The sequence below is a fragment of the Henckelia pumila genome, chromosome 3 (assembly GCF_033568475.1).
Source record: "Henckelia pumila isolate YLH828 chromosome 3, ASM3356847v2, whole genome shotgun sequence".
Taxonomy (NCBI): Eukaryota; Viridiplantae; Streptophyta; class Magnoliopsida; order Lamiales; family Gesneriaceae; genus Henckelia; species Henckelia pumila.
In genome coordinates, this window is record NC_133122.1 from 78,047,676 (window position 1) to 78,119,764 (window position 72,089).

Genomic DNA, 72,089 nt, shown 5'->3' on the forward strand with positions numbered 1-72,089 from the left:
ACTATCCAGACGTTAGAGGATATGCTTCGAGCAGTAGTGCTAGACTTTTGCACTAGTTGGAAGGATTCCTTGCCTCTTGTCGAGTTTTCTTACAACTAAAGTTATCAAGCGAGTATCGGTATGGCACCTTTTGAGGTTTTGTATGATAAGAAGTGCCGATCTCCTTTGTTTTGGGACGATGTATCCGATTCACCTATTTTGGGACCGGATATGCTTCGAGATATGACAGAGCAAGTAAAGATCATTCAGTCGAGAATGAAGTCAGCTCGGGATAGGCATGAAAATTATTCAAATATCAGACGTAGACCTCTTATTTTCGATCAGGGAGACCGAGTATTCTTGAAGATTTCTTCTTTCAGAGGCACTGATATATTTGTAAAGAGAGGGAAGTTATCTCCGAGATTCATCGGATCGTATAAGATTCTCGAGAAGTTAGGAGATCTTGCATACAGACTTGCACTTCTTGCATCTTTATCTGGTATTCACGACGTTTTTCACGTCTTTATGTTTTAGAAATACCATCCAGATCCTTCTCATATTCTTCAGCCGGACGAGGCCGAGCTTGACAAGACTCTGAGATACTTTTAGAGACCGATTCAGATCCTTGACCGAAAGGAGAAGCAGCTCAGAACCAAGTCGATTCCTTTGGTGAAAGTTTAGTGGAGCCATCACGGAGTCGAGAAAGCGACTTGGGAAATAGAATCTGATATGAGACAGCATTTTTCGGAGTTATTTGGATGACGTGAGCTCTTCTTAATGTCTTATGTCCTTTATTTTATCTTATGTGATTGATTCTTATTGATTTCGAGGACAAAATCCCTTCTTAGAGGGGGAGAATTGTAACGCCCCAAATCTATATTAATTGAGTTTATTTGAGATAATTGGAGATTACAAAATTCAAGAGCCGATTTGATTTTGATCAGGGTCTATTTTGCAATTTTTGGATTTTTCAGGGACTAAAATGTAAATATGAGTTTTTATATAATATCTTAACTCCATTGACTTGGTATCCTAACTCTTCTCCTTCTCCATATCGCCTCTCCTCCATTGAAGACGCCCAAAGCTTTCTCAAGCTTTCAAAATTCTCGGTTTTGCTTGATCCATCTGGTAGAATTTATTTTCGAAGGCAGATTCGCGATCCCGACCGCGAGAGATTCGTTTTATCGTAAGTATTTCTCCGATCAATTATACTTATATTTTTGGATGTTGTTAGAATCGATTGAGTTTCGGTTATGTTGTTCTTGAGATAGTTCTTATCGATTATTCTTAGTAGGTTTTGAAATACAGCGTCATTCGGATTTGTTATGATTTTTGGAAGCATCATTCGAAAATGGGGATTTTTAGATGTGTTGGATTTGAATTGTTATTGATTTTTAGCATTGATTTGATTGTTGAGATGTTGTACTACTGTCTGTGTTTCCTGTTTGATCATTTTATAGTCGTTATGCCGTCGGTTTGAGTTTTGGGATTTTGAACCGTTTGAATTGTTGAACTTTTGGCTATTGGGTTTGTTCCTCGTTGTGATCTTATTTTGCCTCGTACAGATTTGTTTGAAGTTGTTGAGCCCAGAGTTAGCAAAAGTCGATCGTCGAAGAGTTAGACTAAGAGCGGTAAAGAGTTTACCTTGAGCGTTTGTTGTTTTTGGGTTGTATAGATTATGATATAACATCTTTTGTAGCTTATCTAGAGTTGGAGCTATTCAAGTCGAAAGGTACACACAGTCATCTTTTAAGCGGGATAGAACACTCAAGACAGATGGTTCTTGAGTTTCCCTTAAATCACATACTTGTACAATACTTGTTCTAGAATGGGGAACTTGTTTTTTTTTGTTTGAACTTGTGTTATATGGCTTAATGCTTTACATTTTTCTTATGCATTCATCTTGAGCCTAAATCTTTGATTTTAGCGGGCAGAACGGCCCTTTTGGTTTAGACGTTTTGGGGGCTATATTGCGAGTGTCCTGGGTTGTAGAAGTTCACCTAGTGTCAGCATACTCCTTATAGTCGCACCACAGTCTAGGGGACCGAGATATGTGGCACCATCTCGATTGGGAGAGTCGGTGAGTTGTTACGTGATCTCATCCTCGGGATCCCAAAAGCATAGCAGCAATTCCTTGATTATCAGAGTTGATATCGCGGTTTTAAAGACATAAATTTCATTCGTATTAACATTTAATATGTTATTTGTATATCATTTTATTCATATATTACTTGTTATTGCATGTTATGTTGCTTTTAATGGAAAGATTATTCTCACCGGAGTTATCCGGCTGTTGCTTTGTTTTGTATGTGTACTTGGCAACCTGTGGGTCAGGATTGAGTCAGAGAAGATTTGGTTGGCATCGAGATCAAGGGATAGAAGTGAGACTCGGTTTAGAAGTTGAATCAGCATGTCAACCTAGTTTATGTTTTGAAGCATGTTTAGAACTCAAACTTGTTGATGTTTGTAGTATCTAATATTTTAATATTGAAGATTGAATGTTGTCGTTGCATGTATTATATTCATCGTCATGTATTCAATGAATATTAGAGTTGTGTTTGGTGAATTCATTTTTGGGAAATTGTTCAGAGCTGCTATCGCTCGATTGGTAGAGTTTGACCGATCGAGCGAGGGAGTTGTAGCCTATTTTTTGTTTTTGTAAAAGCTTGCCCGCTCGATCGGTTGAGTTTTATTGATCGAGCGGAGCAGGTCATGAGGCGGTCAACAGAGTGTGAAACATTGCTCGCTCGATTGGTAGAGTTTTACTGATCGAGCGAGGTATTGTTCACTTTTAATTTTTTTTTATTTTATTACTTTTAATCCTGGATCTTGTATGCTTAGTTATTGTTTAATCGAAGATTAGATTATTAGAACCGAGGTCTCACAACTATGTTCACCTGTACTATTTCAGAGAGGGAACTTCTCCCATTTGTTACATGGATACGATACCATGGAATCCTAGAAGCGAATATCAGTAAGCCACAGAACATAGCCATCGTGCTCGTGAAGAAACCCCAATCCCACCCTTTATTATCTTGGATCCAAACAAAAACAGTGAGACTAATAGCACCTCCTAAGCATCTCGCCAATAGCAACCAGCTAAAGAAACTCGACCTCTGTCCCTTCTCCTTCGGATCTTTATATTTGAACTGGTCAGCACCATGTGATGGCAATCCAGCTTTTATTCCTCCAAATCCAATGACTGCGGAGTAAAGGCCAACAAACAGGAGCACAACTTTGGTTCCACTGACTTGAACACAATGAGAGTTTTTATCATATATGTTGTAGAGAGGTGGCATCAGTTTTGGATAATGAGCTTGTAGAGCTAGCAGCCCAAGTCCCTAAATGAAGGAAAAGTTTAGCGACTATAATGTTTTTGAGAAATGAAGCATCTGAATTCATGAAAAACTAACCAGAAACACAACAGAAGCTGCTAAGAGAACTGTTTTGTATCTACCAACATATGTGTCTGCTAGGAATGCTTGATTTGATCAGACGTGATAAATAACTAGACTCAGCTCCATATGAGGTCTACCCCAAATAATTTCCAAAGAGATTGTGCAATTTGATCTGACACACTTGAAAAATAATAATATTGAGGTTCGGCAGAAACAAATAATCTCCTTCCTCCCAAAATAAAAAAGAAAAGAAACATAATGGAGACACAGTAAAATCAACTAAAATATCAGTGTTCAGATCCATATAAATATAACATATTAAACTTTTTTCAGTTATAAACAGTAGTAGTGCTTCAATTTTCAGAAATTTAATCTCGTGTTGAAAACGAAAAATTCTTATTTCCTCATAACATGCTATTTCGTGGCCAGTGGTCAAAACTCCCCAAAACTAATCTAGAAACCAAATCAATAGCCAAATTTGAAAGAAAAAAAATAAAGAACCACCACCAGAAAACAGAGGAACTAAAAAACAGCTCATTCTTTGCTTAATGAACTCACAAATCTACAATTTCCCAAACAAAGATAACTACGATACCAAACAGTGGGATCAACCTATGCAATCAATAGATTTCAGATCATATCTGCCACAAACAAGTACAACTTCAAAAAACCAAAATGTGCGAGGAGAAACTCACCTCTCCGTTGATCGAATCCTTGAAGTTACTCCATAAAAACAACTATGCAAAGGAACAATCTTACCCAGCGTCAATCCAACTTAGAAATCGGCAGTTTTCTGGTGGCTAATTTCAGATAGAGCAAAAGTGAGTAGGGGAGACGATCGATTGAGAGAACCTGGAAAACCAAGAGACAACCAAAAATATCACAAAGTCGCAAAGAACAAGAACCTGTGTAGCTCCAATCGCGAATAGGACGTGATGGTTTGAGCTTTGGCCCAAGATTCCTCAACATTTTGGTATTAAATTGAAGCCATGTACGAGCTCTTACCTTTTCTAGCTTCAACCGGTAGCTTCCTGGCGGCTATGGCGGCAAATCAACGGCATGGAGAGGCTGTTAGGGTTAGGGGAGAAAGGGGATTGCGAGAATGGATTTGGGAAGGAGAGAGAAAGAGATTAATTATATGTGTATTTATTTATTCAATTCAATGTATATATTTGTGTGTCCATTTATATACATATTTCTGAAAAACACACTCATCCAAGACGTTTATAATAAGCATTGTTGTAGACATTTTAAACAACACAATTAACAACGTTTTTATTAAAAGCGTTGTCGTTGAGACGAAAATAACGCTCATAGACAACGCTTTTAATTAAAAGCGTTGTTAAAGGTCAACAAACAACATTTAACAACACTTGCATGATCAGAGCATTGTTATATCTATGTTGTTGTTTCCATATTTTCTTGTAGTTCTTGTTGTTTCTTGATAATGCTATTGTTACCCTTTTTCTTGAAGTAATATGATATTTCTATTTTGATGAAGTGTTACTGGATCAGTTGACCTCATATCTTCTATCAATAATTCAATGAATTTTTTGCTTCCTGCAGTAACTTTCTTCTTTCATGGGATTAGCTTTTGTTGTAACCTAATTGGGGGGGGGGGGGAGATTAGGTTCTATTGACAACTTTAACAATTTAAAATGATTTTGCAAAAACAAAAGTGGAAGACTTAGGGAATTCAAATATAAATGTTGTAAGTAAATAACGTAAATGACGAAAAATAAATAAAACGGTAAAGAGGATATGTTTATGGAAGTTCGACGATAAATAGTTTATGTCTCCCCTTCTTGGTTAAGATCGATAAACCAAGGTATCATTAGCACTTCGTCTTGGCCTTGATGGCTCCAAGTTAGCCGATAAAACAACAACACGATCACCGCGTCTCTTAGCCTTGAGGGCTCCAGGGATAGCCTCATAACAACTCAAAACATTTGCCCTTAAGGGCTCCAAGGATAGCCACAACAACTCGATAAACTCGGCTTCACACTTGAGTATACACAACTACGATTTTCAAGTACTTATACAACTCGATACACAAATATATATTGAGGGACTTTGAAATAGGCTTAGAATTTTTGAAGGATCGCTCAAATGGTGCTTGAATGAATGAGATAGTCAAATGGTGCTCTATTTATAGTTCTGAATTGGGTGAGATCGGACCGTCTTATCTGGGCTTCGGAGCCTCCAAAGTGTACTAATTCAAATTCAAATTTATGAGGCTATGGCACTGTTCGGATCGTCCGAACTGAAGATCAGATCGTTCGATCGGTTGCATTAAATCCATTGTCGCTCAAAAGTATCCGGACAAGATCTGCCATCGCCGTAAAGATATCGGAGCATCCGATCGGGTCTTCGGATCCTCCAAGAACTGGCTTCGTGCACTTCAAACTTGACTCCAAAGATTAAAATATTTATTATATGGTTCGGATCGTTCGATCTCCAATCGGAGCGTTCGAAACCATGCTTCGTGTCCTCCGAACTAGCATCCGAACAATTAAAATTGATGGAATTACTTCGGACCGCCAGATCAGGCATCGGATCGTCCGATCTTAGTAGTTCGAAAATTTCAACTTCTGAACTTTTTTCTTCGATTTTAAGCCACCAACTTTGTTCTTCTATTTTCAATATTTTCTAACACGAAAAATTAATATCTGCAAATTTATCACTTTAAAAATATTAGTAACAATTAACTTAGTTTTGTAATCATGAAAACATAATATTTGAGACTTGTTAATGCATTAAAAACATTAATCTCAAAACACGAGATTTGTATACGTTTAAGGCGTAACACATGTTGTCTTTATTTCTCTTACATGTACCTTGCATTTTTATTAAAGAATAAGCGCGATGTGAGTACTAATGAATGTTCTCATAGTTATTTATAGTAAGTACTTCTAATTTTCTTGGACAAACACAAATAGAGGTCCTGAAACGTATTTTTTAAGATGAAGTCACAACAAAAGCTCAGCTTCTGAGAGCTAGAATAAATCGTCTGTGGGTAGTTTTAGCTACTTACCCTAGGGAAAGAAATTACCAACTAGAAAATTATATGAGGCAGCTTGGTACATCTAGAGCTAAGAATGTTTTCAGTCCTGATGGTATACACCTTCTATGTCTCAAAAAGGAGTTGATGGATTTGCTAAAGATTACTACTTATTAGCGATATCAAAGATTTTCAGATGGTGATCTAGGAATCTTTATTAATCTATGGATATATGTGGTTCAGAGAGCAATAAGCATTGTTGAAGAGGGGTGATTATTTGACTTTTTAAAAACCTTTTTTTAATAAAAAAAATTAACTGACTTTCCCCCTAATTATGTGATATCTGATGACTTAAGCACAGGTTATCTAATCATGAAGAAAATCTAATGAATATTAATGAGAATATTTATTGAGATGCATGTAGACTCTTCGCATTCCCTAATAGTATTAAGACACGCCTCTTTGTTTTCAGTTAGACTGACTATAAAGAGAACGATCATATTCGCATTTTTCTACTTTTTCTCAGAAAACAAAGATGGATACTGAAGCATGGATGAAGTTTTATGAAGATGGTGTTGAAGATAAGATTAATTCTTTAGAGGCAAAGATCAAAGATCTACAAGAACATCCTTTTCCCCTTACTCATTATGAAGACAGAAGACTGGAGAAGTAAAAGAGAAGACTTGGTAATGCCAAGTATGACAATGTCTTCATTGAAGAATACGTTCTACTGTTGAAGTTTTTGAAGAGGCTTCAAATAATAAAAAGGATTACTGCTTCCTCTGCGTATCACGAGATCGCAACTGAGGAGTTGTATTTGTTGGAAAACTAGCGGTCAGATCAATCACGATTGATACCCGGTGCAGCGGAAGTTTAAAAATTTGTTATGGAACAATTCCATAGTGTGGGTATCAACCGTTCAACGATTAAATTATTGTGTGTGTAAAATTTAAATAACAGTTAATTAAATTTTACCTCCAATCTCGCAACGAGATTAATGGACACCAACAGATTTGATCTGCTCTTGTTGTCTCTCCCTGGAACCGATGAACTCCTTCAATCAGGTCCACGAACAGAGGTTTAATCCCTCTGATAGATTGCACTAGAAAATCTATCAGAAGTTTTCTGCGAAGAGAATAAACGAATCTGATTCGCTATTCTAGACTGCAATTCAAAATCACAGACCGGAAAATCTCGGGCAGAGGGGGAGGGGTCGGCCGAACAGAGAGAGAGAGAGCTAGGGTTCGAAAATTTTCTCTGTCTCAAAAATTATGACCTGTTGTGTGTAATTTCTGTACTGAAATAACTTATTTATAATGCAGGCCACTAACACCTTAGGGCCCATTAATCATAAGCTGGGGCCTGACAAGCAAAGCCCGCTCGTTCAGAAATTAATATAAAATTCATCGTGACTCCGATTGATGAAACGATTTCACCAATGTGCACAGAAACCATTTCTGCACGTTTTAAAGTCAAAATAAATTTTCCTGAATCCGAATTCAGTGGTTTCCAAAAATCTCCATCCCTATGTCATTTTAGGAAATCCTACTCCCTTACTCTTATTTAAGAAGTCCAACTCCTTAGTTCATTAAATTTAACTCTTTAAATTTAACTATCTCAACGGGGATTAAAACTCCATTACACTGTGTGACCCTCAATGGTTCAGGGATACAACTAGCCGTGGGCTCACAACTCCTTGTGACTCGGAACAACACTTTCCGACTTTCCCAACGAATCATGGTAAAGCGCCTAGCAACATCGCCCCATGATTCCCTAGGTATCACTGATAGTGCCTACAAGAACCAGTAGATTTTGGTTAGCGTACAGTACGGTCCCTTCATCCATATATCCCGATCGAATCAACAACCATTGGTATATCGAGAGTCGCTCAAGATTCGATAACTATGCAATACATCTTGAAGATCAAATTAGTGACATCGCATGTGCTACTAAGAAACCATTTCTTAAATCACAACAATTACTCTGGCCAGAGATTTATCACACTAATATCTCCTCAGATCGCATAGGATATCCACACTCGCAAGTATGTGGTGAATCCTTGACAACAATGCATTGACTCCTATATGTGTCGTAACTGTACCCAATCTCGACACCTGATGACCCCCATAGAGTCGGTAAACGAGTCAAAGCACAGCACTAGCATATAGAGTCTCCATGATGTTTCAAGTCGTAAGGACTAATGGTGTACAACCAAAACCGCGGACTTTATCCACTCGATAAGTGATAACCACTTGGAAAGTCCGGATAGGGTAGTTCGATTATTCATCCTATGAATATCCATTTGCATGCTTCGAACATCTCCATGTTCCCTACCAATGAAACGTGGTACTCCGCATCGCAAATGCTAGTCTCAAACTCGAGCGATCCTTATCCTTATTATCGGACGGCTCAATCGACTAGGAACGGTTTTAGAACATACAGTGACTATAAGATGTATTTCATGATAGACATCTCCATGTTCTACCACATCTTACATACACTATAGTATATTCAAGGTCTTTATCAAAACAACAATAGTATATCACAATATAACAATATGAAGTAATATAAAGTCATTGCCATAAGAGTGTAAATAATATTAAACAAAAGATTGTTTATACAAAGAGTCATCAAAGCCCATAGCCACACAGTTGGCTCACTGGGCACCCACTCTTACAATCTCCCACTTGCCCTATAGCCAACTAGTCATACTACGTAGACCCATTGCTTCGCGATGTTTGTCAAACAATGGTCCTGGCAAGGGCTTAGTAAGCGGATCAGCGATATTGTCTGCAGAGGCCACTCGTTCGACAATGATGTCTCCTCTTTCCACAATCTCCCGGATTATGTGGTATTTCCTCAGTACGTGTTTGGATCTTTGATGAGACCTTGGTTCCTTTGCTTGAGCAACGGCACCCGTGTTGTCACAGTACACCGGGACTGGACCAACAAATTCAGGAATGACGCCCAACTCTTGGACGAACTTCCTCATCCAAACGGCCTCTTTAGCAGCAGCTGATGCTGCAATGTATTCAGCCTCAGTGGTGGAATCCGCTGTGGTGTCCTGCTTGGAACTCTTCCAAGAGACAGCACCGCCATTGAGCATGAACACAAATCCAGAGGTTGACTTCGAGTCATCCACATCACTTTGGAAGCTAGAGTCGGTATAGCCTTCCAATTTGAGTTCTCGTCCTCCATAAACCATGAACATATTCTTAGTCCTTCGCAAGTACTTAAGAATGTCCTTCACGGCTTTCCAATGCATTTGACCAGGATTAGACTGATATCTGCTCGTGACACTCAGAGCAAATGCTACATCCGGTCTGGTAGATATCATCCCATACATGATACTACCTATAGCTGACGCATATGGTACATGTGTCATATTCTCTATCTCTGCATCAGTCTTGGGACACATAGACTTGGATAGAGAAACTCCATGACACATGGGTAGATGTCCTCTCTTGGACCCATCCATTGAAAACCGTTTCAATATGGTATCGATGTAGGTTGATTGAGTGAGTCCTATCATTCTCTTAGATCTATCTCTATAGATCTGAATCCCTAGAATGTAGGATGCCTCACCCAAATCCTTCATCATAAATCTACCTGATAACCATATCTTTGTTGACTGCAACATCCCTACATCATTCCCAATGAGTAGGATGTCATCAACATAAAGTACTAAGAATGTCACCGCATCCTTAACTACTTTCTTGTACACGCAAGGTTCCTCCGGGTTCTTGATGAAACCAAAATCTTTAATTGTTTCATCAAATTTCTGGTTCCAACTTCATGATGCTTGTTTTAGACCATAAATTGATCTCTGAAGCTTGCATACCTTATGCTCGCTTCCCATGGATGTGAACCCCTCAGGCTGCTTCATATAGATTTCTTCCTTAATGTCTCCATTAAGAAAAGCAGTCTTCACATCCATTTTCCATATCTCATAGTCATACCATGCAGCTATGGCAATAAGGATTCTTATGGACTTGAACATAGCAACTGGTGAAAAAGTTTCATCATAGTCAACTCCTTGCCTTTGAGTATAACCTTTCGCCACCAATCGCGCCTTGTAGGTCAATACCTTACCATCAGGCCCAAGCTTTCTTTTGTAGATCCATTTACACCCTATTGGAACAATTCCATCGGGAGGATCTACCAAAGACCAAACTTGGTTTGTATGCATCGAATCCAATTCTGACTGCATAGCTTCAAGCCATAAATTCGAATCCACATCAGAAATTGCTTCCTTGAAGTTTCTTGGATCACATCCAATGTCGGGTTCATCTTGATCCCCTTCAAGAAGAAGACCATATCGAACTGGAGGTCTAGAAGTCCTTTCGGATCTTCTAGGTGCAGGCGTGTCCAGCAATGGTTCCTGAGGTGTAGGATCGTTATTTTGTATTTTGGGTTCTTCTCGAACTTCTTCGAGTTCCATCATCTCGCCTTTCTTATCCAATAAGAATTCCTTCTCCAAGAAGGTGGCATTCCTAGAAACAAACACCTTTGTTTCAGCAGGATAATAGAAATAATATCCGATTGAATTCTTCGGATACCCTACAAAATAACATAAGCTGGATCGACTATCCAACTTATCTCCCACTGTCCGCTTCACGTAAGCAGGACATCCCCAAATCCTCAAGTACGAATACTTAGGAGCTTTGCCATTCCATAACTCGTATGGTGTTTTGTCCACTGCTTTAGTGTGGACGTTGTTCAACAACAATACCGCCGTTTCAAGCGCATAGCCCCAAAACGAAGGTGGAAGCTCAGTGAAGCTCATCATAGATCGAACCATGTCCAACAAAGTTCGATTACGACGCTCCGATACACCATTAAGCTGTGGTGTCATAGGAGGAGTCCACTGAGAGAGAATCCCATTCTCTTTCAGATAGTCCAAAAACTCGGTACTCAAGTATTCTCCACCTCGATCCGATCGAAGTGCTTTAATACTTTTACCTAGCTTGTTTTCTACTTCAGCCCTGAATTCTTTGAACTTTTCAAATGCTTCAGACTTATATTTCATTAAATATAAATACCCATACCTTGAATAATCGTCAGTAAAGGTAATGAAGTAGGTGTGGCCATATTGAGTTCCAACTCTAAATGGTCCACAAACATCTGTATGGATCAAATCCAACAGATTCTGACTACGCTCAGGTTTTCCCTTAAAAGGAGATTTAGTCATTTTTCCTTTTAGGCAGGATTCACAAGTAGGTAGAGAGTTAATATCAGACATATCAAACATGCCCTCTCCCACTAGCTTGTTCATCCTCCTTGAGGAAATATGACCTAGCCTAGCGTGCCAAAGGTTTGCCGGGTTTTGACTATCGATTTTCCTTTTGTTTGTTGTAGCCGGTTTATCAAAATAATTAATTGGAACGTCTTTTAGTTTTAAGTTGTATAGATCGTTTTCAAGTTGTCCATTTCCAATCAAACATTCATTCTTGTAAATATTGCAAATCCCATTCACAAAATTTCAAGAATAACTATCTCTATCAAGCATAGAAACAGAAATAATGTTTTTAATCAAATCTGGAACAAATAAAACATCTCTCAAAAACTTAAAATTGTTCTGCAAAAATGTCTCCTATAGCTTTGGATTTATCTCTGGAACAATTCCCGAGCCTTGACTGGGTCTCACCCATCCTTAGCCTATTACTTCTTGTCATCATTTGCAACTCATTGCAAATATGAGATCTAATCTGGTATCCAATACCCAAGAAGTAGTATTAAGAAAAACATTTTAATGTAAAACATACCCTTTGCAGTTCGCAACTGCTTGAGGTATTCCTTGCAGTTACGTTTCCAATGACGGGTTTCTTGCAGTGATGGCAAACTTGTTTAGACTTGTCCAATTTTTCATGTAACATTTGGCCTTGAGATCATGGTCCAACCATTTCTCTAATTCGGCCAACCTTTCGGCAGTTACATTAGCCGGGGCTGTTTTCGGAGAAGCCTTTTCTAACACTTAGAAAATCTTTTTCCGAACTTAGGACAATCTTAACTTATGGAATCATTCTGTATTGTTTGCGTCAATAAGTTTGTTTTGTTGGAGAACAGAAGCATGTGGATTACTGAGATAAAACAGACAATTATCGATGATTGTTTAAATAATTTACTAAGACATAAAATTGGCGAATTTTATTTTATGAATCTCACTCCCACTATTTTAACGATTTCACCCCTCTAGTGAAAACGGGAAACTTTTCCTTAGTGAGAACATGGAGTCCAATTGACAAACTTATGGTCCCGAATAATATCAGCCAACCATAATTCTCAAAAGGTAGAGCCCAATTGCTTCCAAAGCAACCCCCATGTGTTTACCTCATGTCCAATAAGGGCCCAATAATATGACGCCGTTTAAAGTGACATGTCAAGATGACCCATCAATATTAAGTTGTGATGGACGGTCGCCATGTGGATCCCCCAATAATATGAGCCGATCCCATGGGAGTTCCACCCAACTTACAACATTTGTCGATCCAATGTACAGCTTTCCGACGGACGGGCCCCCCCAATAATATGAGCCGGACCATATCCGCGGGTAGCATCACATACATTGACCGTTGATGGAAGGTGGGAACATTTAAACAAATTTAAATTTCCTTTATTTATCTTGATATTAATTTTAAATCATATTTAAAATGAGGGATTTTATTTATAAAAATATTTGTCTCATCATATTTAATTTATTGCATGCATTGCCGGATTCACGCAATTTATGTCTAAACATGCATACAATCATAATATCACATATTATATAGGATGATCGATTCCATTTCTAATTGACCAGTGGTTGCCAATCACGGGTCTTAGTCCAATCCTAGGTAATATGCAGTATGCAAATGCAATCCTATTACATATGCTTCCAATTTACATTTCTTCAGTCTTCATTGTCTGCTGGGCCCACCATCTTCAAATCTTGATCTCCCACTAAATCTAATGTATTTACAATAAATAACAATGACAAGTAGGGGATACATTTTTAGGGGGTGGGAACGGGCTATAAACCAAGCCCACTTTATTACATATGACATTCATATCGGGCCATAAACCAGGCCCATTAATAAAACCAACAACAATAAAAACAAAATGTAAATTCCTAACATACACCTACAAAATTGGTCATGGCAATCGATCATCCTTATCCAATAACATTTAATTCAAAATTAATTTATTGGATAACATGCTGTGGCAATTCAAATTTAAACAAGATAAAATCATATTTTATATATAAAATCTCATTTCACATATAAAATCATATTTTATCTCTATATCAAATAAAATCATATTTTATCTATAAAATCCAATTTTACAAATAAAATCATATTTTACTTAATATATCATAAGATCATATCTTATCATCAATTGTACCAAAATAATTGATTTCAAAATTCAATTTACGGATAAAATATTAAAATTTTCCAAAAATTCAAATTTATCCAAAATCAATTTTAAAATTTACGGACTCGAACAATTCGATCCGAAATCTCGTGAACCAATCAAAAACAATTTTTGACCGGACCAAAAATAAAATTTCAAATATTAAAATTAATTTTTAAATAAAAATATAATTTTTCCCGCGGGCCGCCCGGGACACTCCCGAGCCGGCCCGCACCCGGGGCGCGGGCCGGGGGCAGCCCGGCTGCCCCTTAGGGCAGCGCCGTGCGCTGCCCTGCGCAGCGCCCAGCGCTGCGCTGGGCAGCGCACAGCGCTGCCCTGGGCGGTGACGGTCGCCGCCTTGGGCGGCGCCGTGCGCCCCCTTTGGGCGGCGCCGTGCGCCGCCCGGGGCAGCAACAATTGCTGCCCCACCGGGCAGCGATCCAATCGCTGCCCGGGTTTTGCCCCGAAAAAAAAAATTTTTTATTTAAAAATATTTATTTTGTTTCAAAAACCGAGACTCAAAAATTTTGTACAATTGATTAATTTAATCGTTTGATCTGAGCAACCTGGCTCTGATACCACTGTTGGAAAACTGGCGGTCAGATCAATCACGATTGATACCCGGTGCAGCGGAAGTTTAAAAATTTGTTATGGAACAATTCCATAGTGTGGGTATCAACCGTTCAACGATTAAATTATTGTGTGTGTAAAATTTAAATAACAGTTAATTAAATTTTACCTCCAATCTCGCAACGAGATTAATGGACACCAACAGATTTGATCTGCTCTTGTTGTCTCTCCCTGGAACCGATGAACTCCTTCAATCAGGTCCACGAACAGAGGTTTAATCCCTCTGATAGATTGCACTAGAAAATCTATCAGAAGTTTTCTGCGAAGAGAATAAACGAATCTGATTCGCTATTCCAGACTGCAATTCAAAATCACAGACCGGAAAATCTCGGGCAGAGGGGGAGGGGTCGGCCGAACAGAGAGAGAGAGAGCTAGGGTTCGAAAATTTTCTCTGTCTAAAAAATTATGACCTGTTGTGTGTAATTTCTGTACTGAAATAACTTATTTATAATGCAGGCCACTAACACCTTAGGGCCCATTAATCATAAGCTGGGGCCTGACAAGCAAAGCCCGCTCGTTCAGAAATTAATATAAAATTCATCGTGACTCCGATTGATGAAAAGATTTCACCAATGTGCACAGAAACCATTTCTGCACGTTTTAAAGTCAAAATAAATTTTCCTGAATCCGAATTCAGTGGTTTCCAAAAATGTCCATCCCTATGTCATTTTAGGAAATCCTACTCCCTTACTCTTATTTAAGAAGTCCAACTCCTTAGTTCATTAAATTTAACTCTTTAAATTTAACTATCTCAACGGGGATTAAAACTCCATTACACTGTGTGACCCTCAATGGTTCAGGGATACAGCTAGCCGTGGGCTCACAACTCCTTGTGACTCGGAACAACACTTTCCGACTTTCCCAACGAATCATGGTAAAGCGCCTAGCAACATCGCCCCATGATTCCCTAGGTATCACTGATAGTGCCTACAAGAACCAGTAGATTTTGGTTAGCGTACAGTACGGTCCCTTCATCCATATATCCCGATCGAATCAACAACCATTGGTATATCGAGAGTCGCTCAAGATTCGATAACTATGCAATACATCTTGAAGATCAAATTAGTGACATCGCATGTGCTACTAAGAAACCATTTCTTAAATCACATCAATTACTCTGGCCAGAGATTTATCACACTAATATCTCCTCAGATCGCATAGGATATCCACACTCGCAAGTATGTGGTGAATCCTTGACAACAATGCATTGACTCCTATATGTGTCGTAACTGTACCCAATCTCGACACCTGATGACCCCCATAGAGTCGGTAAACGAGTCAAAGCACAGCACTAGCATATAGAGTCTCCATGATGTTTCAAGTCGTAAGGACTAATGGTGTACAACCAAAACCGCGGACTTTATCCACTCGATAAGTGATAACCACTTGGAAAGTCCGGATAGGGTAGTTCGATTATTCATCCTATGAATATCCATTTGCATGCTTCGAACATCTCCATGTTCCCTACCAATGAAACGTGGTACTCCGCATCGCAAATGCTAGTCTCAAACTCGAGCGATCCTTATCCTTATTATCGGACGGCTCAATCGACTCGGAACGGTTTTAGAACATACAGTGACTATAAGATGTATTTCATGATAGACATCTCCATGTTCTACCACATCTTACATACACTATAGTATATTCAAGGTCTTTATCAAAACAACAATAGTATATCACAATATAACAATATGAAGTAATATAAAGTCATTGCCATAAGAGTGTAAATAATATTAAACAAAAGATTGTTTATACAAAGAGTCATCAAAGCCCATAGCCACACAGTTGGCTCACTGGGCACCCACTCTTACAGTATTCGGCCATGGGCTTTTGGGAGTCAACTGGAGTATGGGAAATTGAAATAGCAAGGGGTGATTTGTAAAGATTTATGTATGAGTTTTGCTCAATAGTTTTGCTCCCTTTAAATTGGGTTAAGTATTTTACTATTCTTCTTAATCGTCATCAAACATATGTTAACAAGTTGGTGCAGTGAAATGTTTGAAAAAAATGCTATGAGTGAATGCAAAATTACCTTATCAATGAATTACTAATAAAAGTAAAAGGTAAGATATACATAAATAGATAAAATTTTTAAAAGAAAGTGGCTTAGTCTGTTTAAGAGATTCTGTTGAGGTTGTCATAAGTTGAGCTATCTCAACTTATATTCCCCCTCACTTCGAGACTCTTCTTCTGAATTGATAATGATTAGTTGATCACTTTTGGCTGAGCTAAACTGGACTTTCTTCTATTGTCTAAGTTAAACTGTCAGTTTAGCTGATATGTGCTAAACTGTTCATATGTCTTTTATTCCTACAAACACAAAATAAAACTTGACTATGGTACCCATTTTTTGTGGGTCCTCAAGTGATTAAACCTTTAGGAATCCATACCTGAATCACTTTAACTGATTGATTTTTAGATGGATCTCACAAAGTTCGTGATTTGTGCGTTGTGTGCTTGTGAAATGAGCAATATGCATTTGACCGTGAGTGTTCTGGATGGTTAGTGTGAGTTTTTAACCTGCCCTTGTAATGAGTTCTTTTGTTCCACTTTGAATCTTTCCATTGATAGGTTTTGTAGTTGTGACGTTTTTTTGTCGAGATGTACTCAGTTTTACTTGATTCACAGTCTTGTTTATGAGAGTTCTCCGACATATATCCAACTCCGAATTTTTGAACATTGCTGCATTTTCTAATAGTTTTCTCACTTTGTCGAATCGGCTATCCTTGTGTATCTTCTAAACTGGACTTGATGAAATGAATATACTTTCCTTAGCTCATCTCTAGTCTAGATTGATTTTCAACCATAGCAGACTTGCAGTTTATGTCATTGAACCCTAGAACAGTTTTGTCTCCATTGGGCTTCTCTGACTCTTGTAGTTCATTTAACAGTACTGATGAATTATTTCAGGTTTGAATTAGCTCAGTCATTCTTAGATTCTATGATTTTAATTACTGACTTTTGACTTGTAACTGTAGTGACCCGCACCGTGATCACCTACTAATCAGAAGCTTAAGCATGCATTTGACTTAATAAATCAAATAATCAAAAATAACAGCGAAAACCATAATTAAAATACCGAATAAAATACTGTTATACAATCATATCGAAAATCCAAATGTAATAACCCAAATACATTAGAACAAAAAATCTTATACAAATATCTCTGCTGGCCATCAATCGTCTAAGCCCTCCTGAAACCACCCTCCTCATCCAACCACAAACCTACCCCATGGAATAGGGTGTCCAAAAACAAAGTACGGGACGTGAGCGTAAAGCGCTCAGTATGAGAGTATGATTATACGGTATTATACGTTCATGTATGCAAACAAACTGGGTACCAAAACACTCAGGTCAAGAAACTAGCTCATAATCGGGCCCAGGGTATATAGCATGTTGCGCCGTCACCTAAGGAGGTGGCTCATATACCTAGTGGATAATGGTGACCTGATACCAGTACAAGTATCCAACCATAACGGTGATATGACACAAGACTTACGTATCCAATCATCAACAAAATCGTAAGGTGAGCGTCCTACTACAGGATACTTCTAAGGTAAATGCTCAATATGCTCATGTATGCAACATACAATCATGATATGCTGTATATAAAAGCATATAAACATGCAATCACATAATACATGCAAACACATAATAAATGCATACTCATTATGGATATCTCGAATAATAATTCCGTATCACATATACTAAGGCAAGCCAAACCAGCTCTAAGTCCAAGCCTACAGTCCGCACTACAATGCAAAGTACTCATGCATTATAATCTTATTCTAAAAGCCTTTGCTAATCTATAGCATTGTAAGGCCCGAGATTATTTAATTTTAATCCGAGAATATTTAATTTGAGAATTTTTGGAGTTTAGATTTAAATTCTAATATTATTAAATTATTTAGGATTAAAATTGAATTAAAAATATTGACCGAGGACTGATTTGCAAATAGTGAAGATTTCAGGGGCCAAATTCCAAATATGGGATTTTGAGTGGGACACTTGGCCTTATATGCTTGTAAACGTGTACATTCATGTATTTCCATCAGATTTAGCAGCAAAGAAACGAGATAAATTTCAGAAACTTGTATCTTCAATCAAATTGGATCTTCAAACATCAATTTCTCAAGATCCAGCCATCCAATTTTAAATCAGGACATAGTTCCACGATCCTTGTTGCAAGAGCTTCGAAGTAACATAAGTTTTGTTATGTTACAACATGTTTTAAAAGTTCATAAGTTAAAGGAATTAGAATTCATTTATATATACATGTTATTAAGATTATATGCATTATATTTTTGAAGTCGGATCGAAGAACGGTTATCGTTTGGAATTGATATGATTTTTCCAGCCTTATTCAATACATATGTGTAACGCCCAAAATTAGCCTAATCAAGATTATAGGAGATTAAGATTGATAATCAAAGATTAAGAAATTTGAGGATTTAATTGATATTTGATCAGAGACTGAATTGAAAAATTGGGAAAATTTAGGGACCGAAGCGAGATTTCTTTATTTTGACATGGTATTTTATTTTAAAAAGTAGTGAGAGGCGTGTGATGGCATTCATTCTTCTTCTTCCTTATTCATTGGCCGAACCATCACCATTAAAGCTTCCCCAAGCTTTTCATTTTTTGGTTTTGCAAGATCCATCCGATAGAATTTCAATCCAAAGGTATATTCGCGATCACGGCTGCCAGAGCTTCGTTCTAATGTAAGTTTATCTTCGATAAAATATACTTCAATTTTTGGTTTCCGTTAGAATTTGATTATTTTCTGATATATCGTTCTTGAGCTAGGATAGATCGTGTATTTGAAGTCGGATCAGAAAAATAACGTCGTTCGAATTTGTTATGATTTTATAGGCTAAATTCGAAAATGGGGTATTGGATTTTGTTGGGTTTTGAGTTTTTCTAGTTGAATTAGTGATGTTGGAAGTTTTTTTTGATCGTTATATTGTTGTCTGTGGTTTTTGGTTGATCAGTTTATAGCCGTTATGCCGCCGGTTTGAGATTTTTGGATTTTGGGATTTTGATTGAATTTCGATTTGATTTGGATTTATTGGTTGATATTGGATTCTTTTATGATTGAAGACCGTGGAGTTCAGAATTGGAAGAATTTGAATCGCTGAATAATTGTTCGAGAATCGGTAACGAGTTGACTTTAATTGTTGAATTACGATTGAATGGATTATGATTAGAATTTTTGTTCTTGTAGCTTGTCCGAATTGCAGCTACGTCAAACCGAAGAAAAATGTAAAAGATGATATCGATTGGATAAGGGATGAATACTCGTGTTTCGTTTGATTCACGAGTCCCTAAATCACATACATGCATGATTACCTGTTTAGGTTGATTAAATGCATTGAGTTGAATTTCTTAAATGTATTACGATTATCTTATGCATACATATTGAGCCAATGATTTGTTCACAAATCACAGTTCGAATTAGACGATTTGAGGATTATAGTTGAGGGGCATATGTAGTTGAGACGAACTGCAGTGACCCGACTAACTGTCTATAGTGCTCCAAAGTCTAGAGGAGCAAGATATGCCGCATTTACCTTGATTGGGAAAGTCGGTGAGATCGCGGTGATATATCTCGGCCTAGGGATCCCAATTAAAGAGGAAAACCCATTATTTATCTGATTAGATAATCTTGAACCCCTAAAAGACATGCATTGCATTTTATTGCATTTTGAATTGAGTTTTTGATATTTCAGGTTGTGATATACTACTTGAATTGCTTGTCTTGTTTTTACGTATATCAGGATTTGATATATTATGTGAATTACTTGTTATGTCTCTTTTACTGGGAATGTTATTCTCACCGGAGTTATCCGGCTATTGTTTTGTCTTTGTATGTGTGCTTTGCAACAGGTGGGACAGGTTCGAGTCAGAGGAAGCATGACTAGATCGAGTTGGGATAATAGAAGTAAGGACTTGGTTTTAGAAGTCAAACTTTGTATTCGAACTCGTTTGTATTTGTGTATTTTGAATTGAAGAACTTAAAATTGATGCATGTTCTAGTCGTTCGAATATTTTTACAACTTAGAATTATCATGTACTGGATTTATGCATGTTATATATTGAGATTTGAGTATTTGAGTTGGTTTTGGGAGTTGCATGTTCTGCTGTCTGATCTTTTATTTTTCAAAAAATTTATAGGGCACGGTTGCATGTTGTGCCCACGTCCATGTAGGGGTCTGTGTACCTTCGCGTTTTTGTAATTTTCAGGATTTGTTCATGAACGGACCCCGGATATGCATTAGTTCATGGGTCCGTGTGGTCACGGTTCGAGACAGTAACTTTGTGATTTTGAAATGTTGGGCATGGACCCGAGCACGGAGGTGTGCACGGGGTCCGTGTATTTTCCTTTTCAAAGTTTTCTCTACAGACTAATGCATGGACCCGGGCACGGAGGGTGCACGGGGTCCGAGCATGCCTTTAAAAAAAATTTCTTACCTTTTTTTCCGGAATCTCTGTGGATTATATTATTGATTTATTTGGATTAGATGATTAGAATCAAGGTTCTCACATTAATTGGTATCAGATAGATAAGATCTTGGATTGAATTAGAAGTGAGCGGGGTAGATCGAGTCGGCATGAATTGAATTCTTGCATGTGATTGAATTATTTAAATGATTATTTAAATTTCAAGCGAACATGCTTTATTATTTCATGAATTATTTTAATTACATGATTATGTGATTTAAATTACGAAGCATGATTATTAGTTAAATATTAAAGCATGATATATTAGAAATGCGGATTTGAATATCTGAGATGGAATGATTATTGAATAGAGATTATGAACACGAAATGATTGAATTTGAGATATTTGTGTCCTAATTCTCTTTAATATGATATATGTTTCCTCGATGAATTTTGAATAGGAAACATACAGCAGCGAACCACGATTGAACGAGATTGTTCTGCGACTGAGTAATGGATTTTACTTCGACGCCGATGGAAGCCTTTTTGATGATGTTTCAGACTTTTCAACCATCGACTCCGAGGAGTACCGAGAATGCTATGGAGTGCGAGAATTGGTTAGAAGAAATCGATCAATTGTTTGATTCTCTTGACTACAACGATGACCGTCGAATTTGGTTAGTTGTGTACAAACTTCTGGGGATTTCTAAAGGTTGGTGGATTTCAAAGAATAAAGCTTTGGGAAATCAAGGTACGATATTTTCTTGGAGTTTATTTAAATCAAAATTTCTTCAGCAGATCCCGTTCCAAAATTCAACGAGATATAGAGGAAGTACCACTAGTGATCTTTTGCAACCGAGAGGAAAACAATTCAAGAAGTCTGGAAGCAGTTCTTCTAGCTCCAGTGGATCAAAATAGTTTGGTTCAGGACAGAGTTCTGGATCTTCAGGTATATCTTGCAGCAATTGTGGAGGTCGAAACCTCAGTGAGCCTTGTCTTGGAATTCGTGGGACCTGTCATATTTGTCATCAGCCCGGACACTATGCTAGAATGTGTCCTCAGTGAGGTGCTGATCGATCACAAAATTTTCACTCTTTTCAGCCGCCACAGCAGAACCAATTGGGAGTTGATCAGAATTTGAATCAACCTCCGATGAGGAATTGGTATTTTGATTGATAGATATTGGTTCTTTCCCTACATTTTTATATGAGGAATTGGTTATGATTCATTCTCTGCCTTCTGAGATTTTGGATTCAGTAGTTGCTATTTTCGTTTGAGAAGAGGACTAGAATTGCGGCGAGGTTAGTCCGAAACATTGAACTTTTATTGGATGTGAATAAGATTGAACTAGGCAGTTTGGTGCTGAAGTATCAGATTTGATTGTATTTTCTGTTTAACTACTTTAATCAGTACAGGGAAACTGTGGATTGTTTTCAAAAAGTTGTCAGATTTAGATCCGAGCCGATAGACGTATGGAAATCCTCCGGTAAGAATTTTTTATTCTATGATTTCTTGATATTTGTTTTATCAAATGACCGTTTGATTACAGAAATGTGCGGAGGAATTATCGATGTTTGCAGTTGATGTCCTGAATTGTAACCCGATCTGGTTGATACACCCGTGGTTATAGATTTGCTGGCGTTGTTCAAAATGAACTTCCAGTTTTGATCCCGATTGCAGATCGAGTTCAACACTGATGGAAATCAGAATATCATCAACTGAGGGTTCGTGAAGGAAGCATTCTAAAGATCATTTCAGAATGAGGTATGGCCGCTTGAATTTCTGTCAGGAAGTTTGAATTGGCAATGCTCCTGCAGTGTTTATGAATTTTAAGAGCCGAATCTTTAAGAGATATTTAGTTAAATTCATAAATATCCTTATCGATGATTTTCTTGTACTTTCGGAACGAGAATCGTATTGATCATGCAGAGCATTTGAGAATCGTATTATAGTTTTGTGTGCCGAGCAGTTGCATGCTATTCTATCGAAGTCTGAATTCTGATTTGATCGAGTTGTCGTTTCCTCGATCATATTATCTTTTGAGCCGGAAATTCTGTTGATCACCTCAAGACTGAAGATGGTATGAATTGATCTAGATCGTCATCTGTACCTGAAAGTTGAAGATTTTGGGTTTATTGAGTTCTATAGCAGATTCTTTGAGAGATTCTTATCGTATGTGAATCCGATTACTCAACTATCTCTGAAGAATGAACTTTTATCTGGACCAAATCTTATGAGATCAGTGTTATTGACCTGAAGAAGAGATTGATCAGTTCTTCAGTATCCTTTATTCTTTTTGTACTGATCATCTTCAGTACATTGCTTTCTTTTCTTATCGAGATTTGGAATATTTTTATTCAGATGAATCTCAAAATATCTTAGGCACGAGGTAGCTAAATCCGTACGAGTCCCGAAGTTTGATTCATGATCTTGTATTGGAAGCAATCTTATTGCTTGGAAGATCTGGCATCACTTTCTTTGCGAAGAGATTTTCAAAATCTGTTCTGATCTTAGAAGTTGAAGTATTGATTTTTGCAGTCCAAACTGAATATGAGATGGAGGAGAGAGTTAGATATGATGAAGACTCTGACTGCTAATTCTAGTATGATCCGGAGGAATCGAATACAACAACTAAGATTTTAAGCCGAATGATCTGTTCTTATTTTATCTACTACCGTTGTTCTCTTTGACCGATGATTGCCGCACTTCTGATTAGAGTCTGGAACAGATAGGAGAAACCGATGAAGAAAAATCAGATGTGGATACAGTCTAAGTTTCAGGTCAGTGCCAATGCCTTATTTGGGAATATTCGTATAGTTGTGCCAGGTGTTTCGGTTTGAGATAGCATATCTTGAAATTGGCACTTTGGAGTCTATTCAATGTTCTTCCAGATGACCAAAAGATGTTTGATGATATAGGAAGATAAATAATGAGGTTCGAAGTATGGCTTTTGATGTTCTGAACTGTCCGCAGTTGATAGATGAGAGAGAGAATGATCTGATTGTCGGTTGTACAGTTTATTCTGTTCAGAATGGAGAGAGGATTTCTTTTCGATGAATATTGTTCCGAAGCTATCGATCAGTCTGAGATTGAGATGTCATCTGAGTATGTTTAACCGATTGATGGAATCTGCTACTGTATTCCGTACAGAATGAATTTCAGACACGACCAGATGATTGAATTTTTGTCGAAAAGATTGTCAGATTGCTTGATTTGCCGAATTTAGTTATTTCAGACAGAGATCCTCGAGTCACCCTTTCTTTTGGCATAGTCTTCGAGGAGACTTTTGATGTTCGATTACATCTGAGTTCAGTTGTTTATCCTCAGAACGACGGACATCTAGATCAGGCGATTTAGATTTAGAGGATATTGCGAAGCGATAGTACTTGATTATGGTATTAGTTGATGTGTTTCGCTAACTCTTATGAAGTTATTGTACAAAACACCTATCAGATGATTATCTTGATGACATCTTTCGATTAGTTGTACGAGAAGAAATGAACATCTCATTTGTATTGGGATTATTTTTCTGAGTCCCCTGAATTGGGACCAGATATGTTTCAAGGTTTGGATAGACAGATGAAGATTTTCTGTCAAGAATGAAAACGATTTGGAATATATAGACAAAGTATTCGAATTTCCAATGCAGATCTCTGTATTTTTAATCAATGAGAATGAGAAGAAGTTTTGTCTGATTTGAGAAGAAAGAAATCATCTCCAAGATTGACCGATTCGTAGGAGATTCTGAAGAAGATAGTCGATCGTGCCTTTAGACATGCATTTGTTCCGTCTCTTTCTGGTTTTCACGACATGTTTCACGTCACTTGTTGCTGAATTTCCAGATTTTCTTTTGATGTTGAGACTGATTTTGATGAGTCTTTGAGTTGCTTTGATAGTTTCCGATTTTTTTGACCGAACAGTGAAGCAGCTCCGGATCAACCTATTTATTTGTGACAGCGCAGTTGAGCCGATATGGATTTTAAGAAGAGATTTGGGAAATAGAGTTTGAATGGAGCAGCAATTTCAGAGTTAGTTCTGAGATGGAATTTTTATTGCAGTTTTGACTCTATCTATTATCTTATGAGATTGAACCGTATTCGATTTCGAAGAAAAAATCAGTTCTTAGAGGGGGAGAATTGTAATGCCCCAAAATTAGCCTAATCAAGATTATAAGAGATTAAGATTGATAATCAAAGATTAAGAAATTTGAGGATTTAATTGATATTTGATCAGGGACTGAATTGCAAAATTGGGAAAATTCAAGGACCAAAGTGCAATTTGTTTATTTTGACTTGGTCTTTACTTTTAAGAAGGAGTGAGAGGCGTGTGATGGAATTCATTCTTCTTCTTAGTTCTTCCTTAGCCAATCCATCACCATTAAAGCTTCCCCAAGATTTTCATTTTTCGGTTTTGCAAGATCCGTCCGATAGAATTTCAATCCAAAGGTATATTTGCAATCACAGCTGCGAGTGCTTCGTTCTACTGTATGTTTATCTTCGATCATATATACTTCAATTTTTGGATGCCATTAGAATTTGATGATTTTTGGAAATATCGTTCTTGAGCTAGGATAGATCGTGTATTTGAAGTCAGATCGTCGTTCAGATTTGTTATGATTTTATGGGCTAAATTCGAAAATGGGTTATTGGGTTTTGTTGGGTTTTCAGTTGTTCTAGTTGAATTATTGATGTTGGGATTTTTGTTGGATCGTGATATTGTTGTCTGTGTTTTTCGGTCGATCAGTTTATAGTCGTGATGCCGGCGGATTGAGATTTTCGGATTTTGGGATTTTGATTGAATTTCGAATTTGATTTGGATTGATTGGTTGATATTGGATTCTTTTATATCTCCGTACAGATTTGGTTGAAGATCATGGAGTTCAAAACTGGCAAAATTCGAATCGTTTAAGAATTTCTCGAGAATCGGTAATGAGTTGACTTAATCGTTGAATTACGATTGAATGGATTTTGATTAGAATTTTTGTTCTTGTATCTTGTCCGAATTGCAGCTACGTCGAACCGAATAAAAAGGTAAAAGATGATATCAATTGAATAAGGTATGAATACTCGTGTTTCGTTTGATTCATGAGTCCCTAAATCACATACATGCATGATTACCTGTTTAGGTTGATTAAATGCATTGAGTTGAATTTCTTAAATGTATTACGATTATCATATGCATACATATTGAGCCAATGATTTGTTCACAGTTCGAATTAGATGATTTGGGGATTATAGTTGAGGGGCATATGTAGTTGAGACGAACTATAGTGACCCGACTAACTCTCTATAGTTCTCCAAAGTCTAGAGGAGCGAGATATGCCGCATTTATTTCGATCGGGAAATTCGGTAAGATTGCGGTGATATATCTCAAACTCGGGATCCCAATTAAAGAAGAAAACCAATTTTTTATTTGATTAGATAATCTTGAACCCCTTAAAGACATGCATTGCATTTTATTGCATTTTGAATTGAGTTGTCGATATTTCAGGTTGTTGATATACTACTTGAATTGCTTGCCTTGTCGTTATGTATATCAAGATTTGATATATTATGTGAATTACTTGTTATGTCTTTTTTACTAGGAATGTTATTCTCACCGGAGTTATTTGGCTGTTGTCTTGTCTTTGTAAGTGTGCTTGGCAACAGGTGAGGCGGGTTCGAGTCAGAGGCAGCATGACTAGATCGAGTTGGGATGATAAAAGTGAGGACTTGGTTTTAGAAGTCGAACTTTGTATTTGAACTCATTTGTATTTGTGTATTTTGAATTGAAGAACTTAGAATTGATGCATGTACTAATTGTTCGAATATTTGTACAATTTAGAATCATCATGTACTGGATTTATGCATGCTGTATATTGAGATTTGAGTATTTGAGTTGGTTTTGGGAGTTGCATGTTCTGCTGTCTGATCTTTTATTTTTCAAAAAATTTATAGGGCACAGACCCCGTGCCTAAGTCTGTGTACCTTCGCGTTGTTGTAATGTTCAGGATTTTTTCATGCACGGACCCCGGACATGCATCCGTGCATGGGTTCGTGTGGTCACGGTTTGAGACAGTAACTTTGTTGCGAGGACCACGATTCTAATCCAATAATCTTGAATAAATACAATCATACATCGGTAAGTAAAGGTCCAAAGAAATAAAGAAGAACCATAAAAAAAACTTTATTTTCCCAGCTACAGGCCTCGCTCGATCGGTAAAGTCTTACCAATCGAGCGAGCAAATCCCTTCCCAAGCATTTCAGGACCTCTTGCTTGATCGGTAAAACTTCACCGATCGAGCGAACAAAACTCTGCCTTAATAAAACATTACAGGCATCCTCGCTCGGTCGGTAAAACTCAACCGATCGAGCGAGAACAACTCTGAACAAAATTCCAGAATTTGCTCTTTTGCTCAATCTCCAATACAAAAACAACTCAACGTGCACAACTCAATCCAATCAATATTCATAATCCAATACAAGGTAGTTCTAGAGTTATACAATATTCAAACTAGTAGAACATGCTTGGTCCAGTTTATTCAATACGAATACAAAATAAGTTCGAATTTCAAATACAACTCCTACAACAGATCCTCACTTCTATCGTCACAACCACCTAGCCATGCGATCTCTGACTCGGTCCTGCCCCACCTTTTGCCAAGAACACATACAAATACAAGACAACAACCGGATAACCGATAAGAATAAGTCCCAATAAATGAGACAAACATGCTATATCAAAAAGGCATCTCAAAATGAAATACATCAACTTCCAGATATTCAAAATGAGAGTAGATGAATGCATGACTTCAAAAGTCTAGATTATCAATCCGGATAATCAAAAGGTAAATCGGTTCCTCAATTATTTGGTTGGGATCCCGAGGATGAAATATCACAACAATCACACCGACTTCCCCTTTCGAGGTGGACGATGTATACTTCAATCCTCCAGACTCTAAGGCATTCAATAGAGAGTTGATCGGCCACTGTAGTAATTCGCCTACCAGTGCCACTAGACTATAATCCCCAGATCATCTAATTCAAATGAAAAGAAATGTTCGGCTCAATATGAATGCATATGAAAACTAAAACATTCAATCATATAATTCAATTAATTCACATAAACATTCAAGTATGTGATTTCTCTAGGACACTCGAATCAATCCGGATTCGAGTTAATCGTCCTATTCCATCCAATGTTATCTTATACCTCTCTTTGATCGAAAGTTCCAATCCTAAACAATCAAAAGATAATTCGATTCAAAAGCTATTCGAATTCAAATCAAATAGTCAAGAAGTACAATATTATACCGTCTTCAATCTCTCGAGATTCAAACTCTTTAATTCCAAGCTATCGGCCTTCAAACCAATCTGTACGGAGATGTAAACAAATCAACATCATTCAATGACTCAATTCGAATATGTATAAAAAATACAATTGATCAAAAATCCCAAACTCAAACCGGCGGCATAATGGCTATAAATCGATCAACTTGAAACGCAGACAGCAATACAATATCGAAACCAACTCAAATCAATACCAAATCATCAATAAAGACTTAAACCCTCCAATTCTCAAAACTTCAATTTTCGAATCATGCCTCAAAAATCATAACAATTCCAAACGACGTTTTATTTCTGATCTGACTGATAATAAACGATAAGAACTAGTTCAAGAACATCATACCAAAAAAGAAACGAATTTCAACTACCTTCGAAAAATAAAATATATCTAATCAAATAAATACTTACGATAGAACGAAGCTCTCGCAACCGTGATCGCGAATATGCCTTCATATTTAATTTCTAACGGACGCATCGAACAGAAACCAAAATATTAAAGCTCAAAGTCACGTTTCACACATCTTCAATGGAGGAAACGTCTTGGAGGAAGAAGATGGAGGAATTAAGAGACTTAGTCAAACTCAAGAATATATAACAAAGCTCATTTTTGCACTTTAGTCCCTGAAATTTACAAAAATTGCAAAATGGTCCCTGATATAAATCAAAACGGCCCTCGAATAATAAAATCTCCGGTTATCTCAAATAAACTCAATTAAGATAAATTCGGGGCGTTACAATTCTCCCCCTTAAGAATAGATTTCGTCCTCGAAATCAGATAAAATCAACACATAAGATAGAGAATAAAGAATCAAGAAATTGAATAAGGACTCGTGTCAGATAAATAAGTCCGGAAATCTCTGTCTTATATCAGATTCTGTCTCCCAAGTCGCTTCCTCGACTCCGTGATGACTCCACTGAATCTTCAACAATGGAATCGACTTGTTTCTAAGCTGTTTCTCCTTTCTGTCAAGGATCTGAATCGGTATCTCGAAGTAGCTCAGGGTCTCATCCAATTCAGCCTCGTCAGGCTGAAGAATATGCGAAGGATCTGGATGATATTTCCGCAACATAGAGACGTGAAAAACGTCGTGAATACCAGATAAAGAAGAAAGAAGAACTAATCTTTAGGAAATATTGCCTATCTTCTCCAGAATCACGTACGGACCTATGAATCTCGGTGACAACTTCCCTTGCTTCACGAATTGAACAGTGCCTCTGAAAGGAGAAATCTTCAAAAATACTCGGTCTTCCTGATCAAAAGATAGAGGTCTGCGTCTGATATTCGCATACTTCGCCTGTCTATCCTGAGCAGTCTTCATTCTCAAAAGAATAATATTCACCTGCTCAGCCATGTCACGAATCAAATCAGGTCCCAAATCAGGCGACCCATAAATCACATCCCTGTACAGAGGAGATCTGCACTTTTTTCCCTACAACGCTTCGGAAGGTGTCATACCAATACTCGTCTGAAAGCATTTGATGTTCAAAAACTCGACCAAAGGAAACAAATCCTGCCAACTGGTGCCAAAGTCAAGCACCACTGCTTGGAGCATATCCTCCAGAGTCTGAATCGTCCGCTCTGACTGAGCATCGGTCTGAGGATGACACGCCATACCCAAGTGCAAACGACTACCAAGAGCCTCCTGTATATTGTGTCAGAAGTGAGAAGTAAACCGAGGATCTTGGTCAGAAATGATCGACTATGGCACACCGTGCAATCGAATGATCTCCCTGACATACAACTCTGTCATCTGATCGTGTCGATAAGTCGTTCTGTAATGAATAAAGCACACAGAGTTCGTCAATCTGTCAATCACTACCCAGATAGCATCATATCCTTGAACAGATCGTGGTAGTTTCGTGACTAAATCCATATATATGTGATCACATTTCCATTCAGGAACAGATAAGCTGTGCAGCAGACCACCAGGTCTCTTCCTCTCAGCCTTCACCTGCTGACAGTTCAAGCATCGGAATACAAAACTCGTGACATCACTCTTCAAATTCTTCCACCAGAACTGACGTCTCAGATCGTTAGACATCTTCCGGCCACCAGGATGAACACTGAATCGACTGCTATGTACCTCTCGCAGAATACGCTGTCTCAACTCAGAAACATCAGGCACAACAATATGATTATTCACAAACCAGATATCATCCCTACCCTGGAATTCAGACTGGTGTCCTGATCTGACTTTCTCTATCAAATTCTGGATACTCACATCGGATCTCTGTGCTTCCCTGATCGACACAAATAACTCTGGCTCGGCTTGGATAGCACAAACTCTGATAGACCCACTATCTGATTCAAACTCCAAACCAGAAGTGCAACATTCGTCAATCAAACGAGAAACACCGATGGTAGAAAGAGATAAGGAACAAAGCTTTCGGCTCAATGCATCAGCAGCTGCATTCGACTTCCCTGGATAATACTTGATCTCACAGTCGAAATCTATCAGTAGATCTAACCACCTCCTCTGTCTCATATTCAGCTCTGACTGTGAAAACAAATATTTCAAGCTCTTGTGATCATAAAATATTTCGAAGGACTCACCATAAAGATAGTGACGCCATATCTTCAATTCAAACACGATAGCGGCTAGCTCGAGATCATGAATCGGATAACGAGTCCCGTGTAGTTTCAACTGTCTCGAATCATAAGATATCGCGTGCTTCCTTTGCATAAGAATACAACCAAGACCTAGAAGAGAATTGTAGCACCCAAAATCCAATCTATTAAATCATATGCATTAAAATAAATTAACATTATAATTATTATTTTTAAATTTAATCGGTTTAAAATTCTTTATCTGAATTATTTGTTGATAAAATATTAATTGTTTATTCAAATATTTTTTATTAAATTAATTATTTAAATAATTCTTTTAATCTTTTAAGTTTATTTGTTGAAATGATTTTTATTGTGCAAGTTAATTGTTTTAAATATTTAAACTTGGAGTTTATTGGATACTTGTTTAAATGATTTTAACCGCTTATTTATTTAAATAGTTTATATTGTCTAACTTATTTATTTTAAATAACTTAAGTTTAGCGGCCAGTTATTTTAAATCATTTTAAATGTATAGCTTTTTATTTAAATGCTTTTAATTTTTTCAAGCCGTTTTAAAGATTTTTATCCCTTGTTTATTTATTTAAATGAATTTTAAACAATCATTTAGTTTATTTAAATTATTTTTAATCACCCTATTTATTATTAAAATATTTTATTTATTACTGTGACATCAAAATAATTAAAGTATTGATTTAATTTCTAAGTTAGTGTTTAAATTTCTTAAAATGTTTTTTTTGTGACGTCGAAGTTCCATAATTTAAATTTCATGCCTAAATTTGTTTTGATATTTAAAATTTTAAAATTCATGGTGATTTAAATGATTTATATTTTCTTAGAATTTAATTTCGCCAATATTTGAATTTAATTTCTTGAGATACTTGAAATTTGTGACCTTCGGCTCCGGCTCCGGCACGCGGCAAAGGTGGACATGGCGGGAAAATCTCGTATTTTAAATTTAGATGGCCAAAAAAATTCATGAGAGATGAAGAAAAGAAAAAGAAAATTTTTATTTTAAATTTTTCGAGTAAAGAAAATCGTGTAATCGCATTTTCACGCGTAATTCTCTAAATTTCCCAAATTAGCCTTTTTGGACCTGGACTAGTGAATTTCATTCTTGACATTTAAATTTAAAGATTCTAGACTTAGAGATTTGAAAGGAAGGAAATCCTACAATCTAAAGTTGTAATATCTACACTAGAACTTTTATTAATAGAATAGCACTTTTGTGCATATCCTATTGATAGGTTACACCTAAAAATTCAACTGGGCTTGAGCCCAATCATGAAGGTCCACTCCAAATATTTTTTAGGCCCAAGCTTATTTAAATATTATATATATATATATATATATATATATAATTCAAGCATGCCCTGAATTCTACAAAAGCCCATAAGAGGCTCAAGCTCGTGAAACTCTCCGAATATCTATAAAGAGCTCAAGTCACCTCATTATTAAGGTACTCATTTTATTTAGCACTATAACATTCTACTCTCGATTATTATTCCTTGAGTAATCACTGACTTGAGCGTCGGAGTGTCTTCGCCGGGAACCCTCCCGGCTCCTCTGACTTTGTTTTGTAACGTAAGAACAACCCACTGAAGATCTCCCAAGGGAACGTACAAGGACTTATTGATACTCCGGACTTTGCGGAAGCAACATGTCAAGTACAAGTGATTTTTGGCTACATTAGCTTGGCGCCGTCTGTGGGAACTTTTTCTTTACGTCATTGAGAGCACATATTACTTCAAAAATTTCTGAAGGAAATAATAACAATGGAAACGCACCTCCAAGCATTACCCTCACCCATGAAGCCTTGACTGCACTAATAGAAAAAACAGCCGCACTCGAAGCAAAGGATGCAGTTGCTCAGTATTTGGAATCCCGTAAGCGCAAAAGCACCAAGAAAAAGGTTCAGAGTGAGGGTTCATCATCTGGTGATCCTAATAAAGAAAACCCAAAGAAAACTAAGTCTAAAGTTAATGACAAAGATGCTGATGGGACCAAGAAAAATAATACTCAAAAAGACGATGAAGCAAGTGTTCACACAATTCATGACACTTCTGACGAAAACAAATCACTAATCCAACCCAGAAGGATGGATCTCGCACATATGTAACTGGAGAGAATTCGTCAGCAATCTTGCCGTCACGTCGAAGTCCCTTCACTGATGACATCCTATCTAAAGCGCTACCAAAAGGGGTCAAAATCCCCAGCTTACCTGAGTTCGATGGAACAAGTGACCCCCAAGACCATATTGACAAGTTCTACGCGAAAGCAGATTTGTATGATATCACGGATGTTGCGAACTGTAAGATATTTAGGACAACATTATCAGGAAGAGAACTCACGTGGTTCAATAAGTTACCCTCTGGATCTATTTCCAATTTGGAGCAACTTACTGACTGCTTCATCCAGCAATTCTCAATTAACAAGAAATACCCAAAAATAATAGTGTATTTGTTCACGATCATTCAAAAAGAAGGAGAAAGTTTGAGGGACTATGTTCGGCGATTTACTCATGCGTTGCACGAAGTCTTACACGTGAAACATGATTTGTTAGCTGGATAATGCAACAAAACTTGCGCCATCGGAAGTTCAAGGAATCAATAGCGGGAAGGACGCCCAAAAACTTAGGGAAATTATTGGAAAGAGCTGAGAAATACATACGGGTTGAAGAATCTGTAGAGCCACACTACTTGAATAAAAGAAAGAGAGAAGAAGATAAATCAGATATTAGAAAGCAAGACGAGAGCGAATAGCGTAGAGCCCCCGCCTCCAGAATATACCCCTCAATGCACGTCTGACCGATATACTGGTAGTGGCTAAAAAACAAGGATTGTTGCATCCCCCTCGCCCAATGCAGAATAATCCAAAGTGCAAACGTTCGGACAAGTACTGCCATTTTCATAAAGATAAAGGTCATACTACAGAAGATTGCTTCAGTTTGCGAGCAGAAATTGAAAAACTCAAAAAGCGCGGACATTTGGGGAATTTTGTGGACAAGTCCCGCGATGAAAAGCAAGATGACAGGCGTCGGGACGAACAACCGAAATGTGACTATCAAAAGCGGCATGATGAAACTGGGAAACAACATGAACGCGCTGATGAAAATTTGCCCACTGGAGGAGTTACGCCGTAATCATTGGGGTCCTGCTTGTGGCAACTCGAAAAATGCATAAAAACCCTTCTGCGGGCAGCAAAAGGAACCAACAATTTGTCTATCCCCACTTCCTTGCCAGTGTATGAAATTGGAACTATCCAAGATGGATTATCATTCAGCGACAAAGATCTGAAGAACCCTCGGGGTTCCCATAATGATGCTTTAATCATCTCAGCCACAATTTCCAATTTTTGGGTAAAGAAAATTTTAGTGGATTCAGGAAGTTCGGCCGACATAATTTTTCATGATGCATTCTACAAGTTGGGTATTAGTAATGCACAGTTAACTCCAGTCAACACTCCACTAGTCGGATTTTCCGGAGAAATAGTTTAAGCTTTGGGAGAAGTAACGCTTCCTCTTTCCTTGGGCTCTTACCCCAAACGGTCTACTAAGATGGTGAAATTCCTTGTAGTAAAGTCTTCATCTGCATACAATGTGATATTGGGACGACCAAGTCTCAATATATTCCAAGCCATCGGATCGACATATCATATGAAGCTGAAGTTTCCGACTCCAGGAGGAGTAGGAGAAGCCATTGGTGACCATCGTCTAGCTAGAGAATGTCATGCGGTGACATTACGGGGTCCAAGACAAGTTTCTAGTGAGGAAAGAGCACCGAAACCTAGAAAATTTTTACGTGAAAACGGAATACATTTGGTGGATGAGGAAGCCGAGAGCAAAGAAAGAGTAACAGCAACCGAAACTCTGAAAATCGTGGATATCATTCCAACTGATCCCAAGAAAACCCTGAAGATCGGGACCGAATTACCTCCTGAGTTGGAAGAGAAGTTGAAAAATTTCCTCAGTCTCAAGTGGGATGTGTTTGCCTGGGGAGATGAACCTCTGCCCGGAATACCTCATGAACATGCGCTCCATCACCTCCGTGTTGATCCAAAAATGAAACCTGTGAAGCAAAATAAAAGAGCATTTGGTCCAGAGAAAAATCGGCATATAGCCGCTGATGTGGAGAAACTCTTAGCAGCAAAGTACATCAGTCTAGTTTCATACCCAGATTGGCTTGCAAATGTTGTTTTAGTACCAAAACCTGGAGGAACGTGGAGTTTGTGTATAGATTTCACTGATCTCAATAAAGCATGCCCCAAAGATCCATTTCCACTCCCACGAATTGACTTGTTAGTAGATTCGACAGCAAGATGCGAGCTGCTCACTTTTCTTGATGCGTATCAAGGATACAATCAGATTGGTCTAGCACCAGAAGACGTAGAAAAAGCAAGTTTCATTACCGATATGGGAATTTATTGCTATGATGTTATGCCGTTTGGGCTGAAGAATGCTGGAGCTACCTATCAACGTCTGGTAAATACCATGTTTGAACACTTTTCGGACGTAACATGGAAGTTTATATAGATGACATGCTCGTCAAAAGTACCCAAGCATCTAATCACTTGAATGATCTTGGGGAATGCTTCAGTACACTCAGAAATTACAAGATGAAGCTCAATCCGGACAAATGCACTTTTGGCGTATGAGGAGGCAAATTCTTTGGTTACATGGTGTCAGAACGAGGAATAGAGGCCAACCCTGAAAAAATCAAAGCAATTTTAAACATGAATCCTCCGAAGAGTGTAAAAGGCATCCAAGAGTTGACAGGACGTTTGGCCGCCCTCAACCGATTTATCTCAAGATCTGCAGACAAAGGTTTACCATTTTTCAAAATGTTGAGGAGTGGGAAAGGTTTTCAATGGACAAAAGAGTGTCTGTCAGCAAGCATTTGACGAGTTGAAAGTGCATCTGACCTCTCCGCCGTTGTTGGTAAAACCAAACGAAGGTGACGCCCTGTTGATTTATCTGGCAATATCTGCGATAGCGATAAGTGCAGTATTGGTCTCTGAAGTAGGACGTGAGCACAAACCAGTTTATTATATCAGTTGAACTTTACACGGAGCAGAATTAAGATATACAAAGATCGAGAAACTGGCACTGGCTTTGGTAACTGCAGCGAGAAAACTACGTCCTTACTTTTAATCTCATCCAATAATTGTACTCACCAATAATCCTCTCAAACAAATTATCTCGAGTCCTGAAGCATCAGGAAGAATGGTTAAGTGGGCTGTCGAGTTGAGCCAATATGGAATTGAATATCGCCCGCGTCCAGCAATTAAAGCACAAATTCTGGCTGATTTTCTAGTAGAGATGACAGTAACTCAAGAATAAAGCTCCACCCTGACGTGGATGGTTTATGTCGACGGATCATCAACCTCTACAGGAAGCGGTGCAGGTATAGTTGTGGAAAGCCCACAGGGAGATAAATTTCAATATGCCATCAAATTTCTATTCCCTGCAACAAATAATGAGGCAGAGTATGAAGCTTTCATCATGGGAATTAAATTGGCTTTATCGGTCGGAGCAAAAAGACTGACGATACACATTGACTCCCAACTTATCGCCAGTCAGGTTAATGGAAATTACAAAGCAAAGGAAGATAAAATGCTTGAATACCTCACTCAAGTAAATGAGCTTCTCTCGCGTTTAAACAGCTACGATGTAATGTAGATACCTAGAGTGGAAAATGAATCAGCAAACAGTCTCGCCAAGTTAGCAAACTCCTTGGCCAACATTGATAATAGGAAAATTACATTCCTAACATATGGCAAGGAAAAAGCTGATGAAAGTTATGTTACAATCTTCTGTGCTGACAATGAAGAACCTAGTTGGAAACATGAAATAATCGACTATTTGATGCGGGGTAACCTACCTGCTAACCAAGTCGAAGCTCGAAAACTTAGAGTGCGAGCTGCTCGGTTCACGATCATTGACGGAGAACTGTATAAAAGAGGTTTCTCTTCACCTTACCTAAAATGTCTAACGCCAGCCAAAGGAAACTATGTGCTCCGTGAAATTCATTAAGGAATATGTGGAAATCACTTAGCCGGTAGAGCTCTCGCGGCGAAAGCATTACGCCAAGGGTACTTTTGGCCAACGATGAAGCAAGACGCTATTGAGTTTGCAAAACATTGTCACGCATGACAAGATCATGCTAACTTCCATCACCAGTCGGCTACAATCTTACAGCCCCAGAAAAGTCCTTTACCTTTTGCTCAATGGGGAATAGATTTGGTAGGTCATTTTCCTCCTGCTATCGGACAAAGAAAATTTCTGATAGTTGCTGTGGATTATTTCACCAAATGAGTCGAAGCTGAACCATTGGCCAAAATATACGAAAGAGATGTAATCAATTTCTTATGGAAGAATATAGTATGCAGATTTGGCATTCCTCAAACCTTGGTTTCAGACAATGGAACTCAGTTCTCTGAAGCGAAAATAAAAGATTGGTGCAAAGTACTTTCCATCAAGCAGTTCTTCACTTCTGTTGGGAATCCTTAAACCAATGGGCAAACCGAGGTCACCAACCGGACCATTTTGCATCATCTCAAGACACGCTTAGGCAATGCCAAAGGAAAATGAGTAGATGAGTTGCCAAGTGTTCTATGGGCATATCGAACCACTCCACGCTCTTCAACTGGAGAATCTCCTTTCAACCTGGCTTACGAAGCGAAAGCTGTGGCTCCTGCCGAAATTGGAGAGCAATCATGGCGGGTGAAACAATACACTTCATCTGGGAATGACCAAGCCCTCCGAATGTCATTAGACTTTGTGGACGAACTAAGAGATGAAGCTTCGACACGAGCTGAGAGATATCTAGCTTGTATGACTAAAGCATACAATGACAGAGTCAAACCAAGATATATTCAAGTAGGAGACCTGGTTTTGAGAAAATCTGACATCTTGAAGTCTGTGGGTAAATTGGACCCAAAATGGGAAGGCCCGTACAAAGTAATTGAGATTGTGAAGATGGAAACATATCGCCTCCAACATTCAGATGGAAGAATACTTCCCAGACCTTGGAACGTGGCCAACCTGAAGAAGTTTTATGCATAAACTACAACTCTCGCCAATAATAGGCTAAATTTACCTTTTTTGTTATTAGCATTTTTTCCTTATGTTTTCATATTGCAATTTTGTGATACATTTTTCAACTAATTTGATTATTTTGTTATATAAACAGATTAATTTGTCGAAAGCATATCATATCTCCTCTCCTATACTAATGCTTATTTACGACATAAATTTCATAGACCCTAGCAATCATTAAAAAAAATCCCAACATTAAGAGGTTTGGCCAGCCCCACGGGACATTTGAACTTATGACGCTGTAAGAGGTCAGGACGAAATAATAATATTACAAGTCCCGGGACACCTCAACACGTACCAATTGGGTTTAGGACTTCCCCATGAGACAAAATCTTGGGAGAATGATCTCCTCCCAAGTACTCCAATATTAAAGCGATAGTATTTTATTCATCAAACAAGTATGCAATAGCAAATTCGAAATGCAAAAGAGATATGATAATCGAAAAAATTGAATATATATATATATATATATATATATATATATATATAAAGGAATTATTGTTTTTCCTTTGCTCCTCCATCAACTACTTACTTACTCAAAAAGAACAAACAAAGTCTAGGACTTTGACTTTGTTACAAAAAAAAATTGCCCAAAAGTGGCATGAAATAATAAAACTAAACTGCTCCATGGCTCTAAAGAGTAGTCTCAATGTAGCTTTGACACACACCCGTCGTTATTGATTATATAAGCTAAAAATTCGAACGCAAAGCTTCGATCATCTCCTCATCACCCATACCTCCCAATAAATCTCCTAAGGGAGGATCCGAGTCATCTTCAACTCTTGCAGTACTAGGCTCCGGAATTTTAGGGTGAATTATCATAATAATTTCCTCCGGAACTAGTTTAGTATCCCTTAGTTCTTTGCGACAATCCACGACAACTTCATCATGAATAACAATCGCCCGCTGAATCACTTCATCTCTAAAAGCTGTGGACTCTCGATAGCCTTCAATCGCTTTTTCTCCGGTACTTCGCAAAATATTTTTTCCTACTGCCGAGTTGAGAAAATTCTCTCCGATCTCCGATTCATGAGAATATTTCCCCCTAAGTTGCTCCATATCCTTGCACAGTGCATCGCACTTTTTGGATTTCTCTTCCAGCTCCTTTTGTGACTTGATAAAATCATCTCGAGCCTTAGCACCTTCCTCGCCAAGTCTTTTGCACTCTCCCCTTAATGACGTAACTTCTTCATCCAATCTCTTATCAAAATTTTGGGATCTCTCTTCTCGAAATTGAAAAGTATGGGCAAGCGATAAAATCTTCAAACACCCATAAATAAAGAATATTATTTACTACATAAAAATCATAACTAGTAACAAACATATAATAATATACCTGGAAGGCAGATGAAGAAAGATAACGAGTTAATACTTCGGTAGGCTGAGGCAGTAGATGCAACCTATCATGATCTCCAATGAGGTTAGCTCCGATTCTCCAACCAAGGTCTGGATCCTTCAAATCCCAAAAAGAGCCAGCATTATTCCTATGATTCACACCCTCCAAGAACAAGTGGCGACCTTCACGAGTGTCGGGAGGAACTGTTCGTTCATCATCACGTCTTCTTTTTGGATTTATTCAACCATTATCACTCTCCCTAATACGGGTATCACAGTTAGCATCATTTCTTCTACCACCATTCCTTCGGTCACGAGCGTCAGTATTTTTAGATGGAGGACAAGAACGATTGACACGATCGAATGGCCCGGGAGAATTCCTCCTCTTTGGAATCCCTTGGGAATTATGATTTCCTCGATCCATTGGTGACTCTTTTCTCGGCATCTTTGACGAAGTCTTCTCGTTTTTCTCTATGCAAGCGAGAACCTCCGCCAAATTTATTTTGTCACCTACAAAAAAACACAAAGAAAAAAAAGAGAATGATCAATAAATAATTTAATAAATTTTAAATTAACACGAGTAGAAGAATCCCAAGAAGATGAAAAATACAGTTATCAAAATTCAACTTGGACAAAGCATTACCAGTAGGAACCAAACTCATATGATCGACTATTTTGTCAAAAAGACCTAAGGATCGACATTCAAGCTGTAAAGTGCGGTGAGTTTTACCAAGTATGATCTTTCTAGGCCCCGGACTCCAAGTCGTGGGAACTCCCCCGTCATAATCCCAAACGTAAAAAAATTCCGATCTCCACACACTCTTTGGAGAAGAAAAACGGGATAAAAATTTACTGTCCACACGAGGTTGAAAATAAATATAAGAGTATGGCATGGAACGACGAACGAGAAAGAGCGAGAAAAATAGCTCCGCGGTCGGACTCAATTTAATTTCGCTCATTATACGAAGAAAACATGAAAAAACAAGGATAGCCCCCGGGGTCAACTGACTAAAACTCACACCAAGCCTACAAACAATTTCTATCAAAATGGCATTAAGAGGAAGCGAAAACCCGTAATTAAAATACTCCAAGTAAACGGTGAAATATCCTGCAGGAGGGCACTGACAAGAATCTTCTTTTTTTCGGAATTTTCATAATATGTTTTGTCAATAATTCAAGTTTCTCACACGGGTTTGAAATTTCCGAATTACCTAATACACACTCGTCAACCCCCTTTGATGAACCTCCGGTTCTACTCCTTTCACAATAGTCAGGTTTACTAACAATGTTTAAGGGAGTTGGACTCTTCGGATCACGCGGCAAAGGGCGTCTAAATCAATCAAAAGAGAAACGCGCGTAGTCATCAATATCACTATTGTCACTATACTCCGTGCAATGAGATACATTATTATTTCAATTCTCCCTTAACAAGGACAGTATATTACCACGAAGCAGACACCCTGCACAAATATATATATGTTAACAAAATATATATATCATATACAACTACCAATCATGGAAAATAATTAAATCCTAATATTTCGATATTAGACAGAGAAGGTAGAGTGGAAAAATCAAATTTTAATAATGTTAAACAACAATAAAATAATTATTATCAAACGCTAAAACACACAATAATTGCAAATTAGTAATAAAGATGAAATATATGTGTATATGCATATGTGTATATATGTGCGTCTATCCATCACCCACGGCCCAAGGACTTCATCTTTGCGCCTTGCCGCTTTGTCACCGCCGCATTGCCACCACCACACCGCCGTGTCACCGTCGCCTTGCCGCCGTATCACCGCCGCCACACTGTCGTATCACCACCGCATTGCTGCCACAGCCTTCTTCTTCAAAAATCCAGCCGCCGTTTTTTTCTTCTCCTCCTCTAGAAGCCGGCCACTGCTGCTCCTCCGCAGATCTAAGGCCGCTGTGCCTCCTCCTTCTTTGCACAGAATCGCTGCCGCCATATCTTCTCTTCTCTCAGACCTCGCCGTCTCTCTCTTCGTTCCAGATTTGGCCAGGCCGCCGCCTCCTTCCATCTGGATCTGCCTCGCCGAAATCTGCTGCTTCTCTGGAGTCACACGCCGTCGCCCGCTGCTCTCTTAGCCTCCGCCGCCGTCGGCCGACCGATGGTCCAAGGAGATGGTGGAAGATTGGATAGACAGAGGTCCACACAACATATACATACACAATATATTTCTCTTATGTTCGCGTTGAAAGAAGGAGAAAGGAGAGAGATATGCATTAATAACATTGATGGCACGTAATCAAGGAGAGGAGAGAGAGATGCATTAATAACATTGATGCACGTACTAACAGACTTGATATGTACCTGTCATGGGAATTATTTGACTTTCCATGTTACTTTTTGACATGCAAATACTGCAACAAAAAAATTCAAAAACTTCGTAAGTTGTGATGAACACATACTGCGGTGATGAATTTATAAGAATATTAGTTGTCAGAATTATATTGGGTTTCTACGGCTAATATTCTCACAGGACTCTAATTCTTATCCAGTTATAATATAATCATTATTCTTCCAGGATTTTAATTCCATTGCATCACAATCATACTACGATTTCTCTATCATGGTATCTCATTATCTGAAGACAATATTCGTTCTCGGCAACTAAATTTCTGGCAATACTCCGGTAAAAATTCTAATCTCGGACCTCTCCACACACGCGACATGCCCGAGAGTTGGGGGCCTATGATAGGTTACACCTAAAATTTCAACTGGGCCTGAGCCCAATCATGAAGGTCCACTCAAAATATTTTTTAGGCCCAAGCTTATTTAAATATTATATATATATATATATATATTTAATTCAAGCAGGCCCTGAATTCTACAAAAGCCCATAAGAGGATCAAGCTCGTGAAACTCTCCGAATATCTATAAATAGCTCAAGTCACCTCATTATTAAGGTACACATTTTCTTTAGCACTATAACGTTCTACTCTCGATTATTATTCCATGAGTAATCACTGACTTGAGTGTCAGAGTTTCTTTGCCGGAAACCCTCCTGGCTCCTCTGACTTTGTTTGTTACGTAGGAACAACCCACTCAACCGATCGAGCGAGAAAAACTCTAAACAAAATTCAAAAATTTTCTCTATTGCTCAATCTCCAATACAAAAACAACTCAACATGCACAACTCACTCCAATAAACATGCATAATCCAATACAAGGTAGTTCTAGAGTTATACAATCTTCAAACTTGTAGAAAATTCTTCGGTCCAGTTTATTCAATACGAATACAAAACAAGTTTGAATTTCAAATACAACTCCTACAACCGATCCCACTTCTATCATCACAACCACCGAGCCATGCGATCTCTGACTCGGTCCTGCCCCACCTGTTGCCAAGCACACATACAAAGACAAGACAACAGCCAGATAACCGGTGAGAATAAATCTCAGTAAAAGAGACAAACATGATATATCAAAAAGGCATCTCAAAATGAAATACATCAACTTTCAGATATTCAAAATGAGAGTAGATGAATGCATGACTTCAAAAGTCTAGATTATCAATCCAGATAATCAAAAGGTAATCGATTCCTCAATTCTTTGGTTGGGATCCCGAGGATGAAATATCACAACAATCACACCAACTTCCCCTTTCGAGGTGGACGATCTATACTTCAATCCTCCATACTCTGAGTTATTCAATATAGAGTTGATCGGCCACTATAGTAATTCGCCTACCAGTGCCACTCGACTATAATCTCCAGATCGTCTAATTCAAATGAAACTAAATGTTAGGATCAATATGAATGCATATGAAAACTAAAACATTCAATCGTATAATTCAATTAATTCACATAAACATACAAGTATGTGATTTCTCTAGGACACTCGAATCAATCCGGATTCGAGTTAATCGTCCTATTCCATCCAATGTCGTCTTATACCTCTCTTTGATCGAAAGTTCCAATCCTAAAAAATCAAAAGATAATTCGATTCAAAAGCTATTTGAATTCAAATCAAATAGTCAAGAAGTACAACACTATAACGTCTTCAATCTCTCGAGATTCAAACTCTTTAATTCCAAGCTATCGGCCTTCAAACCAATCTGTACGGAGATGTAAACGAATCAATATCATTCAACGACTAAATTCGAATACGTTTCAATAATACAACCGATTAAAAATGCCAAACTCAAACCGACGGCATAACGGCTATAAATCGATCAACTGGAAACGCAGACAATAGTAAAATATCGAAACCAACTCAAATCAATGCCAAATCATCAATAAAGACTCAAACCCATCAATTCTCAAAACTCCAATTTTTGAATCATGCCTCAAAAATCATAACAATTCTGAACGACGTTCTATTTCTGATCTGACTGAGAATAAATGATAAGAACTAGTTCAAGATCATCATACCCAAAAAGAAACGAATTCCAACTACCTCCGAAAAATAAAATATATCTGATCAAAGAAATACTTACGATAGAACGAAGCTCTCACAATCGTGATCGTGAATATTCCTTCTGATTTAATTTCTAACGGACGGATCGAACAGAAACCAAAATCTAAAAGCTCAAAGTCACGTTTTACACATCTTCAATGGAGGAAACGTCTTGGAGGAAGAAGATGGAGGAATTAAGAGACTTAGTCAAACTCAAGAATATATAACAAAGCTCATTTTTGCACTTTAGTCCCTTAAATTTCCAAAAATTGCAAAACGGTCGTTGATACAAATCAAAATGGCCCTCTAATAATAAAATCTCTTGTTATCTCAAATAATCTCAATTAAGATAAATTCGGGGCTTACAATTTGTAATTTTGAGATGTTGGACACAGACCCAAGCACGGAGGTGTGCACGGGGTCCATGTATGTGAGGACCTCGGTTCTAATCATCTAATCTCTGGCTAAATAAGACTAACTTACAAGATCCAAGAATTAAAAAGGCAATAAATGTTTTTTAAAGGAACAGTTCCTCGCTCGATCGGTAAAACTCCACTGATCGAGCGAGCAAATTTCTACAACTTGATGCCCCTAAAGTACCATCTCCGCTCGATCGGTAAAACTCAACCGATCGAGCGGGCCAAGTTTTTTACAAAAACAGAAAAAGGCCGCAGGTCCCCCACTCAATCGGTCAAACTCTACCGATCGAGTGGCCAGCTCTGTACGAAAAAATCCAGAAATTAATTTACCAGCTCAACTCCAATATTCAACAAACATACATAACTCACTCTATTCCACATGCATAATCCAATACAAGATAGTTCTAGAGTTACACAAGCTTGAGCTAGTAGAACATGCTTCAGTCTAGATTATTCAATGCAATACAATACATAACGAGTTCGAATACAATCTAAGTTCGATTACATAATAGACTTCTAAAACACCAAGTCCTCACTTCTATCAACTCAACCATCTAGCCATGCGATCTCTGACTCGGTCCTGCCCCACCTGTCGCCAAACACACATACAAAGACAAGACAACAGCCGGATAAATCCGGTGAGAATAATATTCCCAGTAAAAGAGACAACATGCTATAACAAATAAGCATCTCAAAATGAAATACATCAACTTTCAGATATTCAAAAAGAGAATAAATGAATGCATGACTTCAAAAATCTAGATTATCAATCCGGATAATCAAAAGATAAAACGGTTCCATGATTATTTGGTTGGGATCCCGAGGATGAAATATCACAAGAATCACACCGACTTCCCCTTTCGAGGTGGATGAAGTATACATCAATCCTCCAGACTCTGAGGCATTCAATAGAGATTTGATCGGCCACTGTAGTAAATCACCTACCAGTGCCACTCAACTATAATCCCTAGATCATCTAATTCAAACGAAACAAAACGTTTGGCTCAATATGAATGCATATGAAAACTAAAACATTCAATCATATAATTCAATTAATTCAAATAGACATGCAAGTATGTGATTTCACCAGGACAGTCGAATCAATCCGAATTCGAGTTAATCGTCCTATTCCATCCAATGTCATCTTATACCTTTCATTGATCGCAAGTTCCAATCCTGAATAATAAAAAGATGATTCGATTCAAAAGCTATTCGAATTCTAATACAAAAGTCAAGAAGTACAATACTATACCGTCTGCAATCTCTTGAGATTCAAACTCTGCAAATCCAAGATATCAGCCTTCCAACCAATTTGTATGGAGATTTAAACGAATCAATATCATTAAAAAACTTAAATCAAATACGATACAACAATACAATCGATCGATAATCCCAAAACTCAAACCGGAGGCATAACGACTATATTCTTATCAAACCGGAAATGCAGACAGAAGTATAATATCGATACCAACTCAAATCAATACCAATAAAACAATAAAGACTCAAACCCATCAAATCTCAAAAATCCAAATCTCAAAAATCATAAGAAAATTCATAACAAATCCGAACGACGTTCTTTTCCAATTTTGACTGAGAATAAACGATAAGAGCTAGTTCAAGAGCATCATATCCAAAACTCAGTCAATTATATCAACATCCGAAGATAGAAATATAACTGATTGGAGAAATACTTATGATAGAAAGAAGCTCTCGCAGCCGTGATCGTTAATCTGCCTTCAGATTTAATTTCTAACGGACGGATCGACCGGAAAATGAAATCACAAAGCTTGAAAGGCACTTTGGAGCTCAACAATTGAGGAAGGAGGAGTGTTGGAGGGGATGAAGTGAAGTCAAATCCTTATAAATATCTAATAAACTCAATATTTTCATTTTAGTCCTTAAAAAATCCAAAAATTGAAAAATAGACCATAATCAAAATCAAATCGGCTCTTGAATTTTGTGATCTCAGATTATCTCAAATAAACTCAATTAAAAAAATTTTGGGGCGTTACAATTCTCCTCCTCTAAGAAGAGATTTCGTCCTCGAAATCAATAAAAATCAATCACATAAGATAGAATAAAGGACATAAGACAGTAAGAAGAACTCACGTCATCCGAATAACTCTGGAAATCTCTGTCTCATATTAGATTCTTTCTCCCAAGTTGTTTCCTTGACTCCGTGACGGCTCCACTGAACTTTCACCAAAGGAATCGACTTCCTTCTGAGCTGTTTTTCCTTTCGATCAAGGATCTGAACCGGTCTCTCAAAGTTGCTCAGAGTCTCGTCAAGCTCGGCCTCGTCAGGCTGAAGAATATGAGAAGGATCTGGATGATATTTCTGCAACATAGAGACGTGAAAAACGTCGTGAATACCCGATAAAGAAGGAGGAAGAGCAAATATGTTGGCAAGATTGCCTATCTTCTCCAGAATCTCATACGGTCCAATAAACCTTGGAGAAAACTTCCCTCGCTTTCCGAATCAAACAGTGCCTCTAAAAGGAGAAATCTTAAGAAAAACTCGGTCCCCCTAATCGAAATCCAGAGGTCTGCGTCTGATATTCGCATTCTTCTCCTATCTATCTTGTGTTGTCTTCATTCTCAGTCGAATAACCTTTAACTGCTCAAACATACCACGAATCATATCTGGTCCCAAATCGGGCGACTCAGAAATCTCATCCCAGTACAATGGAGATCTGCACTTCTTCCCGTACAATGCTTCAAAAGGTGTCATACCAATATTTTTCTGAAAGTTGTTGTTGTACAAAAATTCGACCAAAGACAACGAATCCTGCAAACTGGGGCCAAAATCAAGCACCACGGCTTGTAGCATGTCCTCAAGAGTCTGAATTGTCCGCTCAGACTGACCGTCGGTCTCAGGATGATACGTTCTACTCAGATGCAATCGAGTACCAAGAGCCTCCTGAAGACTGTGCCAGAAATGAGAAGTAAACCGAGGATCTCGGTCCGAAACAATCAACCTATGCACATCGTGCAATCTAACAATCTCTTTGACATACAACTCGGTCATCTGATAAGTGTATTTTATACACTTAATTTGTATATAATTTTAATTATTAATTGTTTGTTTCGAGCAGATTTATGTGGGTGTTTTGTTGTATTTATGTTTACAGTGAATTATAGAATTTTGTGGAGAAAAAAAAATTATTGAATTTATTTGGAAAATGTAAGAAAATAATAAAAGGAAGGAAAAAGAAGAAAAGAAGAAAGAAGAGGCTGAGAAAAGAAAAGAAGAAGAAAAGGAACGTAAAGAGAAAATAAGAGATTGAACAGTAATGGGCTTCTTTGATGGGCCTAAGGATAGCGCTTCTATTTAGCGCTGAGGAAAGAGCTAACGCGCTAGTGCTGTCAAGATTGAGAAATAATTCTACGAAACTAAAGCGCGCACGCGCCGTTCCTAGAGCGCCAGCCCCGATCGTGGATTGGAAAGTATTATTAAATCTGGCAATTATTTTTATGGGCTTTATTTTTGGGCTTTGCTGAGGGATATAAAAAGATTTTTATCTGACAAAAAAAAGAGCCGCCACATACAAAATATATCAGAGAAGAGAACATGAGATTTCTGAAGGATTTCTGAAGTTTACTTGAAGAACGAAGACGGAGTTCGATAGACCGAACACGACATCGCATCGACGGATTTATTTCTTTTATCTTTTATTTATTTAATTCTGAATATGTTTCGATTTATGAATTATTGTTTTATTCAAAATTTTATTATGAACTAAATTTTTAGAGTCTAGAGGTCGGATGAAACCTGGTGTAGACACTTTCATGAATTTTTGATTTTATTGAATTGAGTTTCTTCTAGATTAATTGTTTTTTCTAGAATTGATTGTCTTTTCAATTATCTGATCAATAATTAATTTGTAATATTTATTTGAAATATGGCACTCGGGAGAGGAGATTTTGAATAGGACCAATAGAAAATACACTGTTAATTATTTATATAGCTCGGGAGAGTGTATAATTTTAATAGAGCTTTTAAAAAGAACATTGTTTTGTGATAGATCACTGCGATAAATTTTTAATAGGGATATTGGAATTGAATTGTAGTTGATAAAAATTATTTGTTGCTCGGGAGAGGGAAATAATAAACTTAAGTGTTCTTGGCTATTAATTGATTGGAATTCATGAAACTAAATTAATTAGGATTGACTGTTGTTGAAACCAGGTGAAATCTATACCTCTAGACCATTTTTCTTTGATTGAATTTTATCTGAAAGTTGTGTGCGTGCTAATCAAAACTTCATTGCTATTTTATTTTTCTGCAAAATTCTGAGTTATTGATTCTCTAGATAAAGTTTAGAATATTTTAATTACAAGAACTGAATATTTTCAATTTACTCCATGTGGAATCAATATCTGATTTTATCACTATATTAAAACTTGACACTCGTACGCTTGCAAGTATTTTCACAACAAGTTTTTGGCGCCGTTGACGGGGAGTAAATTTTGATTATTTTTTAGTCTTGTTACCAATTAGTCTATATTTTAATTAAGAGTTTTTATTTATTTTATTTTAAGTTACTAATTAATTTCTTCTAATTTTAATTGCAGTTTATGCGACGATCTCAAAGCGCCAATTTTGATTGATGCTTGGCGAATAAAAGAGAAAGGAAAGATCTAACAACGATGAAAGTCGGGCTGAGGACTTTAAACCAAGTGCTACTTGTGAGGCAACCCAAGCATTTTCTTTTATTTTTAGTTTATTTAATTTTTGTTATTTAATTGTTTAAGTATTTTTTATTTTAAATTTTTTACCTTAATTTTTCTTAATTTTCAATTTTTTTTTCAGGCTCCAAAAATCTTAAATTTGAGCAAGCGGCGCGCCCGCCCCATTTATCTGAGCACCCGCGCTATACCTGAAGAAATTTATGAGCTATAGGCGCGCCCGCGCCTCCCCTTTGTTTCACTGATGCACGAACTGCGCTACTCCTTGCGCTATCGCGCTCATCAACCGCGCTCACCATCGCGCTATCGCGCAGTCACCCATCAACAGCGCTAGACCAAGAGCTAACGCGCTCATCTCACCCCACCATCAGCGCTGCCCGAAGCGCTAACGCGCTCCAAGCTGCTCTTTCCATGTGCAAACGAGATCATCAATCGTGCAGCTCCAGCTTCTACTCCTTGCAGCAATCGCGCTTCATCTTATGCCAACCATCTCCACTTGCGCAGAAATAAGAGCAATCGTGCATCGAGTCCTATAGCCACATCTCCTACGCGCGTTCATTTTTTTTTTCTTATGCCTTAAGTGTCGTATATTGCTTTAGGCTTTATTTTTGTGTTTTAATTGTATGCATGCATTATTTTCAGGTTCAATTGGATGTCCATGTTGCACTTATCATCTCTTCAATGTTCTTACGGTTGCGAATTATTTTTCATGAAATTGATAACGCCGGGTACTGATGCTCGGTGTCGAAGGTACGAGTCCCTTGTTATTTTTATTGGATTTTAATCATTAGGGACAATGATTACATTAAGTTTGGGGGGATGAATCAATGTTTGATTTATTTGTTTGGTTGATAGTTGAGTAGTTGAGCTTTATTGTGCTTCATAGATAAAATTTTTTGTTGAGTTTATTTGTTGTGTTAGTTTAGTTGAGTTTAAATGAAGTCGAGAAAGAAATGGAATGTATGGCCAATGATGAAATAAATTTTGTGCTATAACTGAAATCCATGATTGTCTACCTATCTGAAAAATATTTTTGAGAAAAAATGGAACCAATTGAATGAACAAATTTCCTATATACTCTGTGATTAATGCTTGAATCTGATTTTTGAGATATACAGACATAGATATGATTGAGGCATTGTTTGGATTTTTTGGGCCTCATTTTTATTGAAAAAAATTTTATCCTTAGTTGTCTATTTGAGCCTACACGTATATGAGTACATTAAAGTACGAAAAAATCTGAAATTTGTTGTAAAAATCATCGTTTACTGTTGATGATTGTCTTTTCTGTGTTGATTGATATTTGTATGATTTAATTATGGATTGAGACTTGTCTAGAACTAGTTCGGACACTCTTCGAGGCAAAATACGGGCATAACTGTGATTAGGTATGATTTAGGCAATTTTTCTGAATTCGTTTGAGCCTTTCAAGCTACCTATTTATATATGTTATCCTTAGTACCTTGTTTGATCTTTATTGAAAATCAAATGGCATGCGTGTAAACGTGTGATAAACCCCCATTCGTCATTATTTCAAGGTCCTACATTGACTACCTGAATAGCCTAAACACTATTTCCTACCTTTAAGGGAGTAATTTGAATGCTAAAATGTTTTATGCTCCTAGTTTCATTTGTGAAAAAGGGAATGGTGTGGTGGAAGATTTGAAAAGAAAAAAATGAAAATAGGTAGTAGAAAAAACAAAAGGAAGTTGAAAAGGGAAAGAAATGAAAAAAAATTGTGAAGAATTTGAAAAATCAATGAAGTGGAAAAATAAAGTGTGAAGTTGTGAAAGAAAAGGAGTCGAAATTAGAATTGAGTTTAAGCAATAAATTACTCCTTATTTGAATTCTTATCATTTATTTGTAGCCATGAGCCAGGCCTTACACTACAAGCTGATTAAGTCATATTGACCGAGTTTCAGTTGCCCAATATACTAGTGGAGAAGAGTTGCGAGAATTTAGCCTATGAACTGTTGATTGATTCTTTTAATGATTATGAATTTTGATCGAAACACGTACACACTATTATTCTTTGCATTTACCTATTTGTGAGTGTTTTTGATTTTATATCCTATATTTTGATCCCATGCTACCTTGAAAAGTCCTCATGATCTATGAATGTTTGAATTGAATTTTGATAAGGGTGTTTTGGAACGTGAGTTGCGGAGATTGTAAGTTTATGCGGTTATTTTGTTATTGGCTAAAACTTTCAAGTGTTAGGGGGCATGATAAGATTGAATTTGAAAATTCTTTGAAATCATTGCTGAGGCCATTGCTCCATAATATTTCTTGAATATTCTTGTGAGTTGTTGATGAGAATGAGTTTTAGAATTTAGTTTTTAATAGTTTTGCTCGGAACTAGCAAAAGTCTAAGTTTGGGGGTATTTGATAAGTGTATTTTATACACTTAATTTGTATATGATTTTAATTATTAATTGTTTGTTTCGAGCAGATTTATGTGGGTATTTTCTTGTATTTGTGTTTACAGTGAATTATGGAATTTTGTGGAGAAAAGAAGAATTATTGAATTTATTTGAAAAATGAAAGAAAATAATAAAAGGAAGGATAAAGAAGAAAAGAAGAAAAGAAGAAAGAAGAGGCTGAGAAAAGAAAAGAAGAAGAAAAGGAACGTAAAGAGAAAAGAAGAGATTGAACAGTAATGGGCTTCTTTGATGGGCCTAAGGATAGCGCTTCTATTTAGCGCTGAGGAAAGAGCTAACGCGCTAGTGCTGTCAAGATTGAGAAATAATTCTACGAAACTAAGGCGCGCACGCGCCGTTCCTAGAGCGCCCGCCCCGATCGTGGATTGGAAAGTTTTATTAAATCGGGCAATTATTTTTATGGGCTTTATTTTTGGGCTTTGCTGAGCGATATAAAAGGATTTTTATCTGACAAAAAAAAGAGCCGCCACATACAGAATATATCAGAGAAGAGAACGTGAGATTTCTGAAGGATTTCTGAAGTTTACTTGAAGAACGAAGACGGAGTTCGATAGACCGGACACGGCATCGCATCGACGGATTTGTTTCTTTTATCTTTTATTTATTTAATTCTGAATATGTTTGGATTTATGAATTATTGTTTTATTCAGAATTTTATTATGAACTAAATTTTTAGAGTCTAGAGGTCGGATGAAACCTGGTGTAGACACTTTCATGAATTTTTGATTTTATTTAATTGAGTTTCTTCTAGATTAATTGTTTTTTCTAGAATTGATTGTCTTTTCAATTATCTGATCAATAATTGATTTGTAATATTTATTTGAAATCTGACACTTGGGAGAAGAGATTTTGAATAGGACCAATAGAAAATACACTGTTAATTATTTATATAGTTTGGGAGAGTGTATAATTTTAACAGAGCTTTTAAAAAGAACATTGTTATGTGATAGATCACTGCGATAAATTCTTAATAGGGATATTGGAATTGAATTGTAGTTGATAAAAATTATTTGTTGCTCGGGAGAGGGAAATAATAAACTTTAGTGTTCTTGGCTATTAATTGATTGGAATTCATGAAACTAAATTAATTAGGATTTACTGTTGTTGAAACCAGGTGAAATCTATACCTCTAGACCATTTTTCTCTGATTGAATTTTATCTGAAAGTTGTGTGCGTGCTAATCAAAACTTCATTGCTATTTTATTTTTCTGCAAAATTCTGAGTTCTTGATTTTCTAGATAAAGTTTAGACTATTTTAATTACAAGAACTGAATATTTTCAATTTAATCCCTGTGGGATCGATATCTCATTTTATCACTATATTAAAACTTGACACTCGTACGCTTGCGATTATTTTTCACAACATCATCTGATCATGACGATAAGTCATCCTATACGGAATAAAACAGGCAGATTTCTTCAGTTGATCAATCACTACCCAGATATCATCACATCCACAGATTGATCGTGGTAGCTTTGTGACGAAATCCATCGAAATGTGATCCCACTTCCACTATGGAACAGATAAACTGTGCAACAGACCATCCGGTCGCTTCCTCTCTGCTTTAACCTACTGAAAGTTCAAACATTGGAATACAAACTTCGTAACATCGCTCTTCATCTTCTTCCACTAGAACTGACTCCTCAGATCGTTATACATCTTACGGCCACCTAGATGAACACTTAACCTACTGCAATGTGTCTCTCGAAGAATACGCTGTCTCAACTCAAAAATATAAGACACAAAAATACGGTTATTCACCAAAAAAGCATCATCCCTGACCTGAAACTCAGAATGATGTCCCGATCTGACTTTCTCCATCGAACTCTTAATACTCGGATCTGAACTCTGTGCCTCTCTGATCCTCACAAATAACTCTGGTTCGGCCTGAATCGCAAAAACTCTGATAGACCTCCTATCTGATTCAAACTCCAAACCAGAAGTGCAATAGTCCTCGATCAACTGAGAAACACCGATAGTAGAAAGAGATAAAGAACAAAGTTTTCGGCTCAAAGCATCAGCAGCAACATTCAACTTTCCCGGATAATACTTGATTTCGTAATCAAAATCTTTCAACAAATCTAGCCATCTCCTCTGTTTTATATTCAGTTTGGACTGTGAAAACAAATATTTCAGGCTCTTATGGTCAGAAAAGATCTTGAAGGACTCACCATAAAGATAGTGACGCCAGATCTTCAACGCAACCACGATCGCAGCGAGCTCAAGATCATGAATCGGATATTGCGTCTCGTGCGACTTCAACTGCCTCGATGCATATGTTATCACATGCTTCCTCTGCATAAGAACACAGCCAAGACCTAGAAGAGAAGCATCTCAATAAACGGTAAAACCTTCAATACCTGATGGAATAGAAAGAATCGGAGCACTGGTCAATCTCTTCTTCAGATCAATAAAACTGGCCTCACACTCTTCATTCCAAACAAAAGGTGCATTCTTCTGTGTCATAAGGTAATCGGCTTCGCAATAGAAGAGTAAACCTGGATGAATCTACAATAGTAACTCGCTAAACCCATGAAACTTCGAATCTCAGGCACAAAAGTTGGTCTACGCAAGTTCATAACCGCTTCAATCTTGCTAGGATCAACAGAAATCCCATCTTCAGAGATAATGTGACCAAGAAATACGACTCGGTCCAACCAAAACTTGCAGTTTGACAACTTGGCATACAATTGCTCAGTCCTCAAAACCTGTAAGACGATCCTCAAGTCCTCTTCATGGTCAGTACGGCTCTTCTAGTATATAAGTATATCATCAATGAAAATAATAACAAACTCATCCAAATAACACTGAAATATACGGTTCATCAAACCCATGAAAACCGCTGGAGCGTTAGTCAAACCGAACGACATGACTATAAACTCGAAATGACCATACCTCATTCTGAATGCGGTCTTAGGAATATCTTTCTCTCGCACACTCAGCTGATGATATCCCGACCACAGATCAATCTTTGAATAGACAGAAGAACCCTGCAGTTGATCAAAGAGGTCATCTATTCGAGGTAAATGATACATGTTCTTTACCGTCGCTTGATTCAGTTGGCGGTAGTTGATGAAGAGTCTCATAGAACCATTTTTCTTTCGAACAAAAAGTACCGAAGCACCCCAAGGAAATACACTAGGTCGGATGTATCCCTTGGCAATCAAATCCTCCAACTTCTCCTTCAATTCCTTCAATTTGATCGGAGCCATTCGATAGGGAGCCTTGGAAATTGGCTGAGTACCTGACAACAGTTCTAAACTGAATTCTACCTCACGAATCGGCAGTAAACCAGGAATCTCATCCGGAAATACGTCAGGAAACTCTCTAACCACTTGTATGTCAGTCAACCCAAGACTAGACTTCAAAACATCCATCGCATAAATCAGAAATCCCTCTACTCCTTTCTATAACAGTCGAGTCATAGATAAAACAAATATCAAAGAAATTTTGGATCGAGAACCCTTACCAAAGAATTTCCACTCCTCTGCCATCTCCGATCTGAATCTGACTATCTTCTGAAAACAATCGAATGTAACCATGTACTTGGTCAAAGCATCTATACCAACAATGCAATCGAAATCGGATAACCCAAGTACAATACAATCAAATTCAATCACATTCCCATCAAAAAGCAGTTCACAGTTCCTGAATAACCTCACAGAAACAATTCCTCCACCCAAAGGTGAAGTAACAGAAACTACAGCAGGCAAAGGCTTGCAAGGCAAGGAATGCATCAAAACAAATTTCTCAAAAATAAAAGAGTGAGACGCACCCCTATCAATCAAAACATGAGAAGGATAACCAAATATTGAACAGTTACCTGCTAAAACATCATCAGGTGATGCCTGAGCCTGATCCTCATTCAAAGAGAAAAATCTAGCCTGCTATCTAGGAGGTTGACTCGCGTTCTGTCCATCTCCCTGACGACTCTGTTGTGGTGGCTGAAAGGAATGTACAGCAGTTACTTGCCTCTCGGTCTGAGCTGACGGTCTCGACGAACTCCCACTCTGTGATCTTTTAGGAACACGCTGAGGACAGAATCTCGCGTAGTGTCCAGACTGCTGACAGATATAACAACTCCCAGACACACCTCTACATTGATCACTGGAGTGGTGACATCCACACTTGTTACAAGCCACTCTAGAGGATCCTGAACTCTGTCCTGAACTATACTGCTTCGAGCCACCTGAACTCGAAGAACTGCTCCCAGATTTCTTAAACTGCTTCCCCTTGGGACTAAGTAGTCCTTTCTATTGCCTCTACTACTACCACCCTCTGATCTCTTAGGTTGGTTCTGATAATGAGATGGTTGAGCCTGAAACTTTTTATGTTGATGTTGAGGTGCAAACTGATTCCCTCTCTGCCTCATCAGTCCTGCTTCGGCACCCTTGGCCTGATCCATTGCATCTGCAAAATTATTGGGTCTCCCAGTATTCACAAGAGTGAAGATATCAGGATTCAAGTCGTTGATGAACTGATCGGCTTTAGCTTCTTCATTCTCGGCAATCTGAGGTGCAAACCTCAATAAGCTGTCAAACTTGGCAACATAATCCTCGATATTCATGTTCTCCTGTTTCAGATTTGTGAACTCGGCACCCTTATCCTTTCGGTACGAAACTGGAAAAAACCGCTTATAAAACTCAGATTTGAAAAGATTCCAGTCAATAGTTGTACCTCGATTCTCAATAGCCTTCTTTGTCGCGATCCACCAGTTCTTAGCAACTCCCCGCAATTGATGAATAACCAACTTGGTTCTGTGGTCATCAGAATAGTCGAGAGAATCAAAAAGCTTATCTATGTCGTCCAACCAACTCTCGCAGTCAACTGGATTCTCCGTACCCTTTAGAATCGGGGGTCGGAAAGATTGGAACCTCTTCAGTAATGTCTCCATAGGCGTAGCTGTGGCATCCATGTGATCTGTCACTGTACTGCCCTTTTCGGAGGAGGAGTGACTGCAGGAGGATTCTCATTCGGAGGAATAACTGGCAGTGGGTTCCTATTCAACATTTTTCGAGGACCCATAATCTGATAATCAAGATTTAGGACACAGATAATCCAATTCCATCAATTTCATTTGGTGCCCAATACCTCTTTCTCGAATAATTCCACCATCTCGAGAATATTCGAATTCGATCCAGGAATCCAAGCAATTGATATCTCAAGTAAATCATGATTTAGAAATTTAAATACATTAATCATGTAACTCAAATAATTTCCAATTAATAAAGCATGCTCGCATTGTATTTAATAAAACAAATAAATAACTCAAACACATGCGAGAAATCTTACCCCGCTCATTCTAATTCAGTCCAAGAATCTTATCGCTCTGATACCACTTAATGTGAGGACCTCGGTTCTAATCATCTAATCTCGGGCTAAATAAGACTAACATACAAGATCCAAGAATTAAAAAGAAAATAAATTTTTTTTTAAAGGAACAGTGCCTCGCTCGATCGGTAAAACTCCACCGATCGAGCGAGCAAAGTTCTACACCTTGTTGCCCCTAAAGTACCAGCTCCGCTCGATCGGTAAAACTCAACCGATCGAGCGGGCCAAGTTTTTTACAGAAACATACAAAGGTCGCAGCTCCCCCGCTCGATCGGTCAAACTCTAACGATCGAGCGGCCAGCTCTGTACAAAAAAATCCAGAAATTAATTTACCAGCTCAACTCCAATATTCAACAAACATGCATAACTCACTCTATTCCACATGCATAATCCAATACAAGATAATTTTAGAGTTATACAAGCTCGAGCTAGTAGAACATGCTTCAGTCTAGATTATTCAATGCAATAGAATACATAACGAGTTCGAATACAATCTAAGTTCGATTACATAATAGACTTCTAAAACACCAAGTCCTCACTTCTATCAACTCAACTATCTAGCCATGCGATCTCTGACTCGGTCCTACCCCACCTGTCGCCAAGCACACATACAATGAAAAGACAACAGCCGGATTAATCCGGCGAGAATAATATTCCCAGTAAAAGAGACAACATGCTATAACAAATAAGCATCTCAAAATGAATTACATCAACTTTCAGATATTCAAAAAGAGAATAAATAAATGCATGAATTCAAAAGTCTAGATTATCATTCCGGATAATCAAAAGATAAAACGGTTCCATGATTCTTTGGTTAGGATCCCGAGGATGAAATATCACAACAATCACACCAACTTCCCCTTTCGAGGTGGACGATGTATACATCAATACTCCAGACTCTGAGGCATTCAATAGAGAGTTGATCGGTCACTGTAGTAAATCGCCTACCAGTGCCACTCGACTATAATCCCCAGATCGTCGAATTCAAACGAAACAAAACGTTCGGCTCAATATGAATGCATATGAAAACTAAAACATTCAATCATATAATTCAATTAATTCAAATAGAAATGCAAGTATGTGATTTCTCCAGGACACTCGAATCAATCCGGATACGAGTTAATCGTCATATTCCATCCAATGTCATCTTATACCTTTCGTTGATTGCAAGTTCCAATCCTAAACAATTAAAAGATGACTCTATTCAAAAGCTATTCGAATTCAAATCCAATAGTCAAGAAGTACAATACTATACCGTCTTCAATCTCTCGAGATTCAAACTCTACAAATCCAAGATTTCAGCCTTCCAACCAATCTGTACGGTGATTTAAACGAATCAACATCATTCAACAACTCAAATCGAATACGATACAACAATACAATCGATCGATAATCCAAAAACTCAAATCGGCGACATAACGGTTATATTCTGATCAAACTGGAAACGCAGACAGTAGTATAATATTGATACCAACTAAAATCAATACCAATAAATAATAAAGACTCAAACCCATCAAATCTCAAAACTCCAAATCTCGAAAATCATAAGAAAATTCATAACAAATCCGAACGACGTTATTTTCCAATTTTGACTGAGAATAAACGATAAGAGCTAGTTCAAGAACATCATATCCGAAACTCAGCCGATTTTAACAACATCCGAAAATAGAAATATAACTGATCGGAGAAATACTTACGATAAAACGAAGCTCTCGCAGCCGTGATCGCTAATCTGCCTTTAGATTTAATTTCTAACGGACGGATCGACCGAAAAATGAAATCACAAAGCTTGAAAGGCGCTTTGGAGCTCAACAATGGTGGAAGGAGGCGCATTGGAGGGGATGAAGTGAATTCAAATCCTTATAAATATGTAATAAACTCGGTATTTGCATTTTAGTGTCTGAAAAATCCAAAAATTGCAAAATAGACCCTGATCAAAATCTAATAAGCTCTTGAATTTTGTGATCTCTGATTATATCAAAAACCTCAATTAAGATAAATTTGGGGAGTTACAATGTATTTTCCTTTTCATAGTTTTCGCTACAGACTAATGCACGGACCCGGGCACGGAGGGTGCATGGGATCCGGGCATGCCTTTTGAAAAACATTTCTTACCTTTTGTCCAGAGTCTCTGTGTATTATATTATTGATTTATTTGGATTAGATTATTAAAATCAAGGTACTCACATTATGGCTATTGGTATTGCGGATATATGTTGATATTTAACTGATATTAGATGATATTGAAGTTGATTTGAATGATAGATTTGATATAATTGAGTTTTGGTTACCGATTTTGTACCGTTATGCTGTCGTTTTGAAAATAGTCAAGATTGAGTTAGATTGATGGAGCTAAGCTTGTATGGTGTTGATTTCTGATTTTTGTAGTGACCCTTACTCGGATCACCTACTAACAGAACTTAGGCATGCAATTAACTTAATTAAACAGATATCAGAATAAAACTGCGGAAACCATAAACATTATACAATCCCAAGTAAAGGAATCTGTAATTTATCCAAATAATATACAACCAAATCGAATAGCTGTATCAACCTCAAAATAACAGAAATAAAATCTAGACGAAGCCCCAGCTGGTCAACCACTGACTAGCCCCTCTTGGATCCACCTGCCTCGTGCAATCGCAAACCTGCCCCATGGAATAGGGTGTCCAGAAACACAGAGTACGAGACGTGAGCATAAAACGCTCAGTACGAGAGTATGAATATACATGCATGCAAAGTGAACTCCCTATAAACTCGAGGTCAAGGATCAGATAACAGAGACAGACCGGGCCCTGATATGTAGCACGATGTGCCGTCGCTTCAGGAGGTGGCTCCCATACCATAATACCAGTGAATATGCCGGACCCAAATCGATGGAAGTCCAACCACTAACAGGATATGGAAAAACCCTACTAACAGACATCTCGAAGGAGATAGCTCAGTATGCAAATGAATGCAGCATAAATCAATGACATATAAACCATGCAGTTACATAATACATGCATACTCAGTCAGGATATCTCGAACAGTACTTCCGTACCTCAAAACAGTGCAAGCTCTACCAACTCTATGTCCACGCCTATAGTCTGCTCTACATTGCCAAATGATACTACTGTCATTAAAGTTCTCTAAAAGCCTTAACTAAGCTATTGCATACTCCTAAATATTTATAGGAAGCAAAAGCTATACCTTCGTCCGTCGTTAGCCCTTTGATGTCGATGCCTCCAGAACTTGGGCACAACTCCGCTACGACTATCGAATGCCTCGACGACTCCCGAGTCAAGCCTAGGAAGGCTAGAACAACTCGAATACGACTAGAGTAGAGAGGAAATCCGGAATTGGCAATTGAAATGAATTCTCGGCTTTCTATTTATAGACAACGATCAGAGCTTCCGATCCTCGATCGGAACGTTCGATCCTGCCATCGGAGCTTTCGAAGATCCTGATCTGCCACGTGTCAAAATATCACTTGTTGACTTCGGATAGGGGTGATCGGAGCTTCCGATCCTGATCGAAGCTTCCGATCTTGCCACACGTCATGCTTGACGTAATACCATCGGAGCTTCCGATCCTGCATCGGAGCTTCCGATCCTGTTCGGAGCTTCCGAACTCACCTTTGGAGCATCCGAACTCTATCCAAGTAATTATGATTAATTCCTTAATTACTGATTTTGGTTACAGGATACTACATTCTCCCCCACTTAAGATATTTCGTCCTCGAAATCAGATCTTAAGTACTGAATGCAATACAGAAATCAGAAACATTCTTTATTCAAATCAAACGTTTACAGAGTTTGCAACTGAATACAACTTAAGAATGAAATCAAAACAACTCAGGATGGTCTTCACGCATCCTATCCTCAAGCTCCCAAGTAGCTTCCTCAGTGCCTCGGCGCTGCCACTGAACTAAAACCAAAGGAATAACTTTGTTCCATAAAATCTTATCCTTATAATCCAGGATACGAATAGGTTTCTCAACATAGGTCAAATCCTTGTTCACCTGAACCTCAGACCGTTGCAGAATATGAGATTCATCCGCCACATACCGTCGCAACAGAGATAAGTGGAACACGTCGTGAATACTGGATAGATGCAGTGGTAAAGCTAGTCGATAAGCCAAATCGCCAATGCTCTCCAAGATCTCAAACGGACCGATAAACCTGGGAGACAACTTGCCCTTAAGGCCAAATCTGAGAATCTTGCGGAAAGGTGACACTCTCATAAACACTTTCTCCCCGACATCGAACTGCAAAGGTCTACGCTTCATATTAGCATAGCTGGCCTGACGATCCTGTGCAGTCTTAATCCGTTTCTTGATCTGATCAACAATGTCTATCGCCTGCTGGATAAACTCCGGTCCCTCAGCCTGTCTCTCCCCCACTTCTTCCCAGAAGAGTGGAGTACGACAACGTCGCCCATACAACGCCTCAAAAGGTGCCATCCCAATACTAGTATGATAGCTCTTGTTGTACGCGAACTCGATCAATGGCAAATGATCCTGCCAGGCTGAACCAAAATCCATGACGCATGCTCTAAGCATATCCTCCAAAGTACGGATAGTGCGCTTCGATTGACCATCAGTCTCCGGATAATAGGCAGTACTCAAATTGAGAGTAATCCCCATCGCACGCTGAACACTCCCCCAGAATATAGAAGTAAACCTGGGGTCCCGATCGCTGACAATGCTCACAGGCACTCCATGAAGTCGAACGATCTCCTGAATGTACAACCGAGCCATACGATCCACATTGTAATCTGGGCTAGAGGCAATGAAATGCGCTGACTTGGTGAGTCGGTCCACCACAACCCAAATAGAATCACAGTTCCTCGGGGATACCGGCAAATGGGTCACAAAGTCCATTGTGATAAACTCCCATTTCCATTCAGGAATAGGCAGACTGTGAAGCAATCCTCCAGGTCGTCGGTGCTCTGCCTTGACCTGTTGACACACCAAACATCTCGAAACAAACTGATAAACACTGCGTTTCATTCCTTTCCACTAGAAACAAGTACGTAGATCCTTGTACATCTTGTTGCTCCCAGGATGAATACTCAACTTAGTGAGATGTGCCTGAGACAAAATCTCCTCTCGCAACTCTTCATCCTGCGGAATCACAAGCCTACCAGACAAACACAGAAAGCCATCTGACTGATAATGAAATCCAGACGAGCTACCCTCGTTAGCTAGACGAGCTAAATGCTGGGTCATCGAATCAGACATCTGAGCATCTCGGATCCGCGAATACAAAGCTGGCTCAGATAATATCGCAAACATCTGCATACTCTGCATACCTTTCTTATGCTTGAAGGTATAACCTGAAGTACAACAGTCACTGATCGCATTAGACATCGAACAAGTCTGAAGTGCGGATAGTTGCACCTTGCGACTCAAAGCATCAGCGGTGAGATTAGCAGCTCCCGGATGGTACTTAATCTCGCAATCATAGACCTTAAGCAAGTCCATCCAACGTCTCTGCCTCATGTTCAACTCCGCCTGAGTGAACAAATACTTGAGACTCTTATGGTCGGTGAAGATCTCAAATTTCTCGCCATACAGATAATGACGCCAAATCTTCAAAACGAACACAATGGCTGCTAACTCTAAATCATGGACTGGGTAGTTGTCCTCGTGAAGCTTTAGCTGTCTAGAAGCGTATGCGATCACATGCCCATTCTGAGTCAGGACACAACCTAACCCCTGAAGAGAAGCATCAGTGTATACTACATACCCTCCAGATCCTGACGGTAATGCCAACACCGGCGCAGAAGTCAACCGCCGTCGAAGCTCACAGAAGTTCTCCTCACACTCAGAGGACCACTCGAAGTCCACACCCTTGCGAGTAAGCTGCGTTAAAGGTCGAGCTAACTGAGAGAAGTTCAGAATGAAGCGACGATAATACCCTGCTAGACCCAGAAAACTACGGATCTCAGCAACTGTCTTCGGACGCGACCAATTAAGTACCGCTTCAATCTTACTTGGATCAACAGAAATCCCCTCCTTGTATATGATATGGCCAAGAAAGACCACTCGATCCATCTAGAACTCACACTTTCTCAGCTTGGAGTACAACTGCTCATCCCGAAGAGTCTGTAGTACCAACCGCAAGTGAGAAACATGCTCTTCCCTATTACGCGAATACACCAAGATGTCGTCAATGAAGACCACGACAAACTTGTCCAAATACTCCCTGAAGACATAGTTTATCAAATCCATGAATATAGCCGGCGCATTAGTCAAACCAAATGGCATCACTAGGAACTCGTAATGCCCATAGCGAGTACGGAATGCAGTCTTGGCTACGGCCTGATCATGGACTCTCAACTGATGATACCTAGATCTCAAGTCAATCTTGGAGTAAACTGACGTGCCCTGCAGCTGATCAAACAAGTCATCAATACGAGGCAACGGATACTTGTTCTTCACAGTGACTCGATTCAGCTGCCGATAGTCAATTCACAACCGCATCGACCCATCCTTCTTCTTTACAAAGAGAACAGGAGCTCCCCAAGGAGATACACTAGGACGAATGTACCCCTTGTCCAAAAGATCCTGTAGCTGAATCTTCAACTCATGCATCTCTGACGGAGCCAGACGATAAGGTGCTCTAGAAATAGGCGAAGTACCCGACATCAACTCTATGCCAAACTCGACTTCCCTAGCAGGAGGAAAACCCGGAACCTCATCAGGAAATACATCTGGGAATTCATCCATAACAGGAATGCTCTCTATCCCAATACTCTCAGTGGACAAATCAACTGCATAGATAAGGTAGCCTTCCCCGCCAGACTCTAGAGCTCGACAGGCTCTCAAAGCTGATACCAAAGGCATCGGGGGTCGCACTCCCACTCCATAGAAAAACCTGCTCTCACTCCCCTCCGGATGAAAGCGTACTAATCTCTGATAGCAGTCCACTGAAGCTCGATAGGTAGTCAACATATCTATTCCCAGAATGCAATCAAAGTCGTCCATCGCCAGGACCATGAGATTCGCTAACAGAATGTTCCCTTCGAACTCTAAAGTGCAACCCATCACTAGACGCTTAGCCAAAGCAGATTGGCCCGTCGGAGTAGAAACAGACATCACTACGTCTAGTGCAATGCATGGTAACTTATGCCTCTTAACAAAACGTGCAGAAATGAAGGAATGAGATGCACCAGTGTCAATAAGTACAAGAGCAGGTATACCATAAAGCAGAAATGTACCTGCGATGACTTTCTCATTCTCCTCCACAGCCTGATCATGCCTCAAGGCAAACACCTGGCCAGAAGCTCGTGGCCTCAAATGAGAACTCCCAGCAGGCTGTCCCTGTGACCTCTGCTGAACGGTGGACTGAGAACTAGATCCTGAACCAGAACCAGAACCGCCTCCCTAAGACAGTGGACAATCCCTCCGGATATGACCAGTCTCTCCACAATGGAAACAAGCTCCAGAAGCTCTGCGGCACTTTTCGGATGGATGGTTCTTCCCACAGTGATCACACTTGTCCTTCTTACCGAAACGGACAACACCAGCAGAGCCAGAGGAAGAAGAAGTAGATCCAGACTTCTTGAAAGATTGGGCACGGGGACCCAAAGAACTTGCAGGTCTCGACTGAGAGAAAGACCTGTTCCGCCAAATTCTGTACTCCGCCTGGTGACAACGGCTCACCAAACCCTCATAGGACATGTCGTCGCCAACCGCCACACGGTCATGGATCTCAGGGTTAAGGCCCTGAAGGAACAGATTATACTTCATCTCAGAGCTGTCAGCAATTTCGGGGCAATAAGATAGCAGATCAAAGAACTTCTGCTGATACTCATCAATAGACATGGCTCCCTGTCGTAGACTCAGAAGCTCGCCTGCCTTCGACTGACGGAGTGCAGGAGGAAAATACAATTTTTGAAATGCTGTGCGGAACTTGGCCCAGGTGGCCACTCCTCTTGCCGCAACAAAAGGTGCAGAAGTAAAACTCCACCACCTGTGCGCACGTCCATCCAGAAGATAACCCAGGGTCTCCATCTTCTGCTCCTCGGTGCATTGGAAAGTTTGAAACGTCGTCTCCATGCGGTCTAACCAGTTCTCCGCATCCTCCGGAGACTCACCTCCAACTAAGGGCTTAGGACCCATAGCTAAGAATCGACGCACAGTGAAACGCTCGTCGTCATGATGACGATGACGCCGTTCTCGACGATGCTCTCGGTCGGCATCACCCCAACGCCCACCAATACTGCCATGAGAACTCTAGTCATCACGATCTGCCATCTACAAAAATACCTCATGATAAGACTAAATCCCAAGAATACTTTTGCATGCTCTGATACCATAAATGTAGTGACTCTTACCCGGATCACCTACTAACAGAACTTATGCATGCAATTAACTTAATTAAACAGATATCAGAATAAAACTGCGGAAACAATAAACATTATACAATCCCAAGTAAAGGAATCTGTAATTTATCCAAATAATATACAACCAAATCGAATAGTTGTATCAACCTCAAAAAAACAGAAATAAAATCTAGACGAAGCCCCAGCTGGTCAACCACTGACTAGCCCCTCTTGGATCCACCTGCCTCATCCAATCGCAAACCTGCCCCATGGAATAGGGTGTCTAGAAACACAGAGTACGAGACGTGAGCATAAAACACTCAGTACAAGAGTATGATTATACATGCATGCAAAGTGAACTCCCAATAAACTCGAGGTCAAGGATCAGATAACATAGACAGACCGGGCCCTGGTATGTAGCACGCTGTGCCGTCGCTTCAGGAGGTGGCTCCCATACCATAATACAAGTGAATATGCCGGACCCAAATCGATGGAAGTCCAACCACTAACAGGATAGGGAAAAACCCTACTAACAGAAATTTCGAAGTAAATAGCTCAGTATGCAAATGAATGCAGCATAAATCAATGACATATAAACCATGCAGTCACATAATACATGCATACTCAGTCAGGATATCTCGAACAGTACTTCTGTACCTCAAAATAGTGCAAGCTCTACCAAGTCTATGTCCACGTCTATAGTCTGCTCTACACTGCCAAATGATACTACTATCATTAAAGTACTCTAAAATCCTTAACTAAGCTATTGCATACTCCTAAATATTTATAGGAAGCAAAAGCTATACCTTCGTCCGTCGTTAGCCCTTTGATATCGATGCCTCCAGAACTTGGGCACAACTCCGCTACGACTATCGAACGCCTCGACGACTCCCGGGTCAAGCCTAGGAAGGCTAGAACAACTCGAATACGACTAGAGTAGAGAGGAAATCCGGAATTGGCAATTGAAAATGAATTCTTGGCCTTCTATTTATAGACAACGATCGGAGCTTCCGATCCTCTATCGGAATGTCCGAACCTCGATCGGAACGCCCGATCCTGCCATCGGAGCTTCCAAAGATCCTGATCTGCCACGGGTCAAAATATCACTTGTTGACTTCGGATAGGGGTGATCGGAGCTTCCGATCCTGATCTGAGCTTCCGATCTTGCCACACGTCGTGCCTGACGTAATACCATCGGAGCTTCCGATCCTGCATTGGAGCTTCCGATCCTGTTCGGAGCTTCCGAACTCACCTTCGGAGCTTCCAAACTCTATCCAAGTAATTATGATTAATTCCTTAATTACTGATTTTGGTTACGGGCTACTACAATTTTAATGTTCTATGAACACTTCATTTAAGATATTTAGTGAAGTTTTTTGATCTCGGGAAGTTTCAGTTCGAACCGAGAAAGAATAGCCCAAGGTTTGTGACTTCTAGCCTTGTGGATTGAGAAGAGTTTTGAGAAGAATTTTGATGGCTCTTTTGTTGTGTTGCTAGATCAGATTTGGAGTACACCTAAACTCAATATAAAAGGTATAATCCAACCTCACCAGAATGGGACAAAACACTCAAGATAGACTAGTTCATGAGTTATCCAAAACCACATACTTATTTTATTCTTGCTTATTCTTGCTTGACTACTTGAGATTTGTTGATTGCTTTCTAGACTAGCATGTATTGATATGTTGGTTCTTATTCTAATGCTTCTAGATTATGTTGCATTCATATTGTGCCAACAATCCTTTGAAGTTTTAAATGGCAGATTCACCTAAATATTACGGACGTTTAGATGTATATTGAGGATCCTAGGAGATAGAATTACTCCTATCGCTGACGCTCAATATAGTGGGCCAAAGTCCAGGAATAAGAATTAAACGCCGCCTCGAATTGGAGATTAGGTGGGAGAGTTGTTGCGTTCTTCTTCCCCGAGATCCCAAGAATTGAAATTGAATAGATAACCGAGTTTTTAAATCATGCATTGCTCTAAGTTTGTTATAGAAGAGTTTCTATTATGTAAAGACTTGTTGATATGTTATATGCTGAATTACTTTAAAGTATATGCATGATTATGTTGTTTTATACTTGAAATTATATTCTCACTGGAGTTATCCGGCTATTGCTTTGTTTGTATGTGTGCATTGCAATAGGTGAGGTAGGAGCTGGACAGAGACGTCGTGAATAGCTTGACATTGAGAGATTAGACGTGGAGACATCGATTTTTTAATAGGAAGTTGTCATCAACCTTTTTTGAATTTAGTTGGTTGTAAAACACCTTAGTAGGCATGTATATGTATCAACTTTGGAAGAATAATTGCTGTAATGCATGTTTAGATTGTGTTTTGGTGTTGTTCATCTCTTATAGATGGGTTTTGAGATGCTTGTAGATGTTATACATCAGAAAACTTTCATTTGACAGCAAAATAGGGAATTTCAGAAGTTCGGGCATAGTTCCTCTGGCTCGAGCGCAGCATTGTGCGCTCGAGCGAGCCACATTATGGCTTGAACTCGAGGAGGGCTCGCTCGAGTGCATGAACATGATCTCGAGCAAGACATGCTCGGGTTCAACCTTAAAAACAAAAAAAAATTGTGTTGATTGTTTACCTTCTTGTCTGACCTTCAATAATATTAATTACCCAATCAGAATCGAGATTAGCACCCGAGGTCCCCACAATAGGTGGTATCAGAGCGATAAGTTCCTTAGACTGAAATAGAAGCCAGTGAGCGGGGTAGATTATGCTAGAATAAGATTGATGTAAATATTGAATGACATGCCTTATATGCTAGTATGATGCATTCTTTAATGTTTTCAGATTATTTGTTCTCATGATTTTGTGGTTTAAATTATAAGCATGCTTTATTGCTTTAAGAATTACATGTATACCTGAATATCTGAGTTGATTGGAAGCATGTATTATCTAAGAATGAATCAGAACCGGTTCTTGATCAAAACTCGATCTCTTGAGAACACATGAATATGCCGATCAGAGGGGGACTGAAACAGAATGGTTGAATCTGATATATTGTTGTACTTGTGTTCAAATCCATTTGTATATCAGATATGTCTCCTCGTCGAGCACTGATTACTAGACAGACAGTGGCCGTTCCTCAGGCAAAATGTGCAAATGTAACAGGGCAGTACTTCCAATGATCCGATGGATGTCACACCGTCGCCTATGGAGATACTGTTAAAGAGGTTTTAGTCATTCATGCCGCCGACACTGAAGGGAAACGAGAACTCAGTTGAATGTGAAGGCTGGTTAGAGGACATTTAGATGCTATTTGATTCTCCTGATTATGCATATGACAGACGAGTTAGACTGATTGGACACCAGTTGCAAGATGTTGCAATGAGTTGGTGGATTACAATCAAGAAAGCTCTTGAGAACCGAGGAACGACTATCACCTAGAAGATATTTAAAACTGAATTTTATCAATGTTTCTTTTCAGTGTTGTACAGAAAATACAAGGGTGGAGAGTTTGCAAATTTGAAACAGAGGAATCTGAATATAGAAGAGTATGTAGCCAAGTTTTCTACATTGTTGAAATTTTCTCCACATGTCGCTGAGAACGAAGAGGCTAAGGCTGATCAGTTCATCAATGGACTGAACCCTAATGTATTTACATTGGTGAACTCTAGGAGGCCTAACAACTTTGTTGATGCACTTGATAGAGCAAAGGGTGCAGAGGCTGGTTTGATTAAGCAAAGAGGAGCATCATTTGTTGCACAGCCTCAAAGACAACCCCCAGCTTAGTTTCAGCAATCATCCCCAGATTGGAGGGAGGTAGAAGCAGTGGTAAGAAATATTTTCTGAAAGCAAGAGGAAAGTAGTTCAAGAAGTAACGGAGCAGTTCATCCAGCTCCAGTGGGCCAAGATAGATCAGTTATGATCAAAGTTCAGGTTATTCAGGAGTTTATTGCAATAAATGTGGAGGGAGACATCCCAATGATCATTGCAGAGGCGTATTTTGGAGTTGAAATATATACCATCAGACAGGTCATTTCGCCAAAGTTTGTCCACAATGAGGTTCAAGAAGATCTTAAGGTGTAGGGTCATCTAGATCAGTGGCTCAGCCTGAAAGGCAAGCATCTTCGGTTCACTCCTTCCAGCAACAACCCCAGCAGCAGAGTAGACCAGGAGGTAGCCAAGCATCGAGTCAACCTTTGAGACAACAGGATTGAGTCTTTGCCTTGACTGAAGAACAGGCTCAGGCAGCATCAGATGACGTCATAGCAGGTAACTGTTCTCTCTGTGGTTATCTTACTTATATGCTAGTAGATACTTGTGGGGATCTCGGGTTGCTAATCTCGTTTTAGGGCAGCTAATGATTAATTAAACAATTAATCAAACAATTAAAGAATAATAAATCAAGAGCAGAAAATTTTTTTTTTTTTTTTTAAAAAAAGTTCAGAGCCTCGCTCGATCGGGCAAAGTCAGCCGATCGAGCGAGCAAAAATACAAAAGTCTCGGGTCTGCACATTTTTGGTCTCGCTCGATCGGTCAAAACCTACTGATCGAGCGAGCTCAAAATGATCGATTTTCTGCCTTCAAATTAAGGGCCTCGCTCGATCGGTGAACTTCACCCGATCGAGCGGGCACCATTTCCAGAAAACACCAGAAGACATTTTCTGTTGTCAAGCTTGGAACAATGGCATGAATCAACCTACAAAATTCGAGTCTAAACATATAATAAATTCTGAGAACATGCATACTTTCATATACTAAGTTCCTATCATCAAATCATGCATGTATTACATCAAATGAATAGCTTAAAAGATATAAAACTACAAGCTATTCAACATAGCATAAATAACTTTAAGTCTTAAGTTCTTGCTATGTTTGATGCTATCACTATACCAAGCTTTAACTTATAAACCCGAGTCCACACTTGCTACATCTCTCTCCCGAGCTATCAATGTCGTCTCAACCAAGCTCCTGCCCCTCCTGTTGCAATGCACACATACAAAACAAAGCAATAGCCGGATAAACTCCGGTGAGAAATCATTCTCAGTATAATTGACATATAACTGCGTTAAATAAATTCATATCAACTCTAAACATATCAAATCAAGAATAGAGTAACTATAACGCATAATTCGACAAAAACTTCAAATCAATACTTTAATTTATATAGCGCGCTAACTCAAGAATTGATTCTTATCACTTTGTTGCCATCAAGATTCGTAACCGATCTTAACATGGATATCCATCTATCGTCGTCTCATCAGACTCGAAAATAAGGTCCATCTGACCTTGGCATTAGAATCAATTCAATATCATCATATCATATCAAAAGCAATAAAGATCCACTACCTGTGATGGATCAACAAGAACAATAACAAGTTCATAATCAAAATAAACATAACTAGTATGTGATTTGGCGGACTACTCAAGATTCATCAATCTTGAGTATCATGGTCCTGAATCTCGATATCATCTTATACCTTTCATTCTCGAGTTTGTCATGTTCCCCATCGCAATAGGAAGTACCACAACTCCTATATGAATCTGATCATTCAATCATATTCCATCTTCAATTACATTCACTTCAATCTTGATCACTTATTCTTTGGTTTCAAGTTGAGGTTCTTGAGTCAATAGTCTCCTATTAAACTCTGAAACATATCATCAAAACATGCATATCAAACCTCATTCTATTCAATCATTTCAGAATTGAATCAAAATCATCCATATAGATTCAATCATCATCATTTCAAACTTCAACTTCTTCTTATTCGGTATAACTTGGAGTCTTGCATCGTTCGTCTTTCAAACATGACTGAAACTGAGAAATAAAAATGCTATATCATTGCTAACATTTCACTAACATCTCAATTCAATCTTTGGTTATCAAAACTGATTCTAAAACATCAACCGGTATTGTAGCGATTGAAAATCGGGAACCGACTCGGTATCGAATTCATTATGAACTTCTTATCAACTTCTAATCACTTCATATCATTCATACTTCACATATCAGCAGCTATAATCACATGTTAACAAGTCAAAAACATGTTGAAACCATGACAAGTTCGTTTCTTAATTCATTTCCAATCCGACTGCGATATCGAACGGCATACGAACTCAAAAACACAACATAGTTTCATAAATTGATCTCTGCCATATTTCGTTCTTCAAAACATGCCGAGATAACAAAATACTTAAATCAAATCGAAGCCCTCATCGCAAGGATTCCAGAACATCTTTCGGAATTGAAATCGGACGAGCGAAACAAAAGTTATCATCGTTTGAAAATCGAAAAGCAAAGGAAATGGAAGAGGGTTCGAGCTCCTCTGTTCTCATTCTGAATTTCTTCACAAACATACACGTGACATGCTGATAATCAAGTTAATAATCGGATATGTATTGCATAAATTGCAATTTAGTCCCTCAAGTCTTCAATAATTGCAATTCAGTCCTCGGCCTTCGTTTTAATTCAATTTCAATTCAAAATAATTTAAGAATATTATAATTAAAATCGAAACTCTAAATATTCCCAAATTAAATATACTTGGATTAAAATAAATTAAATTCGGATTAATTAAATAATCCCGGCCATTTGCACTTTAGCCCATGCAACTTCGATATTTGCAAATCAGTCCCTGATCGGGTTGTATCTTCAAAATTAATCTTCGTTAATTCCCGAAACATGGAATTTAATCTTAAATCCCATAAATATTCAAATCGAATATTTATTCTTTTAATTTAAGAATTCTCGGAATTTAATTTTCAAAATCCGTAAATTCTCAAATTAAATATTTTCGTCTCGGAAATTAAATCTATCATTTCCATAACTTCTCAAATCAATATTAGCCCTTAATATGGAATTTAATTCTCAAATCCCATAATTAATAATTTAATATTTTCGGGCCTTACAATTCCTCCCCTCTAAGAAATGATTTCGTCCTCGAAATCGTATTCATCCAGAATATCAAATCTAATAGACTGAATGATTATCTGAAGTGATTCTCACTTCAATTATCCACTTTGCATTTCGTATCTCACTTCATTTTTAAATCTCTTGTCAGATTATTACTTCGAATCTGCTTCTATTCTCTTGTAATCAGTATCTATTCAGTTGTACTTTAAGTCATTGAAACAACTTTGTTCTGAACTGTTTCTTTTTTCAATCAAGGATTTGTCGAATAATCGACTTAACTTAGAATCTCGTCAATATCTACCTCATCTGAATAAAGTACATAAGAAGAATCTATTGATACTTCTTTCACTTAGATACTGAACTTATCAAACAGGAAAAGAATACATTCGGTCAATGAAATCATCAATTATGTCTGACAGTTCAT

The 72,089-nt window shown here is 38.4% G+C and overlaps 2 protein-coding genes across 2 annotated transcripts; one reads left to right on the plus strand and one right to left on the minus strand.

The window, feature by feature from the left end:
• Positions 1–2,846: 2,846 nt before the first annotated feature.
• Positions 2,847–4,346, minus strand: LOC140889074 (protein NRT1/ PTR FAMILY 4.6-like). The gene is made up of 2 exons (XM_073296778.1): positions 4,230–4,346; positions 2,847–3,320 (listed from the first exon to the last, which is right to left on the minus strand). Exons 1-2 carry the CDS (start codon positions 4,344–4,346, stop codon positions 2,847–2,849), a joined length of 591 nt encoding a protein of 196 aa, XP_073152879.1.
• A 29,246-nt stretch (positions 4,347–33,592) lies between these two features.
• On the plus strand, positions 33,593–34,228 carry LOC140889075 (uncharacterized). The gene is made up of 2 exons (XM_073296779.1): positions 33,593–33,870; positions 34,015–34,228. The coding sequence occupies exons 1-2, from the start codon at positions 33,593–33,595 to the stop codon at positions 34,226–34,228; spliced, it is 492 nt and encodes a 163-aa protein (XP_073152880.1).
• Positions 34,229–72,089: the final 37,861 nt, after the last annotated feature.

What these genes read in the sequence shown, in the direction of transcription:
- LOC140889075 (XM_073296779.1), top strand. Translation starts at nt 33,593, where the DNA reads ATGCAGAATAATCCAAAGTGCAAACGTTCGGACAAGTACTGCCATTTT. An exon ending in CCCACTGGAGGAGTTACGCC is followed by an intron (nt 33,871 to 34,014) that starts GTAATCATTGGG and finishes ATTATCATTCAG; the next exon opens with CGACAAAGATCTGAAGAACC.
- LOC140889074 (XM_073296778.1), bottom strand. Translation starts at nt 4,346, where the DNA reads ATGTTGAGGAATCTTGGGCCAAAGCTCAAACCATCACGTCCTATTCGC. An exon ending in GTTGTCTCTTGGTTTTCCAG is followed by an intron (nt 3,321 to 4,229) that starts GTTCTCTCAATC and finishes TCCTTCATTTAG; the next exon opens with GGACTTGGGCTGCTAGCTCT.